This window comes from Galendromus occidentalis, unplaced genomic scaffold, assembly GCF_000255335.2.
Source record: "Galendromus occidentalis unplaced genomic scaffold, Mocc_1.1 scf7180000076694, whole genome shotgun sequence".
Classification (NCBI taxonomy): domain Eukaryota; kingdom Metazoa; phylum Arthropoda; class Arachnida; order Mesostigmata; family Phytoseiidae; genus Galendromus; species Galendromus occidentalis.
In genome coordinates, this window is record NW_003804683.1 from 160,706 (window position 1) to 232,639 (window position 71,934).

Consider the following 71,934-nt stretch of genomic DNA (forward strand, 5'->3'; position numbering starts at 1 on the left):
CCCGCTAATGACTTGCTACGAGACCGACCTGGTGAGCTTTCATATGCTTGGGGGCTCGTCATTTCTGCCGCTCCACAATAAATATAATTACCTATTAAAACAATAATGACCGTCTCCCCCAAAATGTATGAGGACGAATGGAAGCGGGAATAATCGGGAATCCGTTTGATCCGAGAACAGACCCGGAATGCACAGCGCGCCTGGAAAACTCCGGCTTCGTACCCATTCTGTACTTGGAAGGAGCGGAACCGAAGTACTTCTTCTGAGAGGATGACAATAAACAGCAAGGAGACGTTTGCCCACTGTATTGATGATTTGTCAAGCCGAGATAAGTCGCTGAATGAATGATCGCATCAGAAGTTTAGGTATCACTTTCGGCGTAAGTGTTCATTTCTCGTGGCGCATCACTCGGGGCTGAGGGGCCTCGGCTAATTCATCACGGAGATCAGAGCCAGCAAGGGGCGGATCGTTTTTATGGATCGATGTCGATAAAGAAAAGATTCTTCCCGGACAGGAAAAAGACGCTCAAGTCGCGCCGTACTTTGCGAGCTTGACTCGCTTCTCTCGGCGACGATCATCTCGCTCGTCTGCTTGTCGAGCCCACTGACTGACCGACCGACTTCCTGACTGACTAGCCGGTCGGTCTGTTGGCCGCTTTTGAGATAATAAGATGCCACTTCACGGACACCGTCAACATTCGCTCTCGAGACGAGGTGTAAAGGGAAAAGATCGTGCGCTTCCGATAATTGAACTCCGTCATTTTCACGGACAGGATATCAACGAGAGCAGCTTTTTTGGTTGCTCGGGGACTATTGTTCGCTAGACGCGCGGAGCACTCGAATATCCTGGAGTTCGTCGACGACCAAAGATAGGGGTCCTCGATATGACGCAGTCCACAGTGTCACCATGACCCTCGGTACTAGAGCCCCTGCCGCTTTTTCCGCTCGTCGACTCCTATCAACGAAACGGACCAACCGGGACTTCTTCTAGCAAGGGTCGAGCCAATCCTTTGGATCAGCCTGGACTCCTCGGTCATTTAATTTTTCGTGTCAGCATTTCGTATCGATTCATGCCAGTCGTGATTGTAAGGCATCCTCATCCCGATCATCCGACGAGAATCGCTGCGATCACATCACATGCAAGGCACAAGACTTCCCTGTGCGAGTCTTCTGGCGATCCTCTCGATGGCATAACAACGACGAAATCGAAGAACCCACTTAGAGATAGAGCAATGGACTTCGGAACACTTTTATTCCGTGCGATTTTTGGCAGCGTTTTATTCCAGTTCCTGGTGGAGCTGGGCCGATTCAAACTCCGCGGACGCGGACCTTCAGATGTCGGGCCACTGGAATTGTTTGGTTACACGGTCCTCCTCGCTGCGGCAGTGTGGTCGCCCGATCTTTCGAAGACCCCGGAATCAGGAGTTCTGCTAAGGGGTGGCTCACTTGGAGTTCAGCCCGTAGTGATAAAGAAGGAGAACCCCGCGTTTCGACTCCGCAGAGCAAATGGAACTCTGGCTCGAGTGAATCTGGAACGTTTGAAGGCGGAGTTTGTCAAGAGACCGACTCATAAAATAAGGAAATCGTCAGATAAACAGGGAAGAGATATGACAGTGGACGAGATCGAGAAGGAGCTCCTCGCGATATTTGGAGATTGTGAAATTTTCCTGGAGCAGGGGCCGCGTCTCCGGTTCACCCCAGAAACCGTCGGTCAACTGACTTATATAAGCGACCTAATCCTGGAAGATGGCGTCGATCTGGTCGAATCACGCTATTTCCGCACCCAACCGGGTAGAGAGGGATACATCATGTACAGTACCGCCAGTGGTGATTTCGTAGAAGCTGCGGATTCGAGGATGGGCGTTTGGAATGATATTCTACCGTACATGGAGGACGATCTGAACGTCAAATGTGGAAATGACTTATACGACGATATTACTCTTCGGGACATCTTCGTAATGATCGACTACGAGATAGCTCGAGCTTACTACGAAATTTTCGACTCGAAAACGAACAAGTACAAGTTCCTGAGTCCCGACCTGTTCAGACAGCTCCTGAGCTCCTCAAAACGTCTCCAGGTTGCGTGGGAAGATCAATGGGTTACAGTGTCGGAAGATTTTTTCAAATTCATGCAAAATCGCATTGAGCAAGCTGAGGCCGGGAACAAGCACCTAAGCTCGGTTCCGAAGTCATTGCACCAGTTTGCTGCACCAGGCTTCGAGCCCCTGAAGCTGGACCGTGACGGGCTGTTCCTGGTGTCAAAGCGAATGGAACAGATCGAGCGCGAAAGGTGGGTCGTGCATCCCTCTCATGAGCAGATGTCAATCCTCCCGCGCAAGTGAAAAAGGGCGCAAATAATGCGAAGTCTTCTTTCCAGGCCTGTTTTCAAGTTCAGCTTCTTCTACATTCCGGGGTACTGTCTCAAAGGGAGCACAGAGCAGGGAGCACGATGTGACCCCGAAGCGAATAGAAAAGGCCTCAAGTAGGTCGTTCCAATTTTTTTGCCCCTCGTTGGCTCGGGAAAATCCGAGGCGAACACCGGGACGAGCGCGAATAATTCCTGCTCGAATACCAGGTTCTCAATACGAGGGATAACCGACTACGAACAGGAACTCGACGAAATTCAGCCCGCCAATCCTGAACTGGAGATGATGGCTAATGACTTGGAAAGGAATTGTAAGTTGTAGGAGGGATGATCTCTCGCCTTCGGGTCGTCACTCAATCGAGTTCCTCTCCAGATTCGAGCAAGCCCGAGTACGTGGCCGTTAAAGGGAAACTGACCAGGTTCAACATTCCGCTCCTCGACCGCGACGAGGAATTTATGACGAATCAGTATATCTACCGCGGGAAATACCTCCAAATGTAGTAAGTTCTCCGCTGATGAGGGACTCCGTCCGAATTTCGCCTTCCATCATGTGTGCTATTCGGGAATCGGCCATAGATTAGCCGGGAAAATTACTTCCCCAGTGAGGAACACAGAACTCTCCTTGGGTGGTTGAAGAAGAGCCTCGACGTCGCTAAGAGTATCGACTTCGACAGTTAGTATTTCTTGATGTATCTCGCGGAAATTGTCTTTCTCGTATTCGGAGAGTCCCGTGAGTATTTCAACCTGCTGGATTCCCGAAATCTTCAATCGCGGGGACTAAGTCCTCTTCATTCGCACCTCGAAAACAGATAAAATGAAGGATTGGATTGAACAAGCATCGTCATTGAGCTCGATGGTCAGACGGGATTTGTTCGAAAACTATCTCAGCAAGCGCAGAATGGCTCGAGTCATGCTTTCGTGCCGCCCGAGTGACTCACCGCCGGCTGGAATCCTCACAACTATCACAGTTTGCCTCAACAGAGAGTACAAGCCCGTGGACTGTGGAAGGTGAGACTTCTCTCCCAATCGAGTATCATGCACTCAGGGGCGAAGCTAGAAATACTGAACCACGCCCTTCCAACTATTTCTTGCAGGGTCGGCTCTTGCGGAGCCTACGGCTTCCTATGGGCAAGTTCTCCTGAATTCGAGGCACACCAAAGCCTGAACTGAATAGGCCCTCGCGGAAGTATCTACAAACAGCTTCAGTGGTCCTCATTCCTAGAATTGTCCACAAAATTACTGACTTATCTGGTCCTATCAATTTTCAAGAGATAAATGCGAAAATCTATTCCTCACCAATAATCGTACCTTTGAGGTAGACTCCCTGAATTGTCAGCCTGGAACATCTCGTGGGTTCCAGCCTGCAGATCCTAGGGTGGAGAAGGATCGTGGCGAGCCATTCGAGTCCAGGAATTCGAGTCGCAGGGAATGATGTTACTCACTGATGAAGAACGGATGTAGATTTTTTCGATCCCGAAGTCGGCGACAGGATCATCGATGAGGGAACTCTCGAGCGAGCAGCTACATGAAAGGCCTGAGGCCGTGGGGTTGGAAAAAACCAATAGAATGAATCACCCTAAACTGATGAAGTGGTTCATCCCCGGCATGAGGGGAAATGAGCGCAATATTCAGGTTTGGTGACCGAAATACGAAAACGCGAGTACTCGATATTGTCGCCTGGCGATCGACTTGGAGATCCGAGTAGTGTTTTGTTAGCACTTGTATGCAGACCACTGCGCACGATACGAAGATGAAGTTTCCGACGAATACAGCGTCGTACGGACGGACTTGGGCAAGTCGTTCTGAGAAAACTGAAGGGAAAAGTGTTCCTCAAACAAAGACTATTGTCAATCTCATTGGCGTATTGTCGGTCTTGCGTAAGCGCAATTCACTTACGCGGTCGAGCAAAAGTCGACCGATTTCTCATCACAATAAATTGTGTTGTCAATGGTTTGCTCTGTCGGTGATTACAATGCGCTATTATTATGGACGCCGGGAGAAAAAGAGAAAGCCGAGGAAGAAGAATGTGTCTAATCATCTTTCACTCAACGCATGCCGTATCTCGAGATTGCCGAATGTTCTTACTAGGCGAAGTATGCGGCATATCTGTGGGTCACTGTTTCAAGCTTGAGGTATTCTCCTTGCAGGCTTGCGTACGGTTTGACGAAGAAAAAGTATCAGCTCGGGACGACGTCCGCCGCGACGACCGTGATGATATCACGGCGACGATGATGATAAACAGGGAAGGTAGAGAGGGGATGAAGCTTGACAAAAATGACCGCGAAGATTAATTGAACAATTTTGCAAACATTGGATCTCTTCAGCGCGTATCCGATTATCTGCTCGGTCGCAACGCTTCAAATACAAGAATCCCGCAAATGTGAAAGTCAGCAGAGCAACGATCATCGTCTTCGCCGTCCAATACGTGATCGAGATACAACTCGGCGCGACGTCTCGATAAAATCCGTACAATAATATGATGGTTCGTTGCTCGCTCGTTTGTTTATTTATTTTTTGGATAATTCGGCAATGTGTACTTAGTTAGTAAAACCATGTTTGACGTTGATAAGAGACCCATCAACTCCGGGTCACGTCTCACGTCTCGGTGTACGAGTTTTTCTGGAGTTTGGAGCCGGGTTCGAATAGGTCTGCGATGATCCGGAGAGCGAGCTCACCGACGGATATTCCGGACACTCTCGCAAGATACGATTTCTGATCGCAAGCATCTTCACTCGACTCGAGCGAGAGCAGGCGTTGCCTTCTTGAGGAAAAATAGAGGAATCTGCAATCGGAGCCCTGTGATCTCAAGATAGATTTTTGCTCTTTATCTGGATCGAAACACCGAATTATAAATGCCGACTCTCCCGTCCCCGACTAAGAATGAGGTTTTCTGGGCAGGGGGAATCGATGGAAATCGGAGCAGTCTGAACACAGTAACAAGCAGCGAGGAAGAAGCGATTATCCCAGAGTTCTTCAACATTCGGAATGTGAGGGGGAAGAGAAAAAATTGTACCAGTTTACACGGTCTTGCGCCCGTCCCACACCTCTCAAACATGAATTGTGCGCGCACGCTACAAAATTCACAAGAGCTAGCCTGAATTCACCACACCGAGCCAGCCTTGATTTTTGTGATTTCCCTCTTCGTTTTCGAGTCGTTTGTTCTACTTGATGTTCAGCTCAATATAAATCGGGCGCGCTTACACGATACGAGGGGAGGAAAAATATCTCTCGAAATCAGAATGACCCTCTTGAATAGGAGTTCCCACTACCGACCTTCAGTGTGCGACTCCCAGACGCTTTCGGCGATCTTTGATTTCCCAGCAGCGCCGCAGGAGCGAGCCGCGCCGGCCGGGAAACGCAAAAATCGCGACCGACTGAATTTTTACAAATGCTCGACGAGGAACCCGTTGGCAGAAACCACGACCCGACGATGAACCCCTGCTCTCGGAAAATTGGGGAAGCGTTCTGAGCTACGAGTGAGAGCACCGAAGCCTCCGGACATGCCAACGTCGGCCTTCTCGTCGGATTTCAGTTCCAGAGAAGGAACCGTCTGTGGCATGGCAGGGACAAAGGCAGTGGTTGGAGCGAATTCTCCCCACGGAATAGTGGAACTCCGCTCTAGTATACTCTCATCAAACTAGCCTGGCATTCGGATTCCCTGATCTTTGGGGATATCACTGTTCGCAACTAAATGGCAGAAACGCGGTTCGTTTCTGTCCACAATTGAACTCAGCCAGCGGTCAGTCGGCAAGTTATCGACTGGGCATTGATTACAGCGCATATCCGAATGCGAGACGACGCCTCTCTCTGCTCCAGAATACCCAAATCATTTTGAAAGTAAGTCGTTTTGATACACCTGTATAATGAGACAACAAATCAAAACCGAGTTCGCATTAAATTCCCCCTGAGCCCCGGCAGAATCAGTTCAAAAGTCCCGTGTCCCATCAATCGCGGGCAGCTCAGAAGATGAGCTCCCTTCATTGGGATTCCCGCGGCTGCCAACAGAGAGGAAATTCGACTCCTTCACATTCTTTTCTGATCCGTCTTTGATTCTTGCCTGTGCTGTCATGTTCCAGATTGCGCTCTAAAATTGTGTCTGATTCCTCTCCTTTCAAGATAACATCTTGCCTCGGAGCGAACCTGCAAATTTTCATTTGGCCGAAAAAGGAACAACGACAAGAAGAAGCAGCTACAAATTGGTTCGAAACAGCGCCGCGTGCTGCCGCCTCATCTATGATTTGAATTTTTCTTCCTCAATACGAGGCCCTCCGTACGCAGAATTAAACTTATATCAACATCACATGGGCTTGCGATCGCGCCTTGTCCTAGTGGAGGCAATTTTTCATCAGTGAAGTGCCGGGCTGCCCTCGATCGCTCACTATCTTTCCATCTGTCTTTCTCATGCGCACGTTCCCACCACAACAACAGACTGTGTTTAGTCCACGCCTTGGAATACGCCACCGCAAGAGCAGCGCGGCGACAGGGAAACGCTGCCGCTCGGCGCGGCGTTTGACGTAATCGAGACCACCCTGTAAATTTATCGACGACCGCTCCATTCATTCTCAACGCATAACATGCACCGCGAAGAAACGATAAGACACTCGAGATCCCCCGCGATCGTTTCTGATACTGTGCAGCGGCGACCCATTGATCTTCACGCACAACATTCCTCTGTCGTTTGTGTTTCCAGATTGCGGACCGATCGCAGACGGTAATAGCATCAAACAGTGGCCATCCGTCGATATTCGATTAACTGCAATGCTCGACGAATATCAAATCGAGGAAGAAGGTCGCCCCAATGGAGTCGGAATTCAGTGTCCCATGAATATTAGAATGCAGTCATCCTTCCTCGCCCTGTGGGTCGGAGTTTGCGAGTCGATGCGAGAATTCCGATGATGGGTAATAATCAACTTGAAATTTGCGGGAGGAACGTGGGCTGGGTAGTCTCGAATGTCGTCTTGGGAAAACTGAAGGATGGAGAATCTGAACTGATTTTCGTCGTTTCGCACCTGCACGATCTTTCCGCGGGTTTAGTCTGAAACTTGATGTCCGGGCCTAAGATCCCTAGCACTGAATTTCTCCCTCCCCCGATTGTGAACCGTAGTCATCGAATATGTGAGTTCGAGGAATGCGCAGTTCGCCTCACAGTTTTTGTATGGGGCTATGCAAGAATCTCCCTCCCTCCCTTCTCATTGAGGTTGGAATGAAAGCATTCCAACCGAGGGAGGTCGCGTTGGAAACTCGGCAACCACAAACCGCAAGTCCAGTCCATTCCGTGAACTATCAAGCTGGCCCGACGCTCGAGTCTCGAGTTCTTGAACGCCTCACACTTCTTTCAAGTTTTAGAAAGCTTTCTTCAAAGTCGACGCCGAGGGTATTCATCCGTTCCACCCGAAATTTTCCCCGCTTGTTGTTCTGGACCAAAATATTCTCTCGCTTGAATACCGAACATTTTGGCATGCCTGAATGGCTTTAGTGTGGTCAATCGACTGCAGGTGTTTGACAATCCCATTCTCGTCTACTGTTCCCGGGCCCGTCTCAGAAATGTCCCCACCCTGCATTCAAAATGTCATGCTCCATTGAATAATGCAGAAGTCGATGAAGCCTCGAACGGGCATGCTCGGCTACGGTGGTCCTGCGCCCGATATTCGCGCAGGATGAACGAAGCGAGGAATGCATGACGAGCAAAAAACTGAAAGCTCGTATTCGGAGTAGAACACAATCTTCAATAGTACACCTAAACGACACAAATGCGATCCATGCCCCCGCATGCGCACAATTCGTATGACTCAATTTGAGGTTCGACGCAGTTTACCCCACACGCGTCGATCCTCCCTAAATTAGCGAGAGACCGAGAGAGAGACTACGCCCTTAAATGTATGTTCGACGACCGCGGCGGTGGCCACCCAAACAGCGCGCCGCCGAGTCGATTCGGTAGAGCAAGTGATCTGAGCGAAAATCCAGCCGCGCCTCATAACAAAATTTATATCTGCGCTTATTCTGTTTCTCACTCGACATTTTTCCTTCTCTTCGGTCGTTCAGCTCGTCCGTTGATTCCACGAGCTTTCGATCTGCAGCTTTCAGACGTTGAGGGCCAAGATTCGACACATTTCCAAGGAGAGCGATAGAACATTGAAAGATGACAGTCGAAATTACTCTCGAATTCTCAAAGTCGCTATTTCCTTTTTCCATATCACCTAAAACGATCTAAAGTCGCCGATTATCGTACCGAAAAGCGATCCGATTCAGCTCGATGGAGGAGCGGGAGATGCGAATCTCAGCGCAGAATATCCGAGAATATTCGAGCTTTCACTCAGCTCCTCGGAGGACCGGCGGGCCCATCACGTTGTACACCATCACCTCGGAGCGGCGCTGGTCTCAAATAATTTCCATCGATTTTCATCGATTCATGCATTTGACCATCCACCGACCCCATTCGAACTTCTGGCGAATGGGTTGGTGATTCACTCGCTCAAAAAAATCGTCACACCCTCGCGAAGAAGATGATCCCATTTCCTATTCGTGGGAGAGAGACACACTATCGCCTAGAGGTCCGTACCTCATGTTTTCTGGCCGAGCTCCGAATCTCGCTTCCCATAGGTAGATCGACGGAGTTATGCCAATGAGCTTCGGAAATCCAGAACCAGTCCATAGAATCAGCTGATAAAGGAGTTTTTTATCGATAAATAATGATCAATATATTCAAGATATAGATAAGAGATAGCAATCGGAGAAGTCTTGATTTTTTCTTGTCTCTCTTCGCTTATCGTGTGCCCATATTATAAGATGGCGTGGATCGCTATCGAGGCGACCTTCAAGACCTCTTCCATTCCCCACTCCGACGTCCCGAGCGAACCTGCGTCGGGCGAGCGACGACCTAAGAATATCTCTCCTCGGACTATTGAAAGCAGCGCGCGACGATGCCGGTGATTATATGAACCTCCGCGAAAAATTTCCCAAAATGGGCTCAGATAATCAAGCACGGAAACACAACGGATAGTGTTTCCCTCCTAATTCTCGAGCTTTTTCAATTTCCTCTTCCTGGTCGACGAATCTCTGACGCTTCCTCGTATCGACCCGTTCCGCAGATGCGACTATCGATCCGTTCGGCTTCACTCGTCTTCCGGTCCTTGGGACCTTCTGCGTCTCCGGCAAGGGCAAATTATCACATCGCAACCTGAAGATCCTTGCTTCCGTGAGCCAAGATCCCCTGAATCTTCACATGGCCTTCCCTGACGTCGGACCTTGGGACTCGGCGCTACGCTTCTGAGCCTGGACTGGTGCACCTACCGTACAACCTGTATCAATTCACCAGCTCACCTGCAGGCCGCTCGATCCCCCCTCGGCGGATCGTCGCTCATTTGGAGCCTACCCCAAGCTTCTCTGGCCAAGTCTGAGTCACTACTCATCATCCTCCTCTCAGAAACCTTCCTCCTCTCCGCAGGCCGCGCGCGCGCGTATCGTTGTCCGTAGATCCGACGCATCAGAAGTGCCCAACGTTAGCCGACGGCGGAACTGTCGATGACAGCTATAGATATCCGGTGGCAGAGCATCCGAAATCCTCGAGAATTGAGAGAATTCGGACTGGAAACTTTCGACCAGAAGTCGGGGAAGCACCTGCACGGCTCTCCGGGTGCATTTCGGGGCTGTCCGACTCGATTCTTCAGGTGAAGACGTTCGAAGTGACCATCGGATACCAGTGTTCTATTTTTACCCCAGTGAATTTGTCTTCGAACTGATTGAGAACTCCGACTGAGAGAGAATTCCGCTCTCGTCCACAAGTGACATCAGTGCCTTTTGTTTGGATTACTCTTCGTTGCTTTGGATACCTCGATGCTCCCGATCCGGTGAGTAGTCCGGCTGGACAAGATGTGACACAGAGCTTGGACCGCGAGATGAATCATGTATGCTGTCGCCCTTGACTCTGTATGCATCACAATTACAATCGAAGGGATCAACATCCGCGGGCGGGGGCTGGGGCTTCCGCGGGCGGGGGCTGGGGCTTCCGCGGGCCGCCTATCGTGGTCTCCAGAGAGACAACATTTCCCAGTTCTTGACAGGTTGACCACCAGCCGAACGAGGTCCTAGTCGAAATAGAGACGAAAACGTCTCAGGAAACAGACTACGCGCAGAGTAAAATATGAGCTTGATCCCCCGAAAATGCCAGCGTTCCGAAAGTACGATTTCTTCCGTGACGAAGGGCCATTTTGTCCCGGAGATTGTCGAGCCCGCAGGTGCCAATTGGATCTGTGCGTCATTAGTTCGATCTTATGCAAACGTGCATACCTTCGGAACCCAGATCGAATCCGATGGCACTGCGTTCAAACTTCTTATACGCACACGCAAGAACTCACTTGGTCTGATGAACGACGAACCGGCAGACTGATAGGTGCGGTCGGTTCCATTTGTTTCGCTGCCCAGCTGGAAGATCTGCCTGAACCACGAGCTGCTCGAGCTGTTCCGGCGCGTGGTGTCTTGAAACGAAACCTGGTGGCGAAAGCGGGACCAGAAGGTAGCGACCAGAAACGATAGCCCCTATCCAATGTGTTCCGAATAGACCATTCAGAGGTATCTGGAGTTGATATCGAAGTGAGATCGGACAACGGAGCCTATCGAGGGCGACTTCTTCAGAGGATAGACCCGTGTACCGGTGGGTTGTCTCCTCCGTCGAGAACAGTGCCGGTCGGGAGCTCGAAGGAGGAAAAAAACTGTCAATTACCAAGAGGTCGTTTCTTGAAAGCCGAAGCCGCCGTTGTTGTCCAGGCTTGATGTTCCGATGACCGCTCCAAAGCAGATAAGGGGTCCAGTGACTCACGAACTCTTTCACAAATCTTCAGATCTTCGTCAGACCTTCCATATCCCGCCCGCCCACACTTTCGCGTATAATAGAATTTTCAGCTTGAGACAATGTTGTCTTTGGCCGTCTTTCGCGTTCGTCTGCTCGAGCGACTGTCCGTCCGCCCTCCTGTCCGTCCATCTTCCTGACCGGTTCTATATCGATCAAAATTCAGTCGGTTCTTTGTCAAACAGCTCCGATGCCCAACATCGAATACCTATTCAACGGGCTCTGGTCCGACGCATTTTCCACTCCGAGGAGGTTCCTCTTGGGGAAAAGCATCGAAGAATTCATCAGTTCTTCGGAAAGCTCAGAATCAACGAAATCAGATGCATCGGTCATAATATTCGAACGATGAAGCGTCCTTTCCCCCTAAAGGCCACAATGACCGCCAGAGAGTCATTCGGTATTCAGTGGTGATCGATGCGCCGCCTTAAACAAATCGACCGCAAGAGGCTGTTTGGACCTCATTACGGGGCTCGACGTGGCATCGTAATACCCTTCGACGTGTTCTGTCTTGATTTTGGCTCCGGCGATAGCGGGAATCCAAGAAAGTGGGCGCTCGCTTGCGGGGGTCCGAATTCGAACGGTGATCAAAATTGCCGACTGCCAGTCTGCCTCCACAAGAGAAAATACCGAAGAAAAAACAGCAACAACAAATCAGTTCGTCTCAAAAGCCATTTCATCGATCGACCAACTGCCTGTCTCCCGGAGACCAAATCCCACGTGTCGGCGGTGATCGACGGAGCATTTTGAGGAATTTCCGTTACTTCTCGCAGCCTGTGAGTGCTCCGTAACGGCGAATCGCTTGAATGTCGGACATGGCGACGGAAATTTAGGATTATAGTCCAATGAATCAGGCAAGGGGGAAATCGAAGCTGGCCGCAGTTGCTAGCCCGCGAGTTCTGCTGTGAAGCGACAACTTGTGAGAATCCAACCGAAGTCTCCATCCCTTTTCTGATCTCCATATCCGAGTTTTACTGAATGGGGCAAAGAATAAAATCCCCCACCGCAAGACCGCTAAACGAACGGTCGCGGCTGAAACAATGAGGCATATTGTCGAGCTCGTATGTACATATATTAGATTTTTCGATTCTTCGTTCGGTTTATATGAAACGGACCGCTGCATAAACCATGAGGCCCAATTAAAACAGAGCGGTTCATATTCATATGAAGTTGCTTGATCATCATCAACACTGCTTCTGAAGAAAACATAACCGGCGACACCAGCAGCAGCATTGGCATACAAAGAGCAACAACAATACCAAGTCGTCGAGTCCGGACCGAGGGGCCCCAAGGGACTCCAGCTGGGTGCGGCAAGCGCTGACGCGTGACCACGTAAACTTAATGACGGCACCGTGTCTTAGACGTGACGCCATGGCGTTTTGTTTTAACCAAAACGAGAGGCATGCCGGCAGTCAGCGAGACTCGTCTGCTGGAGCCTGCCCTGCCAAATGGGGTCCTCGACGCGCCGATTGCACGGATGGGATCTTTCCGCGACAAGTTCCGCGGGTGAGCTGTGAAATGAACTGAAGTCGGCATCGTCACTTACGGACTTACTTTAAGAAGAATGCTTTGCCCGGGCGGAGTCTGAACAACAGGGAAACTACAATTGAGCACTGGAGGCTGTGTTCTCTGTCGACGTACTCCATAGCGCGTAATTGAAAGTCGGTTCCCAAGAGTGCATCTGTACTCGAGATTATCATCTTCCTTATGAGGAAGCTCATCTCACACGAATTTCCACTTGTGGTGATTGCCCTCGCCCAGGTTCTCGAGCGACTCGAACCCACTTCATGCCCAGGCGGGGACTCAGTCTGTGCACCCCCTGGATCCCTTATCATTCGTTTGATGAGCTTCTTTTTCTGTTGGTCTAGGTGTTTTTTCCTCCTATCTTTCTCTAATTCGCGATAATGCGTTACAGCTCCCAGCGAGCGCAACGCCCTGTAGCACCCGTGTGCCCTGTTGTCTGAACTTTTGGCGAGATAGCATGAAATTGAAGAAACCGTAAAACTCGAACCGTGCACCGCTGCGTATTCGGATGGTGAGCGAACGAATGAGCGTAGGGTTGTGTGAGAGCGCGTCTCGAAGCGCGGAACGATATCGTTGAAGAGAAGAGGAAAGAAGAGGAAAACGCCACGTAAATAACGGCGTTATCTGCGTCTTTCTTCGTGGGAAATCGCCCACTCCGAAGCCTTCGAAGGTCTCCTTATCCTAGAGAAACGGCTCCTGCTCCCCCTCGAGTTTCTCGCTGTGCTCGTCACCGTCTCCGACGGTGGATGTCCGAAGAGTAAATAATTGTCACAGACAGCCTTCCAGATGACAATCATTTATCTGAATCCAGAATCTCAGATTACGCTCTGTTCATTAGCTTCGGATAAGTAGAGCTGATCGGCGGATTGCGATTAACGACGTCGCTGAGCGGCAAGATGACCTTGGGGTAGCACGTTAAGCACACATCGTAGTTGTACGTGGCACGGAAAAAACCGTAGGATCACGGAAAGATCCCATTCCCATGCATGTCCGGAAACACTATTTGACGAGAAATGTTCCTCCCAGAAACGGATGAGATTTAATCGCAGTCATATGAAATCGGAGCCAAATCGTACGACGCGATTGGCCTCGGACATTAATTCAGAAACGGTCTTTCAATTTTTCACTCCGTGGGTTTGTGACGACGATGATCATCGTCAGTCGCTGCAATGAACGAAATCTCAGCTGGTCGATTCCGTCTCTCTCAGTACATGGAGCAGATGCGGATTCGCCTGGTCCGACCCGGATGAAGGACTCATGAGCTCCGGCTCGCGGAGGCCGCTCTTTTTTTCCGGCTCGAAGGAATCTTGCGCTGATTTTTCCGATAGCACAGAGAACAGCGCCAAGATCGTAGTCCTCTCCATCATTTCTTCGAGATGGACAAAGCTCATTTGAGGATGAACTCATCCTTGCGGTGAGTGGTGGCACGGCCGCATGGCGGGTCGACCGTTCGGTCTACTGATGACTGATGACGAACTGACTGACTTAGAGAAGATTGATAAAATCGGGATCGATCGCGAAGTCCGGACCGAATGTCCAGGACAACAATGCAGAAGTGTTGCTAGCGCGTGAGCTAGAGGAAGAAAAAAGAAGATGTTCCAATCAATGGAAGCAATCCAGCGGCGCGTTGTCTCGCTGTCGTCGCCGCTACGATGTCGGAGACGCTACAATAGATAATCATTTCGAAGCATAATGAGCCGTCCGTTTCTCGCGGCGGCGACGGACCGTTAGCGACTCGGGATCATAATAATAGAGGATAATAACAAACACGGGCGGTTGGGAATATATTTCATCTACTGCTCCTTATTTGCATGAATGGGTTTCGTCGGATATTCGGCGATCAGCTCATCGCCTGCCGCTCTCTTCCGCCCAATAAGCGAGGCGTGATCCTGTCACGGGCCGTGAAAACGTCAAAAGTCCAGGGAAAACCGTCCGACTTCACCCGCAATCCCAACGGCCCGACTGCTTCAACTTGGGAGGTGATTCGTACGAGGTGTGGCCAACGATGAATTGAACCGACGCATTTGACTCGTTGAGGCGTCCAAGTCCTTTGAATTATCTCATGTCCGATGGAATAAGGAATATGCACTCTTGGGAGTATAAGGAGTGCACAATATTATGTGACCATTTGTCTTCACACATACAGCATCGATGAGGAGATCTTCCGACGGTTGGGCTCTTGGACACGATCGAGGTCGGTGTTCCGTGATTGGTCTCCGACTGATTGAGAGAGATTCTGAAAGTCATCCAATACAACAGGAAATTCAGTCATTCGACGAGCACTGATGCATGGAACTAATGTGAGTCAAATCCAGTTGCGCATCAAGAGGAATATGACTTCGCTGGGAAGTGAAAAAATTCTGTCGGCTCCGTTGTCAGTCGTGGAATCGAATTGTCTCGCGTTGTGCCCGGTGCAATCTATTTAATGGGACCGGTTCAATTATTTGATGCCTCCGTTCGACTTCTGCTCCTTTCTCTGTATTCGCTTTCCTACTCCGGCTGACGAGTCCGCGCAGTAGAAGCGTCGAGCCACCCTGGGAAGGCCAGCAGCCGAACGGCGCACGGACAGCTTCCGAAAATGTCTTCATTGAATCCTATTCGATCGGCGTCTCGGTGTCATCTTCGATGGAGCTTGCCGGAGGGTGCCCATCAAAGCGACTCTATTCGCCAACCACAAGAATCACTCCATGAGATCAATCGCTGTGCTGATTCTTCGAACTCCGTTCTCACAATGATTCGCCGTAATGAATGATGGGTGTGATTGGAACGCGCTCCACGATGTCTTCGGGCTTGATGAATTCGTTCAACGTGATTTGAATTCGAAAGATGTTCGCCCAGAAGACTTATTCTACTATTCCCCCATCGGGATCCTGCGAAACAATTAATAATTATTCGAAGATGCTTTCTTCTGCTGTACTGCTTTCGGAGTGCGTTACTTGGGTTCTCCTTCACCTTCGAGTAATTATTTCGGACCCTCTCACCGAGATGCACAATGTGTGCGTCTCTTTTCAGTACGTTCTGACCTCTATTCCGTTGTTGTTCGTCTTCTTTCTAATTATTATTGCTAATCGGAGCGCAGACCGCCAGGGAAAAACAGGGATAGAACCGCTTCTTAATAGTCTCGCCTTCTCGCTCGTTCGCTACAATTTAGCAAATGGACACAGCCAACCCCTTGATTTCCATGGTGAAAATTTCTTCTGCCGTAGCTCTCGTCGACGGAGGTCAAGATCTTTGTTTCAACAGTTTTCACGCCGTTCCATTCGGACTGTGGCGACGGCGCGGCGCCGCTGTTAACCTCTATCGGCGGTGTCTATATGTAGAGCGAAAGTCGCGCAGGAATTCGCTTCGTCTGGCGCGACACTCGCTCTCGGTCCGGGGTGTCGAGATGACGTGCGGAAGATCAAATCCAGGGAGCGAACAACAAGGAAAACAAAAGTTATCTAGGAGCTGATTCGGCTCTGAGAAGTCAATGGTTGGGCTTCGGTCAATCGGCCTACTGAGAAGAACCCAGAACGACCAAGCTATCGATTGTCCGCGACTTCGATTCGCATTCTATCGCTCGGGGAAATGGTGCGAATTCGCGGTGTCTTCATTGGGATTCGGGACCGACAATCGTATGATTGACTACATACCTGATCGCATTCGATCCAATTAAAATTATTGATTCTTTGGATCATGATGATGGTGATCATGATGATGATTAGCTCCGACTCCATCATAATGAGATTATCGCTGCCGGCTCTGGGTTTGTGGTCATCGCATTGTCGCTCGACGGATTACGCCAGACGATCGCAACGGATAGCATGGAGTTAGCGATGGAGCGATTCAAGTCCGCAGAAGAAATAGGCTAGGTGTTTCGAACTGGAAAGCTATAATCCGATCGCAGCCCACGTAGGTTCTTCTGCGATATTATCCCGCTAGACGAGAGATAGAACCGCTCGCTCTCGGCAATTCAGAAGTCCCGAGCTCTGGAAATCTTACCAAGCGGGGTAACTCAAAGGGAAGACAGAGAAACTCGCTCCGAGAAATTATCGCCTTCTCATAAAACGAGAGGAGGCTTATTCGGAAGCGTACCCACCCTCGGCCTCAGAACGCTGCTCGCCGACGAGCGTATTTCGAAGTCTGCCGGAGAAGGAGAAGCTAAGTCAGAGGAGAGTGCGAAGAGGGGGAGAGCGGCGAACTTCGCGTAGAAGGTGCTTAGACGACCTAATCTCCGATAAGAAGCAGTGACCATTAAAACGTCAATGAATTATTTCGTTCCGTAATCAGTGGCTCACAGCTCAATTGAGACTCAGTTGTAATCGGGGATCTCGTCCTGTTTATTGACGATACAAGCCGGATAAGCCTATGGTGAGACGGGGAGGATTAGCTGAGTCGTTTTCGAACTATTGAGACTGTTCGAATCGAATCCTATGCTTTCCTCAGCCTCTTTGGCTTTTGTCCTCGCATCGCGGAGAAAAACACTGTCCTTGATTTTCTTGGAGGTCCCCGGCACATTTTTGGAAGAAAACATCGCTTCCGTTCTTGAACTCGCTTGTTGAGCTTGAGATTTTGGGGGACGACCAAAAGCAGTACTTTCGACCACTTGTGGTGACCATTAGCTCTGGAATGCTCGAATCAAACATCTCTCAAAGCCATTTTCCGTCCCCTTCAGTTTTTGCGCCGTGACTTTTTTTGTTCGTATTCCTGAGACTGCCCGATCGCCGGACAGTTCGTTTCGGTGGGTCGTTACTCATGGTTGGTTGACTTGTCGATACGTAGCGGTTCATCGGCGGAAAATATTCTTGGCAAGGAGCGTTTGAGATGCGCAATGATCTGGGCTAGCTTTGTCGCCGAAGCTCGCTCTGCTTTCCAGGAGATAATTTTGTCGCGCGTTCCATCTTTGAGCAAGATTCAGGGTGCGTTCAGTATGTGCTCGCCCGTTGGGTTTTCGTCCCGCGTCCCCTCCGCCGCCCGTTGACGCTATCCAACCATCTGAACGCAGGCACAAGCGGCCGATTCGATGCGCCGGTGACGACTCCTACCGCGAGAGCAGTGCCGATCGCCCACTTCGGAATGAAAAGCGTTTTATTCGATCGTCCGATCCGACTTGTTCGGGGTCAGCACTCGGCCGGATGGGGAGGCATTTTTTATGAGCTCGAAGTGTGCGTCCATGTGGGCGAGACGCCATAAATCAGGCGTTCTTTGGCGTACCATCTCTCCTGCACTATCACACATCGACCTTGCTTCGACAAATGGCTCCTCACGACTCACGACTTGGTACTCCTTCTCCTCTCGAGGTATCGAATGCCTCGAACAAGCGCGGTACCGTTCGTCGGCCGCGGATATTTCATCGGGGATGGAGACACTCGCTTTCTTCTAGCCATTGTACGGAGCTCCGATCAGAACTTCTCCGACATCGTTCCGCTTCGAACTGTGCCTCTCACCGACTGCGGTTCGATTCCAGGGCTCGGCCGATGCTTTGATTCTATATAGATCGATGGAGAGCTTCGGTTAATGGAGCTACGGGGCTGGAAGCTTTTCGATGATGACACGTAACCACGAGGAATGACGTCGCTGATCGACTGAGGCTTTTGTTCTGCCCTCATTCGATAGTTCACACGTCGGCGCAAGTTTTCCTGTAAGCAAAACAAGTTCCGCGCAGAGCAAGAATCCCAAACTTTCTTGGAACTTCCTTGTCAAAGCTTCGAACGGCTCCGACTTCTCGCTACCGAACACTTGCGGTGCTAATTGTGACCATCGGATCAGTGAATGCCTGCTCGCTTTTTCACATTCATCATCGGACACGACGATTCAAGATTCCCCCGCTCGAACTGCGAGAAGACGGCGCGTCTCTATTGTTCCAGGGAGACGAGAATCGGTGTTTCAAGTACGTGACGTCGTCCGGTTTCCCGACCGCGGATACCTGATCGCGGGAAGGAAGAAGGACAAACACTGATGAGAATCCTTGTTGGCGCTGAGATTGAATGTCGGAAAGTGGAGTAGGTAATTCTTTTTGTTGTTGTCTTCTCGGAGCGATGGAAATCTATTCCGCGAGTGATCAATCAAACCACAATGAAAAGCTGCCGGCAGACCTGTGACGATCACTCCGACCGGACATCAATATTTTCGCTCTCATGGGAAACGGGAAGGTTGATCGGATCGGGGGCTCGCCGTGTTTTTGCTTAGCGTGTGATCTTCCGGATCGATTTGGGAGCTCTAGCGGAACTGGTTGATTACGCAAAAGCGGCGAAGTACACGGAGCAGTGTCCACGACCACCGCTTCCGAAATCTCCCAGGTCTCGGGGAACGGCTGAAACATGCATCCCAGAATCTTTAACTCGAACCAGGAATAATGCGACCGAGGGTCCGGAATACTCGCTGTGTCCACCAGCGATTCTCTCGCGGTTTCCCTCGATTCTGGGGGATTCGACCGATATATCTGTGACTGAGGCGTCGCGCGTCGTCATCAGACACTCAGATCATGCGGGGAATCGAGCTCAACCGGTTGAAATTCTGATGAGCAACTTCCTGCTTGCGTGGCTGAGGTATACAACGGAGGATCGATTTCGTAATTATAATCGTGGCTTCCGCGAATTCTGGTCTTGTCGATCCGTCCGCACTTCCCGGCGTTTCAGGAACGAGTGCCTGGAGTCGTCACGAGTCGTTTGACGGTGTCTCCAGAGCGCTGGATCGCTTCTACTTCGATGGCTCCGCTCATTCAGGAGCGAAACAACAAGAGATTCAGCCCAACTTCCGGATGGGTGGCCTGTTTGTCCGTGTTTCTTCAGCGAAAGTAGTCAAGGCATCCCGCACGGAGGAGACAGAGGCAGCGAGAAAGGTTCGCCATGATGTCTTCTTAAAAGGCTCCGGTCAGGATTGACAGTGAATGCGGGAGTCCGTTAGCGTTGGTCTTGAAGTTAACGGCGGGAGCCGCCGGCGCGCGAGAAGTGACCAGCAGTCGAAAAGCCTCGGCCGGGCGACCGACGCGGCGGATCGACGGCGGGCCGTCGGCTAGATAGATAGAGTGAGTCTCATCATTCCACTTAATTCGCTTAAGAGCTTCAAGACGTGACGCTCAATTTTTGACGTGAGCCATCATCATCTTCTTCTTTTGCACATCGCCGTCATCGTAGACTTCTTCGCCAGTCCGTTCGTCAATCGTTCGCACCAACAGACACACACAGACCAACCGTCCGTCCGTCCATCCGTCCGTCCGTCCGTTCGACAGGTCGCGGAGGATCTGAATGGTATTCCCGCACATACGCCCCTTCAATCGTGGATTCTCCCGCGGACGCGTCAGCCGCAAGTCGGTTAGCTGACCGGGGAAGCTTTCGAGTTGCGTCCAATTGGATGCGGGGGAGCCCGCGAAGGAGCCGCCGCAATTTCGGTTGTCTTTGCTCAGTACCCTTCTCATCTCAGTGAGTGAGGGAGTGAGCAAGCCTGCCAGCCAAGCGACCACAGAAACAGGGGAGAAACGCGCAATCGCCTCATCGAACAGGCCTGGCCGAAGAAATTCGTCCGCTTACATCAGTCAAATCGCCATTTGTAACGACATGGCTTCCCCACCAGGTGATCAGCAAAGGCTGTACAAACAAAGAAATGTCCACGAACTTAAGCGAATGCATCCAATGAAACACATATGAGCTCTTCCCGCTCCTGCTTTTCCCCCAAATCATGTTCGGTTCTCGGAATTTCCTGATTGCATAACAATATTATCTCATTCGAAATGAGCTCCAACGAGACCTTCCCGACCGGGTCACGAGGGTGCTAGCCCGAATTTTCACGATTGCTCTCGCTCTTTCTGCTGCTGTATGGAAGTGAATATACAGTGGTGGCCAAAATCTTAAGAACGGCACCTCCCATACATAAACCGCTATGAGAATCCCCGCCCACGGGGACTCTAGAGAAAAAATAGGCGATCCTAAAGAGACATACGGGTTTATTTAGGAGACTATAATCGTATATTGTATCATCCGATAGTTAGTGCTTGGTGGAATATCCCTTGTTTTTGATGACAGCTTCGCATCGCCTGTCCATGGACATGATCAAGCCTCGGCAAGTTTCCACCGGAATACTGTACCAGGCTCGCTGAACTTCGGTCCAGAAGTTGTGATTGTTGGTGATTCTATCCCGCACCAAATTCCTTTTCAGTGACGCCCAGAGGTTCTCAATCGGGTTCAGATCGGGGATTGCGACGGCCATTTGAGAACATGGACACGATTGTCCTCGAACCATTCGCGTACCAACTTCGATGTGTGCTTGGGATCGTTATCCTGTTGAAACAACCAATCCTCTCCCATCGTCTCTCGAGCGAAGGGTAACATGACGTCCTGGAGAATGTCGCGGTAGATCTCTTTCGTCATGATATCTTCGATCCAGAAAATGGGGCCTACGCCATGATACGAAAAACAGCCCCAGATTTTGATGTTACCTCCCCCACGCTTCACGGCTTTGACGGCGTTCTTTGGATTGAAGGCTTCATTCGGCCGTCTCCAGACGCGATTCGGGCAGTCTGGCCCGAACAAACTAATCTTAGATTCGTCGCTCCACAGAATCTTCCGCCACACGGAGTTTTCCTCCTCAGCATTTGGTGCGTTCCCATGCAATCTGGCGAAGCTAAGACGATCTTTGACGTTTTTCTTCGAGAGGAGCGGTACCTTCCTTGCGACCCTGCTCGAGAGATCCATTTCTCGCAGCCTCCTCCTAATGCTCCTTGCACTAATAGGGGCACTCGTCATGATTTTGAGCCTAGGAGAACTTAAGAATGGATCCGCCGCGACCTTCCTCCCGAGCAAACGATCGAAACTCTCGCTAGTCTTCCTCGGTCTCCCACTCTTGAGCTTGACTCTTACCGGTTTGAGGGCATTGTGTATCATCGTTTTCGACCTGTCCATCAGTCTAGCGATTTCTGCCAATGTTTTGCCATCCGCCCTGAGGTTCCGGATAATTTTCCTTTCGACGGGTGAGCAATGAGGTCCCTTGGCCATCTCAGGAAAGCACAGCTCTCTTGCACATCACACATCAGTCTTTGAACCCGCACGTGGCTTTCGGTCACATCCGGAAGAATGTCGTTGGAGTGCAACGGATGAGCTCAGGCCGAGGATCATGGATTTTGAAAGAAACCGAAAATGGTCAACTTCAGCCGCGGTCGTTGCTGTAGTCTGCACGAGGTGCATAGCACATTATGTGGCAAGTGGGAACTTCCAGCAGGGAAACTTGCCTTAATGTCGGTCTGTATTCTGGTCCCTGCTTGATCATCAGAGCTCGGCATTTCGGCGTTCAGACCGTGGAAACCGCATCCCAAGTCCCAAGGCCCCCATTGCCTATGGCAGTTGAACATGGCGTTCCTATGAGCAGGAAAAAAACTTTTTTTCTCATGTCAGATTTCACTCCGAGAGAGTCAATGAGAGCTTCTGTGGTTCGAATTGATATACATACTTGATGAATAATTTGAGTCTCAGGGTTTCGAATCAAGTGATTAGCGATTCTCTGCGGCTCGCCTGACCCGAAGTATGGCGACGCTTCCGCTTACGGAACCTGCCGTTCTTAAGATTTTGACCACCACTGTATACACCAGATCGAATGGGCACGCTCTGATCGACTCCGGTTCAAATTATGCTCGGGAGCGCGCTAGATAAACCCGAATCCCTTGGCGGAAATTTCTACCATTTCGCTTGATGATGCTATTCGAAGCGACTGATGTGAGCTGTAGCTGACGGTCTGGAGCGACGCTCATTTTGTCGGGGGAAACGGAGTCGGAACGATGTTTGCCCGGGAGATGGGCATGAATGATCCTGGAGGAAAATAAACAAATCGAGTGAACGTAATACATGACCGGTAGCAAGACAATCCAGCAATAAAACTTCGATATCAGAAGTCTTTGGTCGACCGGGGAAAAAATCTGCGGCAGTGGTCGTCGTTGATGGTTCAAGTACACAGACGTTGGTTCCACTTCGTTGAATCGAAGTTCAAGATCGAGGTGTCGGTGGCTCGGTGGCGTGGATCGTGTGTGCTTTCCGTTTTATCGGACGGGATCCCTTTGGAGCCGTCATTGCGAGAAGAGTTGGAGGAGCGAACGATATTTGATTTGGATCCGATTATAATCTTTACTACCGACCAGGCGGTGGGATTTGGTTCCTCGCTGAACGCGTGACTATGAGGTCGTTCCAGAAATCGCCGTGTACATCACCGTCGCTCCGCTCGAAGATTCGGATCCTTTGCTCAATGTCTTGATCCGACCATGGGTGTGAGCTGCATGTTTTCCGGAAGTCTACGCGGACAAGGTCCGGGTCCTGGTCGGGAATGGATGGAAGTACGTCAGAATCGAGCGAGGAACGCAAGGTAATGACTGCTTTCGGATTGAGCCGGGTTTGTCTCCGCTCCCATCGTTCCGAGCATTCTTATTGCGATTCCGTGCCGGTGTTTTCCTCTCTGATGTTTCATTTAGTTTCTGGTGTGGCTCTGTTTGCTGTACTCTTCATTGTCTTCCCTGTCGCCGTCCCCGATGCTCTTGACGTTCCTGTCCACGTTCGTGTCCTCAAATGCCATTAGTTTCGTGGGTCGAGCTATAATTGATATTATCGGTTTGGATGCCTTGGTCTCGTTGTTGCTCTCATTGTTGTCATTCCCCTGGCGTTCCACGCGGATCCTATCGTTGCTTACATCCATTTCATGAATTCAAATGCTTGTTGCTGCCCTCGTAGTTCAACGTCAAGTGGAGCTTTTGTTGTCATTATCGGTGCCGCGTTCCTCGGGTTCTGTTCCTGGCTCCTCCGTACGTATTTCGAGGCAGCCGTATTTTCTGCTAAGGTCAAGCGCGATTCCTCATATTTGATTTGACATATAGTCAAGGCGATCTGAAAGAAGAGAATCTTTGACAGCGGCAGGTGGCTAAAGCGCATGGCCGTTTCGACGACCGGTGTCGCGATTCATCTTCGGGCGAACGCCGTCGACGCAGCCGCTTTGCTGTAAAGGTTTTGAGACCGAGAGAGCCTCGTGAATAAAAGTACGAAGGTCACATTAGTTTTAATCCATGTCTGTGACTTTTATTTAATTTCGATTACGACAATCTGAGAAGTGAATTCAGGGTTTCGCAAAGATGGACAACCGCGACGCGACCGATGACGATCCACGAGCGTCCGAAGCCCGTCTGGCTTGTCAGCCTCCGATGCAAGCGATCGATTGAGTGTCAATGAATTGCGCGGCTGCGACGAGCTCTTTCTTCTGCAATGAATACGCCGTCAGTCGGACGAGCCGCCGCCTCCGTACAACAACGACAGGGACAAGAACAACGACGGCTGATTGAAGACCGTTTGAAAGCTGCTTCGAATCGGCAACTGAAGTCCCTTGCTATTTTGTAGCCCTTCTCCCGGTGGGAAAAAGGTATCAAGCCCGTCCAGCGCGAATTTACGTAATCGTCCCCCACCGTTGTGTGTATGCAATTTCGAGAAGCTTTCCAAACTCGATTCGTAAGGCTTGACAAGCGTAGACGAACAACATTCTCTGTGATAAAAACAACTACTAGAAATACCGAAAACAACAACGCGCTCAATAATGACATCAAGAGCATCGTCGAGAAGCACCGTATCGAATGGATCAAGTGCAACAAGGGCGTCTACGAAATTGATGAATTGTCGAGGGAAATCGTGATGCTCAGGCGAAAGAGACGCGAGTTGATGGGAATGTCGTTAGCTACACGAACGAGATGGAGCGAAAAAAAAACAATTTCCAAGCAAAACACAAGAAAAATCTTCGATGCGGAGACGAAAACACGATTCCTGATCTCAACTGCCGCAGTATTTCCGACAAAAACGTTGATGACGCTCCTGGAGTCGGTGGAAGTATCGATGCATGCGAGCGAAACTGGGCAAGGTGTTGCGGAGAATGCAGTTTAGCATTATTGGGTGCTTGCTGCTCCTGAATTTGGCTCGATTCGATGGTCGTCCGATACTGCGGTGAATCAGACGAAAATTCACAGACTCGATGAAATCCAATACCATCAACGCGACCGGCTTCGCGCCGGCAACCGGTCGGGGCAAGTCTAATTAATTGTCGGATGCTACAAAAGTCCGGCGCGACCGAACTTTCTTTCGTCCGTAATGGCTGAATATAATTTCGCGTGTAAGAGTTTCGCGAGCCCGTAACGGCTGGCGGTATGATGGCTCCCTGCCAATCAAGTGCTCTCATATGAAGAAATCTCTTCTCGTTCACTCTCCAGGTGTTCTCCGCTCGGTTTCCATATTTCGCGCCCCTTCTGTCCCGTTCCGTAATCCTATTCTATTCGAGTGTTTCGGATTGGATTCCTGATCGTTGGGTCAAGTCTTTGTCTTCGGCGAGGCTTTGTTGCTGCTCGGCTGACTGGTCCTTTCGTGAAAGCGCCCGTTGAGGCGGAACGGCTTCCGAAGAATAGATGTCACCCAAGATTCGAGCGCATTCGTTGAACTCACTCGGTGATTGACAACCTTCAACGGCAAGTGTGTAATTTCACCTCATCGGCGCTCCTCTGTTGCTTGCGTGCATCCTGTTGATCCGAAGGATTCAGTGCTTGAGGATTCCGAAAGTGACGAAGACTCGGATTCCGCTCGCTCATTATCGAGGAATATCCGCCCATGAATTTTTCCTGCCATTTCCTGCCGCGTGCCAAGGAGACGCTCTCGGATGGGGAGATACTCGGAAATCTCTTTTCGAAACGCAGCGTGTTCGCACCGTATCGAAATACCGTCTCCGAATCTTCCGAACCACCTCCAATCGCACCGCGAATCACTCACGGATACCCAGTATCGGGGCTTATCTCTTGTCCGCTCGTTTAGCATATTTCTCTTCTTCTCCGACTCATGTAATTTCTCGTGGACCTTGCAGCCAAGCCTCGTGGCGTAGAGGGCTCGCGTCACCCTCCGAAATCTGCCGGAGATATTGAAAATTGAAACGCTCGATTCCTGCCTTCGGTCGAGCTGTCGCGGTCATTGGAATTCTCCCATTTTTCTCTCTCGGCGCCCGACCGTTATCTGGAGATCAACGTCAGAGGAGAGGAACGCTTGCTCATGCACCCGTGCGGGCATCCGACAGTATGGAGAGCAAGAAGACAGACGAATAGCTCGGAATACAATAATCTATTGGATATTTATCAGCTGTTTTCCCGCGATTAATTGGTTCGAGCTTAATCCCGCTGAGCGCAGAACGAAGAAGCTCAAGAAATGAACACAATACATAACTAGATAAGGATGTTTTGGTACCGAACAAAACGAGTCAATGATAAATTGATGCTCTCAATCTTCGCCAGTCCGCGTCGTTTATCCCCTTATGGATAATATCTCTTTTTTTCTTTCCTTTCTCACCTTTCGACTCGCATCTCACAAATTCTAATCGAATCTCTCACGACAGTCTGAGATACGATTTCCCCGTCGCTCGGGATGTTCATTTCGGAATACCTAATAATCCTCCGTTTGAGGATTCCGGGATGATCAACGTGGGGACTTTTGAGGCGCGGATCCAATTCGCCGCGATCAGAAGACGGTATTTACGCCTGAAGTCGTGAGTTCGATCATAATCTGAGGAATTCAAGCTCATCCAGCCTCGGATATTCAAGGCACGAAACGTCTTCATTTTCCGACTCCGTTGATGGACTAATTCGAGAGAAGACGGGAAGTCCTTTTTCGAGGGCTTCGTCAATACCTCGTTCCGATGAGTTCGTGGATCTGCGATTTTCCTTTTCAACCGTCGGTTTTTCGCTAGGCTTTCTGTGCGTCCGCCGCGCACTGTCAGGGAGTCGTCATCATCGTCTTCAAGGAACACGATCTCCCGTTGTCTTCGTGCTCAGAAGATTCAAGAACGGATGCTTTCATTTTTCCCATTTTATTCTTCATGTCCCTCTACAGCGGCGGGAGCTCGTTCGATATCTTCTTCGGATTTCTGTCGATATATTTCAAATTGCTTCTTCGCGACCCTTAAGCTCGTTGAGGAGAGATGTTCAGCGAATTCGGATTCCTACCAACGGATTCGTTAAACCGATGCTCATGCGGAATGGCTCGAGTCGAAGTTGAAGGAAGAGGTAAACATACCGAGATGGTTATCGAAAACAGCGCGTAAAGCGGATGATCGGAATCCGATGAGAAGAAGAGGATAATGGGGTTTCAGAGCAAACACCACCGCAAAGTAAAGACATGATCATTCGATTCCATTGCTATCCTGGAGATGTGTTTGCGTATCGCCCCGAATCGCTTGGAATTACCGCTCTGCGGACACTGACCACTTTTCGAATGTTCGGACGCAATTCCGCAATATTGGGGCTCGTGAATCATTACTGCAGATGCAATCTCGGCTGTCTCTGGGATCGAGCGAATCCTGACTGACTGAGCGAACATCTGAGCCGTGACATTCTAATCTGGGCGATCGCTCACTTCGATTAGGACGAGCTATATTTCTGTCGCTGTTTCACTCGAATGCGGGAGTAGTTTCCGATTTCGTAGCAGGTAGACTTCATCGTCCGAATTCTCCCTTGAAGCTCACCAGGAACGAAAAATGACTCGCCGATGTCGGAAATATGTTCTGTTAAGATCCTCGGTGGATGTTCTCGCCTCGCCTTCACGCCTGTCGAAACGATAATTTCTACCTTCTCTTGACACCACCAAAATCCCTCCATGAGGTAAACGTTTGCTCTTTCCGAGAACCACGTCACCGAAAAATGAGCTATCTCCAACAATCCGAGAATGAGCGCCCTGGGAAGGCTGAGTGAGTGAGTGAGTGAGTCGCAGTAGTGTCTGAGAAGAATGTCTGACGTCAGTGTTTCCAATAACTTTTATATATCGTTGGGTCGGTCGACGATAATCGGAACGATTTGGGCGGTAACAACCGTTTCCTATATTTCCGTTGTGGCTTGTTTTTCTTGTGCTGCTGTTGCTTTTGTTTCTTCTTTCGATCGCCCTCGTTCTTGTCGTGGTCGTCACCGATGATGTCGTCGATCGGAACACCAGAAGAAAAACGGAGGTCGAGCACCATTGTTTACTCTCATCGACCGATTTTCCTGACCGTTGCGAAACCGTAGATTTTCTTCGGCGATTCTGAGATTTCTGGAAGGATGATCTGGCGCTCTCCGCCGGAGAGCCTGACGAATGAGAAAAGTCGAAAGTCATTGGCACCGATTCTCACGGTAGATTCGCCCCTGATCCGGAATCTACTAATGTCTTAAAGCGTCTCTTCTCCATAATTATAAGAACGGCTCAATGACCATGATTGCGATCGTCTCACGGTAGAAGCCGTCCCGGCGACAATGTGTGGCTTGAGCCGAAAACATAGGCAACGTCAGCGGCGACGGCGAGAAATAAATTGGAAAAAAGAAAATGAACAAGAGGAGAAAATTGTGTGTTTCTCTGAAGACATCGGAAGTGTTCTTCCGAACATTGTGGTCAGCTTCCTGACGTTTCCATGATGACTTCTTCCACGGTGCGCTTCGAATCGCGCGGGAACGCCACCAGGCACTAGCATTTACGGGCATCGCAACGCCACGACATGTGGCAGGAGAAGTCTCACTTGTTCCCGAATGCGGCATCCTGTCGTAATTCCGTGAGACACTTGTCAGACATCGGCGAGTACGCTCGCGTGACGCTGGAACGGGCGGAAACCTTCAGATCTCCCCGCAATGAGAAAAGGAAAAACCGAGCGGAAGATTTGCCACTTCATGAGGAGATCTCCGGTTGCCAGATATGATTCCCCCTTCCTATCTGATCCAGAAGAAAGGAGAGCGTCGGGCATACCTCAGAGGAGGGATCAGCTCAAAGGCGGTCGTGACGTTTTTTCTCTAAAACTGCGCTCATGTTACGCGAAATCCGATGCCATGCCCTGGCTTGGCTCCACGACTGTCTCCAATCACTGTCAGTGAGCGGAAGCAGAAATCCGAAGAGAAGACTTCTGATAAAATCGGAGGGAACGACATGATTTGGAACCTGGTACGGGGAGGGGGCAGGGTGAGAACTGTCAATACCGAATAGCGTGTTCTACTCGGGACCTTTGGAAGAGAGGAACTTATCTCAATAGGGGTGATCAAGGAAGTCGGAGAAATTAAAAAACCCGTGGATCAATCAATCCTCTCTCTGAGGCTTCATAACAGATCGCTTGTCGGTTTTCTTGAGCGGCGAAGACAGACTTGTTTCATCGGATATTTCTCGTTACAGGACATGACGTCGCAAGCTCATCACTTCATAACCCGAAGCCCCAATCAGTTGGGCGGACCTCAGCATGTGGCACTTCAGCCGCAACGGAATTCAGAGCCCATTCTTGGAAATTCCTACAAGAGTCTCTACGATGAAAGGTAAGAAGCAACAGAAGGAGATTAACTCCATTCTTCCCCGATCACAATGATGCTCACGATGCCGGTGGTGGTGATGACGGCGCCGGTGGTTGTGATGACGACGACAACAAAGACTACGACAGTGACGACGATAATGCGATTAGTCAGACGTTCGCGGTTTTTGGCGAGCGCCGATTCGAATACGGACTGCGTCGAGTCGAAGTCAGTTGTTACGCCGACACGAGAATTATTGTACTATCAACAAAACTGATAAAAGTTCGCTTGTTCCTCTGTTCGGTTGCACGCGGATTCGCTCGGATCAACCTACCCCCGAGCTACGTAGGCGCGTTGACTAGTAGACCCAAGAGGAGGGAGACTTGACGACTCCATACTCTTCCCCGGGATAGTTCGCTCCGGCTCGGCTTAGCGAAGCATCTTCCTTCGCAGAAGAGAATGAGATAAATCAAGCACTCCCAGAATCGCAGACAGCAGCGCTTTCCTCTGCCGTGTTGTGATGATGCAGTGGAATGGAGAATTTTTCTCTCGCGTGCAGGCCGTGGCATCGGAATGTGCGCGATTTGAATTTTTCCCTCATTTTTCACAATTTTTTACTCGTCCGAATTCCATTCCCTGGGGTGCCATGAACTCGATTCTCGACTGCTTGGGGAAAAATGATTTGATCTCCAGGCTTGGAGAATTAGGACGACCTAGAAAAATTCCTTGACGCACTGCATTTAGAGGAATTGGTCATTCGGATTGAGCTTTCCTACTCGGAGGACAGTCAGGTAGGACGCCGTTCTGCCAGGCTTTCGCTCCATACCTCCAAGCCTCCTTCCCAATGAAGGATATCCGTACACATGATGTGAACCTGCTCCTTGAACCCAAGAGGGAGGTCGGAATGCTCCCCATTCACTCTAAAAGTAAGAGAAACAGAGATCGACAATTGGGTCGGTACACGGGACTTCCATCGACCAGAGCTAGTTAATCATCTGTCATGGTGCTCTATGATGACGGTGAGAGCAATCATTCAGTAATGGTCAAACAATCTCCCTCCGCGGTTAACGTACCGAACGACGTTCGCGACTCGTCCGGCCAGTACGCTAAAGCGTTCAGTGGGCCATGTTCTCGATGACTCAGTCTAAATGATGTCTTTGTTCCTTGCGAGATGGAACCATCGCGACCGACAAGGAGTTCGACTATTCTCCATCGTTCGCAATTAGTGATTAACGATCGGTAATACACTGCTGACAGTCGCTCGATGGCTCGCTGGGGTCCGTCGACTTTCCGACGCGGAGCAGACGTCGACGAGCGGACCTTACTACCTCGCCGGGCAGCTCGCGACGGGTAGACACGAAGCGATCGCCACCCACCTCGCGCGGACAAAGGTTGCAGATCATCACCATCATGATCACGGTGTTCTTGTTCATTATCGTGTCCGTCTGCCGTGTGACAGAATTTCTCATTCGATGACGGCGGCTCCAACGTCCATTGTGTTCCCTTCAGAATTCGCTTCAGATTTCGATCCTGCTGTCGAGAACGCGTTATTCGCACGACGCCGACGCGGGTGACAGCTCGGCTGTTGAATTCGGCGGACCAGAGTCCGATGAAGTGGATCACACGAGATTTCCAGGTTTCCGAGAATCTCTTCTCCGGAAACCCGGATCTCGCCGAAGTCTGATTCGGGATCGCGTAAGCCGGTCCCCGCAGAATCTGGGCACAGTCAGAAGTTCTGGAAAGCTTTAATTGGACACGGAGTCGTGATCCGACCCGCCTCCTCGGACATCAAAGCGATAGATCTGACGCCTGTCAGCAGCGAGAATTCGTCTTCTCTTTCGCGGTTCCGCTTGGTAGAAATCGAAAGATGGTATTGAATCATTCCTCCCAGCCCCTATTAATTCGACAAACTCCAATCAATCGGGATGATAATTCAATAATAAACATAAAACGAATTAGGGCGATCCCGGGAGGCGAAACAGATCCATTCTATCTACTTCGCGGAATTTTGAATTCACCCTGATTCTTTTAAAAACTAGAGCGTGGAAAGCCGCTCGCGTCGGGGGCAGATCGAACTGCGTCAAACTGATTATTATAATCAGCTCGGCGAAGAAAATTGTCATTCACAGGGATGAGTTGATCCTCTGGCCAGCCGAATCGTCGATCAGCGGTTTCGAGTATCGTCTGTCGACTCAATTTATTATAATTCCTTTCTTTCTCATTCCCCAGACACGCTGATATACGTCTGATTCGAGGCGCCGACGGGCAGACCTGCCCGTTGATTTACAACAACCTCCAGCTGAGGGAGCCCCCGAGGATTCCCTCGAGGCCAGAAATGCCTCCGCCTACGCGTGACGTGCCTCGCATCGTGCCGCTGCCTTCGCGACGGCCTCCCCCGCAACCTTCCCGTCCTCTTCCGCCTGCAGCCGTACCGCCGAGTCATCCAGTCGCAGCTCAAACCCGCTTCAGCGAGATCCGCGCGCAGCAGCCTGTGACGGAGAATAAAAGTCTCCATCTTCTAGCCTCCGAGCCCAGCGAGAAGATGACGACGGCCACCGCTGTACCGATGCTGCCCTCGACTCCTTCGATCCGAGCGACATCCGGCGCTTCCCAGAACGGCGTCACCCGAAGTCCGAAGATCCAACATCCGATGGCGAATTCGCAGATTCTTCCCGCGAGAGTCCAGGAGAAATTCGTCAGTTTCGATGACAGTGTCAGAAGCTACAGTCCCGACAGCTGCGCGACTTCCGATACTCCTCGATCGACGCCCGACTCAAAGTCGCTGTCCAGAAGTCTCTCCCAGGGTGCGCGCTCCTTCCAAGACGACATGTCGTCTTCTTCGTCGTCGTCATCGTCGCCGATCGCTGAGTCGGACAAAGCGAAAGCGAGTCGACGATTGTGGTCATTCAGTCTACCCCGCTTCAAGAAAAACAATCCAAAGACTCTGACCGATCAATCGACGCCGAGCTTGGAACAGAGGGGCCAAACACTGCCGCGAATGACGTCCAGCGTCGAAGCCACAGACGAACGAACTCTGCCAGGGATTCTCAAAAAGTCGGCATCGTTGACGTCCATCAACGAGCTGGAACAGAGTCGGAAACTTTCGACCAAGTCGAGCGCCAGCCAATCCGACCTGCAGCACGCTTTGGTGACCTCTCCTCAGAACTACAGGGACCCTCAGACCAACGAGGAATACCAACGGCAGATCGTTTTCCACACGAGTAACGAATTCGAGAAACATTACGTCATGCCGCCTCGCGCTCTCCGAAAATACATCAAGACGAACTTCCGAAGGCTCAACAACAACGTTCAGACACCAACGATTACGAAAGCGGAGGTCCAGACGGTTCTCGAGGCGGTTTCCGCCGAGGCAGAACCTAAGACCGAAACCAAGTCGCCGGTAGAACGCGATTACGAGTCGGGAATCTCCTCCGGGAGTTCGGCGACCGACAACGAGTCTCATTCGAGCTTCGGAAACTGTGAAAACCTAGCTGCCGTTCCAAAGATTACCGAAACCGCAGACCCTGCGGATACCCCCCAGGTGGTGGCGATCAAGTACAAACCGCCTCCTTGTCCGCCGGAGCCTGTGAGCGAACCGCTACCCGCTCCCAGAAACCGAGACCGTTTCCCTGAGCCGGAGTACATCAACGGCATTCAATACATCAAAGAGGTCGGAGTTAAGGAAGGAAGCATCAGCGAGTGCAGTGGGAGCGGCTCCATGGAGAAAAGGCGACGCCGGAGGAGCTGCGGATCCGTCAGCAGTTCCAAGTCTGGACGCACAACTCGACGCAAGGCACCTGGTGAGTCCCGGATTAAGCTCTGTTTTCGAATATCGGAGAGCTCTATCGGTGGTGATACCCCTCTTCGTGTCGATCGAGAAGAACGAATCTCGAAATTTCATCGACGCGACAGCAAAACGTTTACCAGACTGGCTGAGCCACGTCTACGCTCAGTTACGCGGGCTCTCATAGTATCCTCACACGAAACAGCCCGCTCGCGTATGTTCCCTTTTATGGAACTTCACTTTATGGCGGTTCATTTTCGACTTTATCGCTTGTATTTGTCGAGCGACGGTGATTTCCCACCACAGATTAAATACTCGTACTGCGGTGAACGTCTTCCGGAATTCGACGACAAAGCCGTAAATCCACCTATTAGAAGCATTTATCTCACCCTTCCGTGCACGAATCGAGATACTGCTCCTGCTTGAAGTATATGGTCATGTCGGATGATCCTGTCGAATAATTCTCGACGAAAGCTTCGCGTGATCCGAGGAATTAGGCTCGGAAGCTCGTCGTCGAAAGATCAGACCCGAAGCAGAAGCTCGAGTCTCCAAAGAAAGACAAACTTCGATTTTTCGCCAGTGAAGAAGACTTGAGAGTGAGCGTCGGGCAAAATTGACCGATGGATGGAGTTTTCTCGCTAGCTAGCTAGCTTGATAGCTAGCTTAGCGAATCAATGATGTAGACGATTCGCATGCCACGGTGATCAATCCATGTTTTCAATTTTGACGAAACGCCTAAGATTGACTTACGCCATGAGAAGAGATAGAAAAAAAGAAGCGAGCTGTCGCGTTTCGTGTTCGTCAGCGGAACATTGCTCGTGCTCCGACTGGAGCTACTCGACTTCGGCAGCAATCCGAAAGCCTTCGGAATGACTTCGGTCTGCTATTGGAACGACTTTAGCGTTTTGAACAAGTTGCCGCTTGAATTGAACGAATGAAGCGACTCATCCTTCCAGCAGTCGAAAATTCGTTCTTTCGGGCAACAAGGGCGTTTTCCGAGTCGGACTTTTGTTTCCGAATTGCTCCGAAAGGCAGACCTCGACCACCGATGAAAGAAGCGGCCTGGAACCGCTGCTCGCTGAAGATTGACTGTCGATTGTTAATTATTGCGAATTGTCGCCGTGTTGCGGTCACTGGCTAGTTTTTTTCGTGCGGGATGTCGTGTCCGGTGCGAACTTTTCGTTTCTGTTTCGGTTTGACGGTCCCGCTTCCAATCGTCGCTCACGGTCAGCTCAGTCGCCGGAGCCGTGCATGTTTTCTTTGGTGTTCTTCTACTTTTCTCTCTCGTCGTCCATTTGTGCTCGGAAACTTGGTCACAAAAGAGCGGCGCCGTCGTTGCGGCTCGATAATACTAACACCACCAGCGCGACCGTTGCCACCACAGAAAATCCATTTCTGTGGACGATTTGCCTTGTCCCGTGATGCAACTCTGAAAATTTTTGACGAAACGCTCGTTTTCTCCTTCGTTTCCATTTTTGCTGCCGTCACGGCTCCCGTAGACGCTTCTGCTTCTGTGTCAGACTCTTCTGCTCGGGTCGTTTCCTCTCATGTCCGCTCAGTACTGGAATGAGTTGAGAACCTTTCGCCGAGATGGAAGCCCGCGGGAGTTTTTTCGCATTCATCGTTCGCGGATCATCTGTGGCCTCATGGGATTCCGCAGAATTCCCCTCGGATGCAAACAAAGGTCCCCGGGATCTGTACAGTTCCCGTAATCGTTCCCCGTCGCTAAACCATCGCAGTCGAGTTTCGGGAGTGCTTCGAATAATCCCGAGGCTCTCGTAATAACTCACAGAAGGAGATAGTGTCCAAGATAGATGGGAGAGACCTCAAGTTCAACGACTCATACTCGCGCAAAATAGAAGCGTCGAAAAAGAAAAATTATCTACCCGTGAAAAAGTGGAGACATTGAGTAACGGTGTCGTCGGAGCTCTCGGAAATGAACCGACGGAACGGTTTTCCATCATTTGAGCGGAAAAAATGAGTGAGCTTTCGGGTATTTTTTCTCGGCTCGTTCATTCGTGACAGTCACGAGCAAAGGGAACACAATCCGCGGGAACTATTATTTGTATCAATTCTGCATTCTGTCAGAGTGAATGAGTGAGGAAATGAATACCACCGTCAATTTCACCTGCTCCATCACAATCCGACATCGTGTTTTCCCCTCGGCTCCCGGAGACGTTTTCAGAAGATTTTCAGAACGCGCGTTGAACGGGTGGCACATCGCACGCAACGTTGACCACGTCCACTGTCGCTTGACACCAGACTGACTGCCTGCCTGCCTGCCTCCTGCTTCATTTCGTCTCCTTCGTTCTCCGCCTGAGCATCTTGAGCTGCCAGCCATTGAGAATACCGTGACTCGGACGCGAGTCGCGGAGCTCAGCCAAGCATGGGCTCTAGCACCACCGGGACCGTAGCCAGAGCGCCGTGCTGTTGACTCTGTAGCTCGAATTTCTGGAGCCGTTGGCCATCGTGCTTGTCGTCATGGTCGTTTTCGTAGAGCGTAGCTACGGATCGGAACTTTGGCGTCTAGCCATGCCTCAACGGCGGTCGGTTTTCTTACCTGCGGTCGCGGTGGCATTGTTGAAAAATGTTCCCTCTTCCGTTCAGTCATCCGTGAACAAGGAGAATTAAGTATAGAAGAAAAACTGGAAACATTTACGTCTGTACCTGTTGATATTCGGGCATTCCGCTCATTCATTCACTCAGTCGACCCGTCGCTCGATCTGACTGGCTGACCGTCTGTTTGTGTGGACATTTGTTTTGTCTGCGAGACTCCGCTCGTGAAGCTTGACCGGCTGGACGGCTCTTCTTGCTTCCAATGATTATGAAGTGCCTTTTTTCGGAGCTTAAGAAGCTTACTCTCTGAATAAGAAGAACAGATAAGAAGAGCTCGGGACGCAGAAGGACGCCAGAAAAACTCGAGGAGATGTCATTCATATCCTTGAGGCCTTGAGTTCGTCAACAAGAAATCGTTGCTGAATGACCGAAGTCGTTGCTATACGAGCGTAGACCGGCGTCGGCGTCCGAAATGGGGAGAAAGTCCCCCTTCTCCACATCTAGCAAATAACCGGTGAGCCGAGCGAGCCAGCGAGCTGAGCAACAAGCGAGCGGACTGAATGCCAGTGAACTTTGAATCGCTCTCCGTTCCGTTTCGGCTAAGACCACTTTTGAATTTGTTTAATTTTCGTCTTTTCTGTAAACTTCTGACCTCCGCACGCCGAGAAAACGCGGGAAGAGAGGAAGGCGAAGATGAAAAAATGGTAGAGCAAACAACGCGCTGCACAACCGCTCAGGATTTGTCGAGTGCCGCTTAATGTTTTCTTTTTCGAATCCTGAGCGGGTTAATATTCGTTGTTTGATCAAGGCACAGGAAGACCAAATCCTTACGGAGAGGCGTACGATCAGACGCGCAATCCGGTTTTCCGTCGGGAGCAAAGCTCTTTTTCTGGAATTCTGTCCCCGTTTTCTTCCGTCGGAAAGCAACTCTAAGTCACGACGTGGAAAACAATGGAAACCACAGAGCGGGAGAAGCACGTAATCCGTTGCGTTTAAAGAGCGATCAGTATTGAAGGCTGCGTCCACAATAAATCTTTGATGTCGCTCGCTCTCCGTGCTCGCGCATTTCACTCCACGGTCTCTCAGGCTTCTATCTGACTGAGTCCGCCTCCTCAGACGTTTATCTCCTAGAGCGTGATCCTGCTACACAATAAAGAACTCTCCGCTTCTTCGCTGCTTCCCTCGATGAAAGGGGTTGAGGGTTGCGCCGGACTCCGTTCAGTCCACACGACTGACGGATCGATCGGCCGACGTACGTACTTCAATTCGACTTACAGAAAGCGAGCGAGCCGGCAACGAAGAAAGCCTCTTCTTTTCGAAGCCTGAGGCAGGTCGAGAAAGGCTTGGCTCGAAGGAAGCATCGTCTGGGAGTGGCATCCACAAAGGGACATAACTCATATACGCTCCCTTCTCCAAACGACACAAGCACAGAAACAATGCGCTATGAGACCGCTTTCGGACGCAGCTAAAATTAAAAGCTGAACATCTAATAATTGGCATTGCTGAGGGAAAAATCGACCGCGGCGCGAGGACGAATATCGTCGGCCATCGTCCGCCCCAGATCCCCTTTCAGAGGACTATTCCGGCTCTGAGCTTCTAGAGGCGCATCGCATTCAGAGCTTTCGCGAGATCCCCGCTCGTTCACGCGGACTCCCCCCCCCTTTTCTTTAGTCTAGGATGCTCCCATTCGGTTTCGGATCTGGGGCTGACTAGGGATTCGATGACGAATAGAAGTCTCGTTCCGTAATGGGTCTTACCGATCACGGGCATCCATCATAGCCGCGATTACAGTCTCTTTCGGACAGAGAGAGAATTAAACGATAAGTACCAGAAAAGTATAAGGCCATAACGGTCGGGCGTCGAAGTTTCGCAGCGTTGCAACCGGTAAATTGCTCAGCATGGCAACAAGACCATCGACAGCGGCAGACACCACAAGAACAGCGATCCGCCGGCGGTCCCTTTTTGTCGAAGGCGGTATTGACTCAGAGATAACTTGTTAACAATTACCGCGCTTCGTGTGCGTGGGCCGTCGATGATGCATCGCCATTTAAACTAAGTGTTTCGCGTAGATTATTTGGGCCGGATACTCCGCCTGTCCGTCCCTCCCTCCCTTTCTTTCCGTCGATTTTTTTTCTGCTGACGTTCCCCCTCGATCGCTTCCTTGCCGCACGTCCATAAGAAAGAATCCTATATCGAGAGATGCCGACCCGAGATAAGTCATTCGTGGTGTATGTTGGGTCTGAGAGAATATTCTCGTCCTTCGGCAACACTAACTGAGCGAGGGGCGTCCGCATCCAACGGTATACTTTCCGGCAGTACTCGAGCTATTTCCGGAGTTCACCACCGAGGAAGAGAGTCCGACTGCCTCAACCTCCTGAGATCCCTGAGGTTCCGGGCCTCTTCCTTCGCCGTCTCGATGACTCGATCATTCGATCCTTAGTCCATGGTCGGTATGGTGGTACATGACTTTTCACGGACTTCGAATGTTTTCGGGAATCGGATTCGGTGCTCGAGTCACCCGCTACGCAATACCACAATGGTTTACACGAGCATGTCTGGGAATTGCTTTTTGTTCCGAAAGAGAAAAACATACTGTGAAGTCATCCACAGCTCTTCCGAAACTTTCGACAGCGCTACCCGCTTGGATGGTCCGTCGTCTCTACGCTCGTCGTTTCGTTATCCCCCGGCGCGCTCTCATTCACCGTCCCATTCGATCCTTATGCGTTCCTTCTCGAGTTTTCCCCACGTACCTACGTCTCGTGGTGGTATCGAGACAAGCACTCGAGGTCATGGTTTGAAATCATGAATACGAAAAAGACTCAAGTCACTTGATGCGGTCATATATAGCTAGCTCGATAAAAGCGGCGGCATCACACCAAGCCCTTCACAGTTGTGGTCATCGTCTTCCTCCACTTTGTTCTATCCGAAAGAAAGCGTCGAGATGAGCACCACCGCGGGTTTTGACATCGTGGCAACTTCTTGCAATCGTGCCGTACCATTCACCCTTGTTTCGTCGCTCCGTTTTGATTTCGCATGCATGGTTCTTTGCTCTTCGAGCGTGGTTCTCGGTGTAGCCGTTGTTGACGTTGTTGCGAGTCGCAACAACAAAGTCGATGTTCGTATCTGGTCGGCAATCAGCTAATCGAGGCCCCAATCACGACAAGAGACCATCAGGTGGCCGGCTCGCTTGTTTCGGTCGCTACACTGCTGAAGTTTCCTGTCAGTTCTTAAACCCCCCTCCTCCCCAGATGGGCGGCGGCGGTGGCAGCAGCTAATGTCTTCTTGACCAGACGTACGCCTTGATCTGAGCGCCTGAAATTGAGGCACCGAACCTGCTCACTCAAAGCGAAGCCGAGCGATCGGCTAAGACCACCACCTCCTCAGATGAGGAGGCCCCTCACTTCCTCTAGTTCTCACCGAGCTACTTGAAGCTTACCTCGATCCGCCTGTCCGTTTGTCCATCCATCCATCGGTCTGTGTGACTGTGAGCGAGATCATGAGAACAACTGTGGGTGGTGGGAAAAGTGGACAGGATGCGTGGCTATTGTTATGATTCCCACACGGTAATGCGCGAATATCTTCGAAGTCCGAAGCACGGTTGCTCTTTTTCAACCTGACAAACAGGAAACCAATTCGTTGTACATCTCCGCTCTTTCATGTCGGTTCGGTTGAGCCAACATAGTTCTTCAGACTCTGAGATTAAGCACAAATACATACAATAAATCTGGCTAGATAAAACGCAGACGTCAAGTCAATTACGAAAAACGAACGTCGAACGATCATTATTGAGGTGTCAAGCACCCTTTTCGTATGAATGCCGCGCGACCGGACTCGTTCAAACGGTTCGCTCGGATTCAGCTCGCCTCTTTGTCAGAGAGGTACATCAAGAATGGAATCATTGCGTTTAATTCGGAGCTCATTAATCCCAGAGGTAATGGCTGCTCGACTCCGAGCGAAGCCAATTTGTTGACGATGTCTTCGGAGATGGACACGACGACGACCGACGACCACGGTAGCGGTCGGCACAGCGGGGATGGTATCGAAAGACTTCGCTCCGAAGTTTGATACGATGATACGCGTCGAGGATGCAAAAACCGTAAACGGTATCCGTATATTATTACGATTGCTCCGAATTCCTGTGTTTCTGCCCTCCCATTTATGTTGGAGGCTCGTCCCTATCTGCATCCAGGACTACATTCAGTCCCGGCGGCGGCGCGAGTCGCTCCAGAGTCTCCTCATCGGTTAACTAAAGCAACGACTGGGACGTGATGCTTCAGAAACGAGACGATGACGGTAATGATGTCAACAACGTCGATTGGGATGTCGATGAAGGCGACGGCAGAAGCGAATCAATTAGTTAATTATGTCAGTCCAGAGATCATGGGGATGAACTATCGTCCAGAACCTAACGTCTTTCATTTTCAGACCCGAGGATAACCCGTCGCACCGGAGTTAAGAAATATCTGAGCCAAACCAACTTCATCGCTGCTCCCGTCTCGAAAGAATCGAAAGGAAAATATCGCAAAGGTTCGCAAGGCGACGTCAAAAGACCCGAACGCGTCAAAGAACAGGTGGGTGATTTTGCCTTCCGTCCCTCGCGGCTTTTGTTTCTGAATGGGATCGTATCGATGCGGGGTCCGAGGGGGAAACAATTCCGACGCTTGATGCATATTCGTGGAAATTCTGACAGGACGTGCCGCTTTCGATAGCTCAAATGAAATGCACTCGAATTTCTCCGGCTACAGACGCTCGAGAAAATCTGTCAGCGCAACAAAAACCTATCTCTACGCAAAAACTCGCCCGGTGGTCGTCGTCTCGGCTAGTCCGGGTTATCAAGCATGCCAGAAAGACCAAATGCAGTTCTTTCTCTTTTTTTTTCGCTTCTACCTCCCTTTATTGATCCCCGTCTCGAAGCCGGGTCTACGTCGATGTAAAAAGAGACAGACGATTGAGTGAATGACGATGTCGTGTTCGTCAAATCAGCGGAGAATGTATGAGCCGATCGGAATAGCCTACATTAGGCATGGACAACTTCGAACCCTCGATCACGATTTTGGCCGTCGCGCGACGAAGGACGTGAGTGCAAAGAAGACCGCTTCCTCCAGAGCGGGCTGGAGCGGAATCACCTCAGAGGGGGGTGGCGGGTAGGGAATGGGGGGTAACCTCTTCAGCTGATGCCGAGGATTGATAACTCTTCCAAAAGATATCTTGCCCGAGTTATCGTTCGCTCCAGAGGTCCGCCGGAGCTGCTCTTCCAAAGAACGGCTGGCTTGGAGTTGGGATGGTCTCTTCGGAATCAATTTTCCGCGAACTACGAGTTCCCGGATTCTCAAGAACGGCTAGGAGGAGAAGTCCTCCTCCCCCGATCCGTCTCTCGTCTATTTCGGAGGGAAATACAAGAAATCGTCCCAGAGCTTTTCCAAGCATCGACCTAAGCGCTCACAAACGCAAAGTTTATTCTTGAATTGCGGAACGAAGAAACAGACCAACACAGATATCTTCACCAGCGATGTTCTCCTTACGCATTGCGAACCGTTGGTCAAGACACTTTCAAAATGGAAAGCCTCTTTTCCTTTTGAATTTCTGTCGTTTTTCATCGTTTTTTCTCCTCATCCTATCGCTTCGCCGTCGCCACAGCCGACCCGGAGTCTGTCCATGTATGTATGTAGCTGTCACGTAAAAGATATGATTATCCCAGCGGTTTGTCAGGACGCATTGAGTCGTTTCCCCGACCGTATCTCGTTGGAGTCCATTTTTTTGCCCGGTCCTTCGAGCTACCCAGGTTTTGCTCGAAGTCAAAAATAAGCCAGCATTGTACGGTAATGATAAAGTGGGATCGACTGAGAATACCTGTGGCCGCGCGATCTCATAGATCGTTCTTGTAGACGTCAATTACGTTGTCTGCCCTCCTCCATCAGGTGCGTGGGGCCGCCGTCACCATCTGAATGCGTGGGGCGGATCTACCTAACGCGGAGGTCCTCCCTCGCCTGGCGAATCGGCTTGGATTTCTTATAGAACCCCCTCTCGTAGCTGTCTGTAACAAGTCCGTAATGTTTTCATCTTCAAGTTTCAGTCATCATTATCGTTTCGCGGTTAGATTCTCTGCGTCGTTGTCACTAAAGCAACGGAAACGAGTTCAGACCACCACGGTGGTTTCTTCTCCGAGCGATAAGAGTCGTCCGCGAAGGTCTATTGTTTCCATATTGTTCGTCGGTCATTACTCAATTTGAATCAGCGCATCTTCCGTGCTTTTTCTGCGACACCATAGATCCGCTGGGTAGATAGGGCTCATCTGCTCTATTGCCGTCAACGCGATTGCGAAAAAATCCGGGACCCTCTTACGGTATCGAGCATTCGAGCTTCCCTCGCGAGAGGCACGAAGCTTCTCGCGATGATGTCATCGGGATACTCTGAAAATGGAACATCCTCGAGAATCGGGCTTAGGTAAGAAAAAAGAACTGAGAAGCGAGGAAATCGAAGAGGTAATCATGTCAGACCACCGGCTCGCTTGCCAGGTGCTGCAGAAGCGGCGAAATTGGGTACGTCAGGAGCGAGCCGATCATACCGATCATGGTATTGCAGCTCAACTCGAATAAGTTCAGGCGCTGAGTGACCCTTGAGGCCGGCCGCTTATTAGATCGAGATGTTCTTGTCGTGATGCCACGGTGCGTTCCGTGACGTCGTGTGTGGCTGACTCTCCTCAGCGAGGATTCGGGCTCTCGTGTTGCGATTGTGCCCGAATGAAGGGAGCTGACTCGTTCACCTCACCGAAAGCGCGCAGTTAGCCCGAGAAGGCACCTTCACCCTCCCACCCCGATTCTCGCCATCCGTGCCCTATGACAAGGCCTTTGATTATGCTCCATATGAATGGGTCGAGTATTCTGCGGAAACGAAAATCGCCGAATATGATGCGCGGAATATTCGTTATGAGTGAAGAAATCGCCCGAGCTGATTGTCGAATTGTGCCGTTAAGAAACAAAATCTCGGCTAGCCGGCGTTGACATCGGGTGGAAACGAAGATTCCCGAATTTTTTGAGCGATTTTTTCCGAACGAAATCTTGAGAGTCCCATGCCATTCCGAGGGTTTGAATTCATTTTTTCTCATCGCGAAAATTGACTTTCCACATATTTTTTTGTCCCCCCTCGCTGATGCTGTTTTCCACTGCTCTCTTCCTACCGCGAATTCCGACTCTTCCCGACACAAATGCTGCACTCCCGAAAAGCTAGCTGATGCTATTCAGCGCTGATATTCCGCAGGTAATTTTAATTCGGGACGGGGGAGAATTGACCCGCTCTATCACGCTTCTTCGGGCCGTCGAATCGACGTCCACTCCAATGTCCCTGTTGGAAGGGCCCAGGGTTGTCCAGGGAACTGGAGAAGCCTGCACGCAAGGGTGGAGACCCCGCTGATTCCGTGGTCGTAGCTCATTGTTGGTTACCTACGTTGGCTGTTTCCACGCTCGGGTGGATGCTGTTCGGAGACGTACGCGCCCAGTTTCCAGAATTAGAAGCAAACGATCAGGCGACCGATCAATCGATCGATGTCCAATGAATGCTCGGTGGCTCGATTGATTCATTCGGATGCTATCTGGAATACATCAGACTCCACAGGAGGTGCATCCGCAGGCTCTGCCGAAGATTACATCGCTCGTAGTATTAGAGGCAGGAACTTTTTCGACCTCTGCTTCCACATGGCTCGCTCGTCTTCTGCGGCTTCTGTGGCTTTTTGAAGGGTTGAGAGTATTTTTCCGATCATCAGAATTGCGCTAGAGCAGCTGGTGCTGCCTCTATCGATTCCAGTAGTACCGGTAGCCGTGGTGGTCTGGATGCCACACGCGGCGAGAAACGGATCCTGTGATCCTGGCTCGTTCGTCGAGATTTGACGTCGTTTTCGAGCCGACGACGCGACGATGCAGATTTTGATAGCAGCGACTTTCCAGTGGCCGACCCTGTTCTGTCTGTGGGCACTATTGAGATCATTGTCTGTCTCTTCGAGCGCTGGTGGTGGCTTTTGTCGCCGCTATCGGCGTTGTTGTTGTCTTTTGGTATTATGGGAAGCCGGCCCGGTCAGCGGTCAGACAAGTGTTCTGGTAGTCTCAATGGGCGCACTGTTCTCGACTCTTTGACGTTTTCGGGCCAAACTGAACATTCGTCGCGAGTTTGGGACTTGAGACTCTTCGAGAAGCTAGAATCCGCTCCAAAGATAAGAACGCGAAGAAGATTTCGTCTGATGATACTCACCGGAGCTTACCCTTCAGTGGAATTCTCGGATCTCGAGATTAGCGGAGAGATTCCCTGATTCCCGGGGGAGATCAGGGGGGAATCAGTCCGGGACGAAACTTCCCCTCAGATAGAGTGACCCAAACGAGACAATAGTATCGCGATTTCCTCCGGTTTGATGGATTGATCATGAGTCGGAGCTATAGCGGGAAAGATTTGTCGCTGAGCGTCAAATAGCCAAGAAAATATCCCACCACTCCTTGCAACAATCGACTCAAGTTGTGGGCTGGCTTGGATCAAGCTTCATTCGACGGAGACGAAGAAGGATGAGGAACAAACGAGCCAACAAGTCGATGGATGCCCTACCCAGCAGCTGCGGTGCTTTCTCCATCGCGAGACAGTTACTTTTTCCTTCCTTTTTTTCAAATTTTCCGCTCACTTACATGAAGAGTTTGTGGAGCCCGCCAACCATCGACCCGAGCCGACCCTGAGCAGACCTGGTGCAGGTAGTCGCTGCGGACGGCACCTGCGGCCATCGACGCTCCCTTTACGATAAAGTACGAAATCGTAAACGGAGTCCGTCGGTGTGTCCACTGCGAATAGACGGACGCTCGTTAGCGTCCGAGCCTTCTTCCCTTTCGTTTCGTCTTCTATACGAAAACTTCTGCCGCCGCATCGTTGAAGTTGTGGAGTTGGAGCGGTCGCTTCCCACGGTAGCGTCCACACCGAGTGGACACGACGCTTTTCGAAAACCACCGACCCTCACCAGCTACTCAAACTGCACTGGTTCATCGTCCCGCATTGAGTCGGCACCGAAAAACGTAGGAAATCTTAAGCGACGAAATCTGAAAGTCAAGTGTGTCGGAGCAGAAAGTGACCGATTCAATCAGAGGCCAATGAATCTGAGCTTTGGACAGGGTCCACCATCCGAGAGCCCAGCTTCTTGAATGTGTGAAGGGAAAGAGTCTCGCGCAAAAATGCCCTAGAAGAGATTCGGATCTGATGAGTGACCTTTGATGACGTCACTCCGCTACGGGATATATCGCACCCACGAACAAGATCGCGTTCATTCACAGAAGTTTCTTTTTCTATTCAAATCGCGAAAATTGCCGTTGCACAATCCGCAAAGATCTTAATGATGGAAATCACGAATCAAATGATGGAGAATGCCCCTAAAGCTGCGGACTGCGGTTATTTTTGAGAAGCAGAATCGTTCTCGTTATTGAGCCATAACAGAAGAGGGCGTGGGCCGATCTAAAGCTCGCGATAAGTTCTATGTCCTTGTTTCGTAGAACAATGTTCTAGAGAGCGAGTTCCGATCGATGCAACCGCCAGGGGAACAGCAAGGCATCGGCTCACCTCCATGGAAACCTATGTTTCGATCAATCCTTACCTGCGTACGGTACATATCTGAGCGGCAATCAATCTGCCAATCTTGCGTAGCTCAAATGAGAAGCCCCGCTCGATCTTTCATCGTCATTCAGGCCTCGTAAATCTTCATCGACTGTCGAAGAACATATCTTGAATCTTGCGAATTTTTCACTCCTCGCTAAGAAATCCAGAGTCGTATTATCTACGCCGGTATTTAGACAGCCGACCGACCGTCGAGCGGGTCGATTTTCGAGGGGCCGCCGATGTCAGGCGCGGGATCATCCTCCACCCCCGATAGAGCGACGAAGTGCACCGTTCCCGTAGATCGTTCAGCGAAGATTACCGGAATAAGGCGAACACCCGAAATAGAACACCAGAATAGAAGATGATAGAACGATGTCAATGATGATGATCGCATCATCGAGACCAATCGGAATCGGTACTTGTACTGTTTGCTGAGCCCTCAGCGTCGGCGTCGTCTCTCAGGCAGGCAGCCCGTCCGTCGATGACGTCGAGCATTGGATGACCGACCGGGTGGTCGTGCGGGCTCACTTGGACAAATTTTCAAAATTAACCGCCATCGTCGAAAGCATCTTCTGTTGGCGCGTTCGTCTGTTGGCCGGTGCCGAAGTCGTCGTCGCGTATCTCGAGCTATTTTTTCAGCTCTGCTTGACTCTGGGGCTTGCTCGGGCCTTGCTCGCGAGCCGACGACTGTGCTCCCGGGTGGTAAATGAAGCTCTAGTGAGCAACTTAAAACAACAAAACAAAAGACAGAAGAGGCAAGGAACGACGATAGCGCAGGTGCACGGCCCTATCCTCCTGCAAATTAAAAACAAAACGAGGAGAATGTCGGCTCAGCCCAAAGCAGATCATCAGGCCCTCGGAGCTCGGCAGATCTGACCTGCACATGAGCTGTGCGACGAAGGCTCCTCGACAATCTTCGATGATCGATCTGCCGGCCCACCTATCAGTCGTTCATTGGATCCAGGTACGCCGATCCACCGGTCTGAAAGTACGCCGCTTTTTCTCAATTTTCGCAGACAAACACATCATCAAGAGCCATAGTCTCGCTCAACGACGGGTGAGAGCTCCGGTTCTTGGAAGAACGACTTTGTCTTCTCCGGCCGTGAATGAAGTCACATCGATGGTATTCCGAAGAGTCTCAGAGTAAATGCGCTTCAAGTGGAGCGGAATGTTCCAGAAAAACGCCTCCCTTCGCATTCTTTCCGCTGTCTCTGTGGGGGAAAAGTCATTGTGCACACCGAATCACAAGATCGGTGGGATCGGTTCCTCACCCGTCGGAGAAGCAAACCGGTGATTCACCCGGGCAAACTCAAACAGGAGAAAAAAAACTGGAGGAGCAGGAAAACATATAAAAACGTTCCGTTTAGTCTAGAGAATATATAAGGGCACCCTCCAAAGCAAGCGGTGCGTTCAGCGGCGACGTGTCGCGCAAATAATAGATTTTGAGGCGATCTTCGAAAAAAAACTGAAGACTGGAAGGGGAAAAAGTGCGCCATCACCTCTCTTCTTGCCGGGGAAAACGGCAACCAGCTGGCAGCGCCTGTCGCACGTCAGCCACAATTCTCGATTAACAAGTGATTCGGTGAACTGATCGATTTATGGTCTTGCTGATTAAATCGGGGAACAGAGAATACGTTGGACTCGCTCACCATATATATAAATCACTCGATCAAAACAAAGGCGGATGGGGAAACCTGAAGGCAATATTGGAACAGACGGAACCCCCGCTGGAAATTGCTTTTTTCATAACGGCCATTCCATAATCTGATTCTCACCGACCGCTCCCCTCTGAGGGAGGAGGATTTCCAGTCCGAACCTTGAGACGATTCCGAATATTTATGTTCCCTCGCGCATCTTCGTAGAGTGGAGAAGTGATACCGAAATCCGAATGAGCCGGCGATGGAGTTTCATGCCAGCCGCACATATGAGATAACCTACGAAGGCGGAATAATTGGACGCTTGGCTCACGACCGGAGTCTCTGACACCAGTGAGCCACCTTGAATTTTTGGTGGGAGGGCAGCACGTCCGCTCGAATTTGAAGACTTTCCGAGACGCTCTTCGGCATAGGACCGGTCACTTCGTTTGTCTGTCAAATTTTCTGCATCCGTTGCTTTGTTCGTCGGTGTAGGAGTTCGGGCGTTTCAGTTGCTCAGTGCTCGCGCTTGTTACGTAAGATAGGGAGCCTCGACGCGAAATCTCCCACGCCGCCACCGGCGCGGCGCTAAGACGTCTTAGCGCCGGCCCAGAATTTCATGCTAGTTGAACACACCAACTTCCTCTAGCTCAGATGAATGAGCGAGCGAGGGAACGAACCAATGAAAGCCCAAGTTCAAGTTGAGCCGCTGAAAAACGGTGCGTCTTCTCATACGTGGAATCCGGTGAAGCTTCGCGGAGAGAATCCTCCAGTTATCCCACAGTGGCTGCCGAACGGACGGCTCGGCTCTTCTGCGACGCTTTCGTATCAAGCGAAAAAGAAGAGGGAATCGAGAAGATGAAGGAACTCCGCGCGTAAAATTGCTTCCACATAATTGGATCTTGGAGAGGAAGAGAGTGCGGAGAAATGCCTTTATAGCGAGCTCTTCTCCCTGATTTTCCCGTAGAGCAGGTGACTCCGCCTTGAGAATTCTTTGAACTTCTTCGGGGTACTTCCAACTCTACCTTCTCTTCCTGATCGGTCACAGAGAACTCATGAGACTCGCTTGCCACTCCGATCAATAATGATTCGGCGTCGAGGAACTAGACTCGATCTAATGCTCCCCGGGGCGTAACTCGAGGAGTCTACGCGCGGATCTCGGAAGGAGCCTTCAGGCTTTCCCTGAGAGTTGGCGCAGCGAGGTAAAACTCCCTCGGGAGCGGGCTCGCAAAATTTGCTCTGAATCGACCTGTCCCGAGTTACGTATCCAGTCCTTGCACGACATCCCTTCGGAACCCTTAGGTCGATGCGCTCATGCCCACGCAGCAGGGTACGGGCATGTGAATTTGAAACAATTCCGGCGGATGGTCAGCAGCGACAACGAATCATCAGTTGACACGAGTGGAGGAGAACGCGACTCATCTTCGGATACCCCGCCCACAGCGGAAATTTCTGCGTTCGTGGAAGCGAACAGAAGTTACTTCTCAAATGAGCGGCGCTCGCATTCGAAATCGCTGAGTCCGGACGCGAAAATGTAGTCCGGGACGAGTCGAATATTTATGGCCAGAGTAATGCATTTCGAGTCCTCGGGATTGGCGCGGCGCGTGGTTGTCGAGAGAAAAATTGCGTCTTGAGCAAAGTCGACCGAAGTCGAAAGCCCACAGAGTTCGCTGGCCTTGCTCGACTCTCGTTGTGGAATTCGAGCGGACAGCGTCGAAACGTACAAGATTATAAATTTATTCAAATTATGCAACGATCATGTCTCTATTCCCTTGGTCATTATCGCCACACGCAAATACATCGCCGAGGCAGATGACCGACGTCAATTTTCAATCCCATCAATCAGCCCATGAGTAATCGGAGTGATGAATAATAATCGATTCGCTGAACGGCTAGAAATCGTTCCCATCGAATCAATCTAATACAGAATCGGAGAAGTACGATCGAACACGGCAAACGCGATGCTCGTCTGGTCGCTGAGAGAATAGTACCTAATATTGTCCGAGCAGTCCAAACTCGGAACTCCGACGCGCCCTCTCCTTGCGAACTTCTCATCTGCATCGATACCGAAGATTCTGACACTAACTAATGAGACTTTTCCGTCTGTTCCAGACTTCAGCTCCCTCAGCACCGGCCGAAGACAAGAAGGTTAGTTCGATTGGAGATCCGAAAGAATTGTTGCTTGTGTTTCCATTATGAGAGGAAAATAGAGCGTATAGCGAGAAAGTTCCGCTATACGGAGCTCTGGGGAGGGTATCTTTTTTGGGCTTTCAAGATTTCCGATGAATAACTGACGAGACGACAGCGAGATCATCACATAAAAAAATGAAGGTCCAAAGCGACTCCGCAGGAACAGGACGATGTCCGATAACAGTGCCGCCGTTAGAACGTTATAAGTATCGAAGTACATATATTCACTCATTTGGGCACGTATCCAGAATCACGCAAGTTTGTGTCCTAGAACATCTTCATGATGATGGAACGTCGAATCGAACGGGTTGATAGGTGGATGAAGAGCTCCGTGAGTGGCTGTTATCCGGGAATCAGCTGATGCCTAAATAAAGATCCTCATCGACAATCAGAGTTGTCTGGATTGTCCGGCCGCGAGAAAGTAGACCGTTCATTCGAATTGGTTCATGTAGCCTAGAGACCCGAAAGCATTGAAATAGCGTCTGTTGAGGATGCTCCCGCAGGATTCGGAATTCAGTCCGGAGACAAAAAAGCTATTTTCATTTCGTTGAATTCCTGAACTTATTCTGTTGTCTCGGTCGACAAAGGTTTTGTGTCAAACCCTCAGCTCCTACGTCGGCGTCGCCCGGTTCCGTCCGCGGTTGTGTGTTTCTTTAGAATGAGAGCAGTTTCATGAATTCCCCTTCCCGAAATGTCGCAAAGCAGAGCGGCTCGAATAAAAAACAAAGAATCGTTTGTGGCGTAACTCCAAAAGAGAACACCCTCTTCTTCGAGGACAAACCATCACTCAAAATCAGCGAACTGAGAGCGAACTGTCACAGCGCAATTATTGACCGCTTCCTGGGAGCCGCGAAATCAAGTCTCCGGAACGAATATATGCTCTCGGATAGGAGCTTGAAACCAATCCCTTGGCATTACAATGGATGATTTCCTGAAACATGTTCCCCACTGAATTAGAAGAATGTTCTCAAGATAGATTGGAAGAATGTCTTCGAGTTGCGAAACACGAATGTGTTCAGACACAGTGTCAGAGGATCTTTTCAAGTCTTCCAAAGGAGACGACTGACAAATTAAATTACGAGGCACTTGAAGTTTCAACATACAAGGTCGTTTTTGAATGATTCCTCATAGCTCTTGTTCATGGAGCTGCGCATAGAGCTTTCTGATAGCCCTTGTTTTTGTGATGTCGTAAGTCCCGGTGCTCCACAGAAACTTTTCATACGTCTCCGACAAACAAGGCGACCCAGACGATAGGGCTTGAGCGGGTGAATCTCTTAGGACTTCGCTACACCGCAGATATTACGAAACCGAGACTACGTAAATCTCAAAGATGGCTTTGTTTTTGATTTACAGTCGACGACGCAACTAAACACGTCGTCCTGCTCTTCAAACTTCTCGAATAACGGGTCCGGATTTCTTCATCAGCAATTGCTGCAGCTGCTGGCCGAAAACAATCATCTGAAGCAAATTAACGTAAGTTTCGATTCCACTTCCTTCGCAGATCCTCCGCGGACACTCGGAGGTGTTAGGACACTCAAATAAGAGGTGGGGAAATGATCGAAATTTTCCGACCTCTCATTTTCCCGCGCTTCCCTTAATCGAGCCGACCAGAATGTTGTGTTCTGTTCCCGGCCCGCGTGGAATTTCGATTGAATTCTCAATGAGAGCGAATAGCTTTGTACAATTCGCGAGACATCGACTCGAGCCGGAAAAAATCAGTCAGACAGGTGCTGTTGTTTCTCGGCCAAGGGACTCTGATCGAAAGTCTCAACATGCTTCTGGCCGAATCTTAGCCGCCGGCCATTAAGCTATCAACAGTCGAGAAATTCCCGGGGAACTCATACATTCATCGTGTATCAGCTCGAAGAGCTCTCGCTCTCCCTCGCCGATTGATTCGAAGCGGAATTCCTCCTCCCGATCCGTCCGAAGAATGCAGTATTCATGTTTCCCCTGTCTTTATGAGCGCTCTCAAGAAGCTCTAACCCTGAGTGGATCTCACGGCCAAGGGTAATATTAGGGGGAACATGATGAAGTGGTCAAATGCAAAATTACGCTCTTGCGGAAGAAGCTTCGGTCGGCGGTTCGGTCCAGAGCAACGACAATTGAGACATTGACGCCTTTGTTTTGAGTGAGTGAGCGAGCGCACAAGTGAGCGGCTCGTCGCATATACAGCGAGCTCGCTCCGCGTCATTTTGTTGACTTTAAGAATGATAAAGTAGACAAATGTCCGCAACCGTCTCCGTCAGTTGTTCCAACTACATAGAAGCCGATAGACGACGGTACGACGAAAAACACGACGTCGCGACATCGGCGCCATCGCTTACCGCTTGTCCAGCGGAATGGAATCGGACAACATCGTGGCTGCAGTGCTTTCCGTCGCAATTCAGTCGTGAATGTTGTCGTCGCCGTGAATGTTATAGTTGTTAAAGTTGTTGCTCTTGTTCGTGTCCAGCCGGGGTCTTGTTCATGTTTAGTTCTTGCTCCACTTATTAGGCCGCAGCGCTTCGCTTAAAGCAGTCTTGATCTTGATACTACTGGACATATCGCAGAGTTCTAGAGAAGGAGCCCTGCTGGCGCTTCTGCTCGGAGTTCGGAACCTGTCTGAGAAATATGACGAACGAATGTGACGACCCATCGGCGACAGTCTCCTACTCCAGGTCTCTCATACAGTCCCTGGTACTTCGAAAAAATTACCCTAATTGTAAGATCGTATGCCCACTGGATACTGCCTCCGAGTAGCCACGCTGACGGGCTCACCACGCCCACGTTTTTTGTGCAAAAGAAACAATGCAGAGACCTCGAAATCACCCCTCCGGATACGATCTGACCTCCGCATAGAAGTTCCTCGGGTTTTCTCCGATCGATTCCAGCGCTGCACGCTTCATCCGGGTGCGTGCGTCTAAGTGTTTCTGTTTTGGCTCTTTCGATGTTTATTATTTGCAAATCGCTGCGTTATTTCGCGGTTTGTTGATCGTGGACCAGCTTCTGCGTGCGGCGTCGAAGACCTCGAGCAACCATTACAGGCAACACTCGTCGTTGACGCGCAGAAATTCCCATCGCCGTCGCGAGGGAACACGCGAAAACATCGCTCCCCTTTGACAACTTCCGAATTCCTAATGCACGGTCGAACTGCTGTTCCGACCGCAAGACAATTCCACCGTCCACTCACGGCATGCTATCCCTCAAGTGATTCCTACCTCCATCCTTCGAATGTTCTCGACCTTTCCCTCGCCGGGCTCATTGTATGCAGATCCTGAGAACATTTCACCTGGGCCAATTGGGAGCGATGACTTCCTGCCATTATTTGTATGATATCACGAACTGCAGGTCCGAGTTTTCCGCACCCCGGAACAAGTGGGATCGCGTGCTCGGAACCATGTCATCTACGAGGGGTATCGGGCTTTCGAAAATTGCAGAAATCGACGTCGAATACGCGCGGCGAGATTTCGGCTACCCGGACTCAGCGGCATAGTTCCCGAGTACCTCAAGGCTCCAAGTCGCCAGTACCGGACTTCATCAAGGAGTTTCGAGGAGTTTGGAGCTGCGACCCGCCCCATGCCGCCATAGGAAGGGAATTCCGCGATTGTTTTCGGTTTTCGGCGCTATCTTTCCAGTCAAAGGGGAATTCGATGCCAGAATTCTAGAAATAATGCTCGGGGATGAGTTAGAATCAGGTCGCTGTGGAATCGGAAACGGCAGAAACCGTCAGAATGTCGGTATCGGAACGGCGCGATGCGACGAGAATTCTTTCGACCAGTCCTAGTAACCTAGGCTCGCTTTGCCGACCCAGATATTTCTTGTCGATTCGTTCCGGCAGCGAGCGTTTGTTTATGCCTCCGCTGAGCTTGAACGGATCATGCGTGAACTGTCTCCCCGGACGATGTTGGCTCGGACGACGAATGATTGTTGTTGAAACAAAATGACGGCCAATATTCACGTGCGGAAGACGGCGAGACAAGCACCGGACCGTAATCCAGAACTCATAGAGCACCGCGTGACACTGACTCAACGGCTGTGGGCCTCGAATCATGTTGCTCAAAAATATAATAACACACCCATTCGACGTGAGACACGGTGCTCGGCCTGCTGATCATTATGATTGCGGAGATTTTTGTGCATTTTTTTTTTACGTGTATGTCGACTCGTTGCGCCACCGACAACGGCGGCTGCAGCATTGTTATGGCTGATTACATTAGTTTCGAGCTACTATGCCGCTCGTCATTCCGTGTTTTTTCCTCTTTATCTCTCGGGCCCTCTCAGCGTTGTCCATCCGACGTTCAGCGCGTAGGGAAAGCGAGACGGGATCGGGAGGCACAGCGATAAGACCAACGGTGGAAGAATAGTCTTCCATTTCTCCTTTCCATTGTGCGCTACTCCCGAGGAACTGCAGAAGACTGAAGTTAAAAACAGAAGCGATACCAGTGATGAAACGAAATGGCAGCTCAGAATACTGTTCTGGGGCTTCATATCTGACCCACAAGATACCACCAGCGTCGACGCCAACAGAAACAACAATAACAACAAGTACTGGCACCGGCAGCAAGTATGCGGACGGCGTCACCGAAAAGAAAATGAACGAACAATGACTGCTGACGGTGACTACGTCCCACGTGTATCACGAGGGAAGAGCGCCCGACGGGCTTTTAGGTAGGCGATCGGAGCCGCCCGAGAAACCCTACTGTCGAGAGCACGTTTTCTCATTCCGGGGACCTAGCTTGTATTTTTCGTGAGAGAAGAACTTCGCTTCGCTCGTCCAGTCCGACCGCGCTGATTCTGGTGCATCCCGACGGAAGACCGAGCGCGAAAAGTTCCTCCTCGCAGATAATTGGGGGACGTTGCGTTGATCCGACTTCTTGCGAGAATCAGTGCTGTGATTGATCTCCAGTGAATTATTGAGCGAGTTTCCACGATTTTATATTTACTCGGCACCTCTCCTATGAAATTTCATCGATTAAGTGATCGAATTTTGCTCTATTGATTGATCGCTATCGACACTGTGGTCGACTACGTGTAATTATTATTTCTTTGCTGAACCACCACCAAATCAAATTGGCAGCAAAATTAGCCGCACTGCCATGAAGTGAAGCATGCGGGCCCGAGGTGTCTATTTATTTTGATGCTTTCCGTTCTCACGTAACTCGAAAATAGATCAGGGCCCACCCCAGACGAGATGGTTTCCCTGTTGCGTGGCAATCACGACGAATATCGCAGATTAGAACTTGTCTCACACGTGAGAGGAGACTGGGTGTCCTCGCGCGCATTCGAATGGGTCAAAGCGAAGTCGAACGTTGTTTCCGGACATCATCGGCGAGATGGGACGAATTTCCCTGCGAGAGAGAAGTCTCACGAGACGCCTGGCCGCAAATGCCTCCATGCGGGTCATTCCGATAGTGAACAGCTCCAGTGAGGCCGTAGTTCTGAATGCTTCGTCTCAGCGATAACCAGACTCGGCCGCCTCGCGCTCTAGAGCTTCCTCCTAGAGTCTCGCCGAATCATCGAACAACGCTCTAAGCTAGAATTTCTCCTCCATCCACAGGACAAACTCGAGGATCAGCTCGAACAGTACCGCCGTCGCGACGAGAAACGCGACCAGCTGCTGAAAAAGTACAAAACCATGGGCGCAGACGAGCAAGTGCTCCAGGTCCGGAATTACTTGAGCAAACTCCGAAGACTGTTGCGCAGCGAGGAATGTCACGTCATGATCGACACTGTAGAGCACTTCGTTGAAGAGAGAGCTTTGACGTTAAAAGCCGACAGAAAACGCTGAGAAGAATAGGTGGGTAGATACAATCGCGAGAAGCTCAATCGCGCAGCTTACGCCGAAAGGGCGGCGACTGCTCGTCGTCGTCATCTTCTGTGATGCCTGCGCGTTAACTACGGCGATAAAACGCGCTCACATTCTTTTCTCTCTTTATCGACGTAATGTAATTATTCTGAGCTTCAAAGCTGGCCCGACGTCGTTCCACTGTCTACCGATAGTCTGCTCCTCTGCTTTTTTTGTCATCTGAAGTCACGAATTCGTAAACACTGCGGACTGGGAAGGGTCCATCCGTCCGACCTGAAAAATATCCGCACTCGTCGATGGGATTTTGATTTTGTTTTTGAAGGAATGAGCGAGAATATCGATGAAAGCATAGTCTCTTCCTCCCTTTCTCAAAGTGGAATCGATACCAGCTCAAGAGCCGGTGTAATTCGGAACTGAGTCTGATCACAATATCACAAGCACGGAGGGAGGAGCGGAACTGTACCTTCCGAGTAAGAGTAATGATAAATGGGACCGATTCGATGCACAAGGAACGTCATTTTTATTGACTTTCGAAATACGCAAAACTTGGTCACAAAAAGCCGCAGCTAGCCACGGGATGCGGTCGCTTGTCGTTTTATCATACGTCTCATACAACAAAAAGTCGTTTGGGAGCGCTTTTTGAAGTTGCCGTTCTTTCAACGACGGTGACGAGAAACAAAAATTCCTCTGCTCGAGGTTTCTTGGCCGGGACCAATCGACGGCCGACGGTCGTACCGGCGAGGAAGTATTCTAATTCCGCTGGCTTGGAACGGAACTTCCACGTGTACCCCGATTATTGAGTTTTTCTCGCTCCAAGTCGGCGCCGTCGCAGACGGCGGATCCTCCCAGGCCTGAGGAGTACGGGGGAGCGCTCGACGATAATCTCAACGGAGGGGTTTCGCAAGGGAGAGCCAGGATATTAACGATAGCTCTACTTCCCAGATCTGACGGTATACGGAGAAACGTCGTTTTGGGCTGAAGCGGTATAAAGTGTTCATGAACCGAAAAACTGGGGTCGCCTGACTTTGCGCAGGCGCAGCCTCCAAGTTCGGTGCTGAACTCCACATCTGGAAGCCTGACCCACTGCTCGACGATGAATCTCAGGATTTCTCGGGAGTTGTGCCACGGGACAATTGACGCGAGAGACGAAGACATATAAATACATATGTAATATATTCATCCAAGCAACATTAATATAAACGGCATGCAAAATAAAATGGGGCCTGTTTTCTGGCTGCTCGCAGACGAAAAAGAATCCTTATTGAGTTGGCAGAAGTTATGTAGATCTACATTTCGTAAGATGCTCACCGCTGCGGCTCATCTTCACTTTCTACCGAGCTCGTTGTTTCCCTACGGTTTTTGTCCCCGCTTATTATCTGTCATCATCGCTAATTACTGTTCCTCACGATTATCAAATATTACCGATACTCATAACTGTTATTAACATCGTGATTAACTTGATGAAGACCACGATTACTACGGGAACGACGACGTTGCCCATCATTGCGTCGTTTGTCGAAAACGTACCACGGCACACCTAACCGATGCTATGGAACTGTCCGGCCTTCGACCACGGCGATCAAAATCCGCGGGACTGAGTCGGTCAAGCTCCATCCCACAATATCAGTCGAGCAAGGAGATTGGTATCCGTGAAGAACTATAACTCCGTCGTGGACATCGTCTGGTCGTGAGTGCTCGTCCAATGGCCGGCTGGCCGATCGCTCGCTGGCGTGGCCATGCGTTTTCGAATTTGTTCGTTGAGGGAAGGCTTCCCATATCGATGCGAGTCGGGCAAGCGTAGTCTCCGGCTGCGCTGCTTGATCTTTTGACAGGCTCGTGAGCCTCAGCTGATGACAGTTTGAATTCAATGAGAATTTGGGAGAAAAATGATTCCTCGAGGTTCGTCACCGGAGCTGCACCGTCACATCAGTCATCTCGTGCTTCGACCTCTTCCGCGGCGTTCGACCATCGGATCCTCATCGAACACCGTGAGGGGGATCGGTTCTTTCGCGTCACGCGAGACTTGTTCGGAGAGCCTTGTCATATTCCAGTGGCAAGCCACACGCGGCGCAATCGAAGTGTTCTGAGCCGCTGTTCAAGCCGTAAGGATTCTCGAGGGGATTAGCAGCGAAGAAGACGAGGTGCCAGAAGATCCTCTCGTCACCTGTCGCCGGGGGATAATCTTGGAATGAGGACGACCGGCGGGGAAAAGTTACATGTCGACGCAAAATGTCGCTCGAGAACCCGATTTTCTCGTTCTACAAGGAGTAGGAAATTCGGAATATTCCATAGATGGAGGGAGCCTCATTCCCCCAGACCTTCTCCGCTTCCGTGGTCTACAACGGAGTCGGGAGTGTAGGTGTCACCGGTCTTCAACGACGAACGTCGACTGTGGAACTCTGACCGCTCCGCATATCTAGCTGACCATCTGGTTGTTCCGTTTGTCAAGCAAATGCTCGAGATCCGAACGAACAAGAAGCCTCTCTTCATGCTGATGACGCTATTTGTCAAGACATCGTGGGCAAGATAGCCCAGTCCGATGATTGCTAACGACCGCCGGCAACTAACGAACGAACAAGAAGCACTGACGAAAGTCCACCGACGATCACGTCTGAAAGCATGGTCTCACACTCTAGTTCCCCAGTGGCGCGGCACCGAAAAGCGGGGTCTTCATCGCTGTTGTTGCGATTGTTGTCCTGTTGCTGTAGCTACTCTTGATGCTTCGGCTTGCGGCGCGGTCGTGGGACGGAATCAATCGCGGTGGACCGAATACATTGTTCGACCGACTTAAACGGTCGGCCGTCCCCCGGGCCTATACTCTCTGTCGCTTGATGGGGAAGTAATCGAAGTGTCGATTGATGATCGAATAATCGCATCGTCAGATACTCATACCGGTGGTGTGTCTTCCAGCGACTTTATTCCGTCGACGAATGCTCGTGATTTCTCCGAGCGAGACTCGGACTCTCTTGGTTAGTCGGTCAGCTGATCTTCGTCGATCGACCGGAGGGGGGAGGAAGTTCATCATCGGGACAGCATCGCCGCCGCAGCGCGCAATCGGCACGATACTGATGGCCACGAGACGATCCGTAACTGAGTCAGAGCCGGTGACCGGCGGGCTGGCTGGCAGGCAGTCCCGCAGCGGCGGCAGGTCCGTAATCGGGGCCTCAGTCAGATCATCAGCGACGGCATTAGACGTCAGAAAAGTAAAAGTCGTGCGTCCTCAGTTGTTGTTGTTGTTCACTCTCTGCGGGAATCTGGCGCGCCGGATGGGGGTGCAGCCGCCACTGAAGCCGACACACCGGCAACCGAATCGCTCGATTCACGTCTGCGCGATGTACAGCAAAACGCCCCAATGGCTGCGATTCTTTCGGCTCGCTCATTTTGGTCATGTCTTGCCTCAAACCTGCTGCTACCAACCTAACTGCTTACCCGGCCGACAATCCGTTCGTCTGTAAGTCCGTCCCGCAGTCGATCTTTCCGCCGCTCGTTGGATCGGTATCATCGCATAGGAGCCGCGGAATCCGACTACCTGCTCGGTCTGCATAGGAAGGTAGCCATTGAGCGACGAGCTTAGAGACGTTGCCCCAAATAATCCTCCAGCTCAATTGCTCGGTCGCTATGACAGCGAAATTGACGGGGCGGACGCTCAAGATCATCGAGCATGCTAGTACTTAATAAATACCAAGGGAGTAGCCCTTCGAGCACTGCCATCCGATGATGTCGTTCCGCTCAAGCGTCGGTGTCCGAGGTTATATCATCCTTCGCTGTTGCCTCCCGGGAGCCCCATTTAATTCTGGGGCTCCATCGGTTCGATAGATCAAACGGGTCATATCTAGAGCTTCGATAGAACAAGACATCTCGATTCTAGTTTGACGGTTGCGACTAATTTCATGGGCTCAAGTACATGCGACATCATGGTCCGTAAGTCGGAGAAATTTCATGTCTCCTGGGAGAACAATGGAGTCCGAGTTCCAACGTTCCGGAGGAGTCTAGAGAGTGCACGTGATATCGGAATGTCCGATTTCATCGAAGCTCTAGTCATATCACTCAATGGCTTCCCGGCTGCGCTGTAATCTAACATTCTTGATTCATCGACTAGAAACTCCCATAGCAACTGGCGGAGCCGAATGCGCCCGAATGAATCCGACAATGAGCATGTCGAGTTCCTGTCCTCCACGGCTAGGGTTCGCCGCGACGTAGCCAGATAGAGGCGATACGGGTGGTTCGCCCCGAGAGCCCGGAGCTTTCGCGTCATCGGTCTCGACACTGAAGTGATTTGCAGAATAGATTTCCGGAAGCCAGCGCTGTAGTACGAAGCTAGGGGAATAACTATGGCGAGCTCCAAGCTATAGGGCCAGAATTCGGGGGGCTCGGAATCGTTGGTACGTTCCGGACGTATCGTAGCTTCGCTAGATGATCTCAAACTCAGATCTCGTTCATCGAATGAGGGAAAAAATGTCTCATGGTGATTCTATTGCCTGCTGATTGGATGAACGACCCATGGAAGCGCTCCGGTCATTTTGGGTTTTCTTAGCTGAGGGGCACAAGACGCCAGAGCCAGTTGACGGTCATGTTGTTCCTGTCGTCTTCTGTTCGAAGTAAGTAACAACCGGTCATTGTAAGCCGAGGACTTAGTCGCTCTTGTCGTTAAATATTTCATTTTTCTCAGCTTGCTAATCAGCTCAGAACGCTTGGCACGTTCTGGAGCCGTGCTCCCAAATCTTGTCGATTCCCACGCCTCTTGCTCCGGTCAATTCGTCGACTGGGGAGCCAAGTGAGAAAGGCTCGAGAAAAAGAACGGGTCGCGGAGCAATCGAATGGATGATGAGGGATGCCTCAAAGGGACGGGATCAGAAAATTCAATTCCAGAATCATAAGGTATCAGTGAATTAAGTCAAACTTCTTAGCCGCTGCAAGTTCCCCGGAGAGATTATCTCGCGTTCGCGCTCCGAAGTATGAACGTTTCGCATTCCGCTCGAATTGGAAACCGCTCGTAAGGCCTTCCGGAGGTTGTATTTGTCAGGTTGCTTTTAGTGTCCGATGTCACCATCGTCCCCGCACGCGATCAACATAAAATCGCTTCAACAATGCTCATTCGGCACAGTTGTTGCCCGAAAGCGATAATTCAGGTGAAGTTTTCGTGTATCGGGTTAGATGAACAACAGGCCGCGGTCCCTTTAAAGTTTTCGAAGAATCTCCCGGGGTGGCTCTGCACCCACGACTGAAAGCCTGTCAACTCCCGTCTTTCGACTAAGGCGAACAACCCCTCGAGAAGTAGCGAGGGAATGAGCGGGCAAGCAAACCAGAAGGAGGCTCCTAAACAACGTTATGGAAAATTAAAATGGCCCCTCAACGGCGGACCGCTTTGATCTCGTTCACGTCTGTGAAGATGCCGAACGACGCCGAAAATAAACGTCGGAACGTGTTGCCCGAACGTATTGGTCAGTGGTGACGTTGGTAATGGTGCTGGTGGTGGTGGTAATTGCGCCGACCGGACCACCTGAGGTTTGGAAAACGCTCTACATACGCTGTTCGGGTGCGTATTTAACAGTCGAACGACTAAATGCTCCCGTTTCGCTGCAGGCGAAACCAATGAAAGAGATATTCTTCAGTAGCTCAACAACTCAGGACCAGCTCGGTAGTTTCTACTCGCACACGGGCATCTGAGGTCGTCTCGGTTCAGCTTCTCGTCGAGGAGTTTGGAGCTCCCGGGCTACAATTTGCCCGTCATGACGTCAATCGAACGACTAGCACGGAGTTCTCAGCGGGGGCCTTCCACGCAGAGCGACCTACGGCTTTCCAGACTTCTCGCATGAGGAGGGACGGACCTAGAAGATTGAAAAATCTGGACCGTGGTGGAGTCGCACCTGCGCCAGCGACGGCTGTGTCATCGCGACTGAAACACGAGCGATGCTCGATGCTGAAAATATCCTAGCTCCTCTCCTCGGTCCTAGGTCCCATCGCCTTCCCATTCGAGGTACGGATAATCCTGATCCATGAGTAAGTGTAGGAGATGTCGCGATGAGAGATCTGTGAGGAATATCGGAGCTGACACGAGTACCCGGGATCGCGCCGAAGTTCCATGAACCGAGAGACGTGCGTGCGGTTCCGACGGCAGTAGAGCTCTCAGTTGCGGAGAGAGTGAATTAGCCCTTCTCTTGAAAGATCTCCGCCACGACCTCCACATTTCCCGGAGTCATTCGAGCATTTCCGATACCGCATAGATCCTCACCGATAAAGAATATCACGAAGAATTTTCATAATTCCCGACATCACCAACAGGGGTTATTGGAGCTCCTCGGAAGCGTGGAGGCAGAGAGTTCCTCCCACGGCTCTTACCCCGGTATAGACTCCTGACTCTGATACCTCTGATTAAACTGGCTCAACGAAGGTATTCTATGCTGATCGGGTATCTTTGCGAATGGAATATGCGTCGCTGCTTCTCCCAACCCGTCTGGAAGTGGTCATCCGTTTTTTTTGTGCCGATGTGCCCATCGGTGCCGATGCGAAAAAGTAAAAAACTCTCCGTATCATACGATAGCGATCGATTCAAGGGCTCGGGTTCCTCTCGACTCCACTCCTTCGGACTACGGCACCTTCACTCGATTATACATATTGGAAAAACTCTTAGAGAAGATCCGAAAAAGATCAGAAATTCATCAATCGAGTTCCCCCATTCTCGAGCTTCTCGTGTCTTTCGAAGCCATCGGACATCAATCGAAGTTTCGAGAGGCTTCAAAAAGGCAAAATTAAGTCGAATGAGATTTGGTGTCATCCATCAGATTATTCCGACGAGGTTCTCCGTCAGGGCCGGAGTCCGCTGAGGATCGAAGTTCAGTGCCGAGTTTCACCGGAATCGGGATATAGAGCATCTCTACGAAATAATAAATAAGAGTTTCCCGACTGTCATATACGTATCCGAGACCGACTCATTCTCCGTAGCTTATGGCCGGCCTCAAGCAGCTCATCAGCTCTGTAGTCCGAGTCAGCTCTGCCTGTTATCTGCATTCTTTCTTTCGCCTTGAGCGTGCCTGTGCGATGGAGTTGCCAACGAATTCCCTCGTAGCATCTATGATCAATACAGGTGCCACTCCTAAAATCACGGATTTCGTGGCAGAGTCAGCCTTCACCTAGAGAGGCATCCAAGATGTCCGTCCGAGGAACAGGTGCGCTGCGCGCATTCGCTGAAGTTTAGCATGAGGAGCGATGCCAGGCAACGAGAGGAAATGCTGAGCACTTTCTCGATCTACCGATTTGCTCCGCGCAGTGATCAATTCGTGCCCCGGTATGGCGCATGAAAACAATGAAACTAATTGTGTGCCTAAGCGATTCCAGCTGGATATATTTCCAGGAATGATGCCCTTCATCGCGGACTATTGCGTAACCACTCGATTCGTGACGTTGTTCCGAGGATCAATCTCATGGAATGTTCTGCCAACGGTACAGCCATTTTATGATACTTTCGGGCCATCAAGATAGGGAAGTTGGCACGGAATCGTACTAGGCTGATGAGTCTTATGTTTTCGTCTCGGCGAGCTCTCATTCTCGCTCTCGGAACACCCCTTGGTACTGGATTCTTGCTCCCGAATGCACACTGTCCGCTGGTCGGAGGTTCTCTGAGTACAAACTATGCGTGAGAGTCTACGGAATCGTTGCCGTGTGTGATCTTGAAACGGAGATCGGGAGTCGCCTTCCCGTCATCCGTTGTTCACCGATTCCCACGACATAGAACGAGAGGGCGATATGATTCGTACGATGAGAGGCTCAGTCTGTTCGCGGTACCGGAACAGGAGGGCGCAGGAGTTTTTCTCAGCGGACATATAAATGGAATTCTCGGGTACTACAATTTTTCCATGGAATGTATTATTATTTTCGCAGATTTTTCAGGGAAGTCCCGGGTATTCTCGCTTATACAGAGAAGATCTCTCATCGGCCTTTCAAGGTGCTAAGACCGTCCGTAAAACATGTTTATCCTACTGATTGAGGGGCGTCAGACGCTCGAGATATAGTCCTACGGTATGGCGGTTTCAAGGGTGTGCTTTCGATAATGCGTAGAACGTCCGTTTAGAGCTTGATCGTAAGTGGCTCGAGATAGCGTTAAAGAAATCGTTATCGTATCAGCGCACATTCTTCGTCGGGGGTCATTCTGGATTGATGTTAAGGAATTTGGAGCGGTCTGCACGGTTCTCGTCTCGCGCTGAACCCCAAAATAGTTTTGTCTCTTCGCGCGGTCAAAATTTCCGTCCTCAGTATCTTCTCCCATGTTCTATTCAGTGAAGCATCGGTCCGCCTCGCACCTCCTTCGGCCCAGATCAGAGAACGAAATGGAGCACTCGTCACGGATGTTCGCTCGATCCCGCTCGAGATCCGCCATATTCTTGGTTTTTGTGTCCGTGCTCCACAAAGAGTCGAGAAAGAACCGACAGCCGGCGTCCTCAACGCCGATTCACCCTGTTCTCTGACTAGAATCTGTAGGATACGTCATATGTGGACATCACTGTCGTCGACGGAAGCAAGAACCGGGCGACCGCAGAAGAAAACGCTGGGGAGAAAAATTCGCGGACAGTTGTTCGGGCTGATATACGACTCCATGACTGTTAACAGGTGCCCGGAGCGCGGCGAAGTAACGTAAAATATTACGCTCCTATCCAAGCAAACGGGTATCGAGGCGAGTTGCACTGTGGAAGTCGAACACATACTTCACCTAGAAGACAGCGTCGATTGACGGCTGCGGCTCCACTGTTCGGCTTGAGCCGCGGCGGCCGTCCTCAGGCGAGAAGATGGCGAGACACGCGTCGGAACATCGCTGCCATCGCCCGTCCCGAAATTCTGACCCGGAGCAGTAAATTGGAATACCAAGATTAAAGATCCACTCGTCGTCTGCTACCGAACGAAAATCTAATTAGGTAACAGTGCGCAATGAAATATTCGCGCTGCTCGGCGGAGAAACCAGCGGCCCGCGAAACGAATCGGATAGCGGGAACCGACACCCGAGATATCGGTGCGAACGCGGACCTTCCCATAGGTGGAAGACTCGTCGCGGTTTGTTTTTATTTTCTATTTTGATTCAATTTTGTTCAGCAGTGATGTAGCCGCCAAGGACCTCGAGCCGCCACCGTCAGAACATAGATCACGATGAGACATCTCGGTCAATCGTAGGCCAGAGAAGCTCGGACGTTGGCCGCGGAGAAATATTTACACGCATCCGAAAGATGAGCTCGAGTCCATGAAGCGAAAGCGGAGAAATCTGTCAGCTTTCTATTGAAAAGAAGAAAGCTTGCGCTGAATTGGAGCGATAGCTCCGCGAATCTTCGTCAGATGTCGATGCCGGAATGGAATCAAGGCCAGAACATTTCAGAATAAACGTAGGATTTGATCTTCGCTTTCCTATTCGGACGTGAGTGATGAATCGCCATCGTCGCGTCGTCACCGTCGAACTCGCCTGACGGGTGGCCGACGCTTCCAGAGCTCCACGACACCGGGGCTCGAAAGCGACGGGGCTTTCGCTTAGAGAATAACATCGAATAGCAAAGCCCCAATCTCCTTATTCCCGCGTCTTCGGACTTTGGAACGATCGAACGACATTGATTCGTCCTGCGGTCAATGCTCATATCGCCCACTCGGACAACTCTAATTTCGAGATCAACGCCCGAGATCAGGAGCATGTAGTGAGTTCCTGAGACGCCGCGCCATGAAGACCTGTACACTGTCGATGGATTCTCCGGGACAGGGACGGAGCCTCAATCTGGGAGGGTCGGCAAAGGATACTCCATCGAAGAAGATAGCCACGGGTTTGTTTGTGGCCTCATCACCAGTGTTTTAGCATCAATGAAAACTTGTCGCGTAGCACAGTCGCATCTAACCGTACGGCGGACGCGATGCCAGGTGTCCTGGAGCCAGCTGCAGGAATCTGAGGTTCTGCGCAGAATGGGGCCCGCTCCGACGCGGGAAAAATATCTTAATTGGAATATCCGTTGAAGTGTATCAGGCGGCCCGTCCGCCTAGATCGATCACGCGATGCAAAACGGTCGCGTACAGTACCGAACGCAGAACAGGACGACCGGAGATTCCCTGCAGAGGTTGTAGCGATAACGCTGCCGCCACATGCTCATGACGCCAATCGGGTTGTGACAGATGTCCGGGGTATTACTATTGCTGCCGCTACCGGCACTCGCTCTAGGCAGAGAGTTTGTTCCGCCGTAGACGCGCAGCGTACAAACTAGCATCGACCTCAACAACGACGACAGCGACCGAGGAGACGACGGTGGCGACGACGGCAGTGGCGGCGGCGGCGGCAAGGACTCGTCGATCGGACGATCCTCCGCTCAAGTGCTGTGGATTTCGGACCTCCGATGGACGGCGGCACATTCGTCATCATCATCATCGGGCTGACTGGCGTACTACGGAACCTCGGTTGAATGGGAGTCTCTGTGAACGGTTCGATGAAGGGCTACAATAAGAGTGGTTGCCGACACCTGTCTGGGCTCGGCTCCGTAGCGGCTCAGAAAATATTCGGACGATCAGGGTTTTTTTCCGCTCCGGGTGAGGACTGTGATTGAAGATTCCGGAAAGAATGGTGAATGCTACGATGAAAGGAAGTGATACCATTGAGCACTCCTCGATTTGGCGAATCTGTGCATGAAACAATACGAGGTTCGGATTGGCGACGTCTGCGAAATTCCGAATTCCAAACGTATGAATAGCAAAGTTCGATGGAGAAACTATATTCTCCGTCTGATGAAAATCATGTTCTTGCGTCGATTGGATTCACTTGGTCCTGTATGGACTTCTGATCGACGTTCGAAGAGGGCGACACAATCATCCAAATAATCATAAATCTCCATGCGGATCTCCGAACATATGGAGGCGATGAAGAATCGCGAGGAGCTCACTCAGCGAACTCAAGCGCTCCGGAATCCGGAGGGAAACGTTCCAGCCCATGTGCTGCCGAGGAATTTCGGCTCCACGGGACGTCTTCCCCCAGAGTTCGATTGCTGAATAGCGGTTTTCAGTCACCGCCAAGCATAGAAACCAGTCAGGAACGCGGAAGGACGCGGGATTGAAATAATCATCCATATTTTGCGGGTAGTAGTTGCGGTAATCGTGAAGTACTCGAGCTAGGAAGCTCTCGTCTTGCCTCCTTCCTCCCTTGACGCCGAGCCGGTCGTTCGCCGGGTAGTACCGACTTCGTCTTAGTCGTCTCTTGGTGGACACGCGACGAAGAGCAGGACGGATGAGACAGACAGGAAGACCACGACTACGATGATTGAGTCCGCCAGTATGTGCGACAGCTCATGAGAGAGAACGGTGGCGATCGCGCGGCGACACCTTCAATGGAGGGGTCACTCATGCGACTTGCGTGATCGTGAGTGAAATTCTCCGCAGCGGAATTATTGTGCTTTCGGTTTGCTGAAAATGGGGAGGAGAATAGCTCCGTCGTGGCTTGCGAGTTGGCGGTAACGCATGCTACCTGTCGGTCTTCTGCATTCTTCCATTTTGCTATCAATCTCGCTATCGATTCACGGATCGCGCAGAAGCACCTCATTATCGATCAATGGCGAAGAAGAACTTTCGACCTCTGGCCGCAATTGACGCTGCCGAAATTCTGATCGTCGGGCTACCGGTCCATGAATCTAACTGGCCATCGTCGATGACGGCGGCGTGAGGTACCGACAGGTGCCTGGCTCCTTCGGGTCCTTGAGCGAGCTGGCGTTACTTGAGTACTTTACTTGAGGAACGATGCATCGAGAATCGAGAATGCCTCGACGCCCCGATCACGTTTCTGAGTCCTCGCGAAGATTCGGGGACATTCGAATCGGGCACTGAGGAAATGTACTCCAGTCTGGCCGCATAGACTCGTTCCAGTCCTGGCAATTTCGTTGGCGAATCCCAGGAAGGCTGTCCTCACGACCAGAGATGATAGATGATTTCTACAGGATATCGTTGGATTCGTCGACAAGAGACATCTATCTTTGTCTTTGCGCGAACGAAACGACAGCAGTAATGATATCTTTGGCGGGTTGCGAACATCGGTAGAGCTCTTTATGAGCTTTACCTCTAGACGATTGTGTGTTTACCGGAACCCCGATCGTTGAAAGCGTTCCGGTTGATAAACGCTTACTGCCCACATCTCAAAACCGAAGCAATAATGCTTACGGAGACATGTATATCTGCGGGAAGCGCGGCGGTCGCGGTTAATGACGCTAAGTGCGAGAGTCTGACTAATACAAAGTAAGACGCATGCTCGTGGGCCAGCGGCTTATCCCGGCTCTCGAGCAGGCCTCCGTGGGCGGCAGGTCGAACAAGCCGTCATCGATGGGGCATGAACTTCGAATTCACGCTTCTGTCGCGACGAAACCTCTGAATTCATTTTCCGAAATATTGACCCAGAAACTCTTGCTGTTCTGCGATGATCGATTGACAAGGTTCTCGCTTCAGACACGGACACGCGCTTCGCTACCTGGAATAGTTTCAAGTTTTCTGAACTCTTGCTACGATTGTTCACAGCTCTTCATAGCCATTCATGTCGAGCGAGCGCCGCGAAACGCATCTTTCGCCAATATAGTCACCATGGATCTCCAAAACGCTTGGAATGCCCCTCTCCTTCTGTTGAGCTCGCTTCGCCCTTTGAGTCCCCACGCTGGTAATTGATCGCAGATAGGAGAGACTGAGGAGAGTGGAGGTAAGAATAGAGGGAACTCCCTCCGGGGGTGACGATGTTCCCCTTCAGACGTCGATTTTCGTGCAATGAGTTGAGCCTAAGGGTTACCAAGCCGGTCTCCGATGATCGAGTCCGAAGAACCGACCGGTCAGAGGTAGATCCACCCCGTCGTCGCGTCTCCTCGCATTCGCCGACACGGATGAGGCACGGAACATTTTTCGAAACGAGCAGAGTTCTTCGCTCGTTCAGGCAGTCCCTTGAACCCCAGCGGAATCACTGGAGACTGTCGATCCCGTGAAAATCCTCTACACTCAACCCGACAGAGTACGGTCGAACGGAGCTCCAGCGGTTGAGTTTTTACCCTCAGTCAGCAGCAAAGGAATCGGGCGCTTGCCCAATGGATTGGTTCGCTCATGAGTGGAACCCGGGGAGATATTGAGAGTGGACGATTCTCGCTTTCCGCGACCTTTGGAGCAGACGACGGATTCAATGAATTCATAACTTTTGCTGCGTGTTGCGCGCGAAATTCCCGCAAAAAGGGAACAGGGACTGATCGAGGCATCTCCTGACGACAGGTATCTCGAAGTGTGACGTGAAGGCTTCCGAGTCATCCGGGCTCCAGCGGTGCTGCGCTTTGCCGTTGGCCTCAGCAGTGGAAATGAGTCTCGTTCCGAGTCGTTCTGTGTTCCCAACTCAGATCCGCGGCCCGCGCTATATCTCTCAGAGAGTTCCCATGATTCATGAATCCATGAGCCCTTTTAATATTACGATGAATGATGCTCCGAGGGATAATTCTCCGCAGACTTTTGATCATTTTTGCGTTTATTTATCGTATATCAGAATCGTTTGAAAAATGATAATGATCTCTATCTGCTATGGATAATAATCTTATGTACAGCAACTGGACCAGTGAAAAAAAGCGATCGTTTTCAGCACTGACTCGTGTCAGGGAGGGAAATTACATCATCATTGGATCATCCCGATGGAATTCGCAAACGTGGACCTGAATGTCCGAACCACTCGAAGCGCACAAAATACTTCATTCTCTCTTCCATTCTCGACAGATCTTGACTCATCCCAATTGTCAAGGGCTCAGTTCGCTCTTTTTTTTCCGGCGTCAGAATGCAGTGCGTCACTCAACACCCCAGCCCACCGTCGATTATGAACTCACAAAAAATCCCTTCCGCGTCCATGATCCATATCTACTTCATATAATCGTTGTCTCGTCGAAGAATATGACCTCCCATATATTTTCGCCATGTAAATATAATGATAGTAATGTGAGTGCAAAAGCTGACTGCACTTGCTCGTCGCAACAGGTTTTTGCACATAAGGGCTTAGCCGTGTGAGAATATCCCACACGCACACATTCGCTTTTCCTTCCACATTCTCAAGAACACGGCAAACACACACACTTCTACCGACAGACACGCACCCACGCATTACTTTTCACGATTTCTGATCGTCCCAAGAACACAGCACACTCACCCACTTACCTGGACTCGTTGATGATAAATCTAGTCTTTCGTATGTATAATCGGTTCTGTATTTACCACATATATTTCTCCTTGGGAGAACGAAATCCCTCCACAATAGATATCTATGTATTGATTTGATCTAAAACCCCGCTCGTTCGGATATAGCGTTCGTCGTGCGTCATGAACACCTCAGTGGGCTCGGTCCCCATCCAGCGGTCTTCGTCCACGGATCGGACTACCCGTCGAATTCCTCTCGGGCCGCTACGATCAACCAACTCGGATCGATCCCTTTGGCCACACTTCAGTCATCAATAACTCAATCAATCAATGAATCAACCAACCAATGAATCAACCAATCAATGAATCAATCTATCAACCAATCACTCAATGAAGAGATCGACCCGTCAAAGAATCGAGGCCGGCACACTCTCAGAATACGGCGTATTCATTCGTTCGGAGGATCCGTCGAGGAAACTCACAATGTTCGACTCGGAGATGACGATGACGGAAATCCAGCGGCGATCGAGTTGTAATTTACCTAGGAGCGATTCGATCGACCGTAGGGTGACATATCTGGAATTCGCCATCTCGTCGCCGATTGGATTCGACAGCGACTTCCAGGGAGGTGTTCCGGCCGGTTATTGTAGAGAAGGATGCGGGATGAGGCGGGCGGAGATGGGATGAGTTGGTGTATTATATTCCAAGTGAGTTCGCGGCGAATTTGATTTAATCGAGATCAACATCAGTGACTGAGGAATCGCTTGAGCTAGAGCTTGGGGGACTATTGGCTTCGCCAATGTGGTCTTCGTCGGTCTCCTTGGTTTTTGGTAAGAGTCCCAACGCTCGTTCTTTGCGCGCTTTCTCCCGAGCTTCTTTTTCTCTGGTTTTCGTTTCGTCTTCAGAATCGCTCGACGACTCGATTTCTTGCTGAACCTGCAAACAGCGACATCGAAAAAAAAATATGTTAGTTCCTAATCTTCAGATTCCAAACAATACGCTTCTCAGACTAGAGTAGGGCTTCTATTTAGGTACCGCCCCCCTCAGATCATCGAGCATAAACCGATCTCGGTACACGGAGGATTTAGCGCTATATCGAGATCCGGATGCGCCGGGCCTGCTCCGTGGTACTCGCGGCTACCGAACTCACCAGTCCCATGCTGATCCATTGTTGTTTCACACACTTCGGTCCCGCATAGTTGACTTTGAATTGTGAACAACTCTCAGAGCTGTTCCGGAGACCAAGTTGACTGAGGAAACAAACCATTTCTGTCGACCCGCCGGATTTTTGCCCTGAAACGAGACGCGGTCATTGCAGCGCGTGCCGGACTTCCCAAATTCCCTTAGCGAAAGTGAAATCTCCCGATGAGCGATGGTAATTCTGTCACGGTCTCAATTGATCCTAAGAAACGTCTCTACCGGATAGGCTCACCTTTGGCTTGTTTAGGTACATTCGTTTTGATGGGAGTGCTGCCGACCGAGTTGGAAGACGATGTGTTGAACACTTCTGTGAAGGGCTCCCCGACAACATCTTCGAACTTGTGTTCCTCCTCTTGTTCTGCACCTCGTCGCCGTTTGACTTGGGTGTGTTTCATCGCTGCCTTTCGTTTCCCTAGTTCGATGGTGGCTCCATCGTTGATTCCGCAGGACAGCACGAGGTGCTTCACCAACGAGTTGCCGTCCTCGAACTTTTCATCACACTTTTTGCAACGGCCAATGAATTTCTCGGGATTCTGTTTGTTGTCGAGAAGCGGGATCGTCGGTATGGTTTTCGGGACCGTTGACAACCTCTGAGCGTGTTGCTTCAGCATGTGACCGGTGAAACTGCTCTGGCAGCAGGTGAAGAAATGACACTCCGTGCACCGGAGGACTCGACAGAAATGTTCCTGAGTAATCGGTTTCTGACATTCACGACAATCGTAGTCCTCGACGTCTTCAGGGAGCCTCAGCGAAGGGACTAACCAGTTGACTTTGGCGTCTGCCGAATCCTCCGGAGGTTCCTCATCTGCGGGAGAGGGAGTGAAGGCGCATGAAAAGACTTCCCTATCTGTCGAAGACCCCAGACTTCATCCAGATGAGGGAGAGGCTCGTCGGGACGGAATCAATTTTTGTAAACTGATTTTTTCCAGATGATGATGATCATATATACCAATTATATCTCGATTTTTCACATGATGATGATATATATTGAGATATATCTCGTAATGTCTATGATAATAGAATCCAGAATGACAAACTGATATCGAGCCGATGGAAAAAATGTTACCTTTCTTCTCGCTCGCCGGCGGGCTTGACGGCTTCTTTCGCGGTTTGTGGACAATTACCGGATTCTCGCTAACCCAGCCACAACTGGTCATCTTGCCCTTGCCGACAACGTTCTTGTTGTGACATTCGATCTTATGGGCACGCAAATCCTTCTGCTTGATAAAGGGCAGCGAGCACTGACTACACGTTTTCGGCGTGTTGTTCATGTGTTTGAAGAGGTGCGAATAGAACTTCGTCGTGCCCTGGACGCCAGTGACGACCTGTCTCGCCTGGCAGTAGTACATCTCGAGACAGTAGGGACACTGGAGGGCATTGCAGCCCGAGTGCTTCTCCCGGAAGTGGTCCATCACGTGTTGTTTGAACGATGATCGGTAGTGACAGATCTTACAAACAAATGGCATATCGCGAGCGGTGTGCGTCGTCTTCATGTGGTACACCAGTTGTTCTTCGTCGCTGTAGCCCAACGAGCAGATTTTACAGCAGAGGCGTTTGCCCTCGGGTGCTGCCAAGTGCACTTGCTGGACGTGAACTTGACAGTCATACGGTGTTTCGAACTCTCTGAAGCACGTACGGCAGATGCACTGCAACGAAGAATTCCAGGGATCAGGAATCATACCGACCCCGGTCACCGAATTTCCGCAATGGCAAGAAATTGATTTGGAGGAGGGATCATCCGACGTGGATGAGAATCAGAATAATTCCATGCAGCAACTCACCATGTGGGAGACGTCGGGATTGAACTCCCGATTACTCTTCAGGTGCATGCTTATATGCTTCATGATGGAGATGTTGTTTTTGGCGACTTTCTTGCAGACGGGACATCGGAAGAACATCTCGCCGTCCCTCATATATTTCTTGTGTTTTTGTACATGTCGCTCGCCATCGCGTCTTGCATAGTAGTAGTTCTCCAGAATGACGCTTTCTTCCTCTTCGTCCCGGATGACCAAGACATCGTCGTTCGAGTTTCGTCTCTCGATTAGA

The 71,934-nt window shown here is 50.7% G+C and overlaps 2 protein-coding genes across 2 annotated transcripts in view; one reads left to right on the plus strand and one right to left on the minus strand.

Annotated features, from left to right (window-relative positions):
* Positions 1-28,638: 28,638 nt before the first annotated feature.
* On the plus strand, positions 28,639-54,534 carry LOC100907213 (proteoglycan 4). The gene is made up of 7 exons (XM_018638177.1): positions 28,639-28,671; positions 28,879-29,015; positions 31,218-32,788; positions 39,754-39,899; positions 48,690-48,725; positions 50,121-50,240; positions 54,304-54,534. The coding sequence occupies exons 1-7, from the start codon at positions 28,639-28,641 to the stop codon at positions 54,532-54,534; spliced, it is 2,274 nt and encodes a 757-aa protein (XP_018493693.1).
* Positions 54,535-69,280: 14,746 nt separating this feature from the next.
* LOC100907358 (uncharacterized) overlaps positions 69,281-71,934 on the minus strand; it is a 5,696-nt gene continuing 3,042 nt past the window's right edge. Inside the window, 5 exon segments of the mRNA XM_029110527.1 lie at positions 69,281-69,624; positions 69,839-69,981; positions 70,121-70,735; positions 70,955-71,534; positions 71,670-71,934. The exon segment at positions 71,670-71,934 is cut by the window's right edge and continues 107 nt beyond it. Coding sequence (XP_028966360.1) covers positions 69,418-69,624; positions 69,839-69,981; positions 70,121-70,735; positions 70,955-71,534; positions 71,670-71,934 — 1,810 coding nt within the window. The 3' untranslated portion in view covers positions 69,281-69,417.

Bases quoted from the DNA above. Each gene is read 5' to 3' on its own strand.
- LOC100907213 (XM_018638177.1), top strand. From the start codon at position 28,639: ATGATTTGGAACCTGGTACGGGGAGGGGGCAGG. The intron at 28,672-28,878 runs GTGAGAACTGTC...TTCTCGTTACAG, and splicing joins TGGTACGGGGAGGGGGCAGG to GACATGACGTCGCAAGCTCA. The intron at 48,726-50,120 runs GTTAGTTCGATT...TTTGATTTACAG, and splicing joins CACCGGCCGAAGACAAGAAG to TCGACGACGCAACTAAACAC.